We start from the raw sequence: 72,089 nt of genomic DNA, 5'->3' as shown, positions 1-72,089 counted from the left end.
CAGATCAACGTAGTATTTAAAATAAGTTGGGTTAAGGTTTTTTGTGACCCTCCAGAGGAAATAAAGGGGAGCTCGGGGGCGAAGCCCCCGCAAAAAAGAAAGATCAACGTAGTATTTAAAATAAGTTGGGTTAGGGTTTTCTTGTGACCGTTTAGAGTAAATAAAGGGGGGGGGGGCTCGGGGGTGAAGCCCCCGCATAAAAGAAAGATCAACGTAGTATTTAAAATAAGTTGGGATAGGGTTTTCTTGAGACCCTTAAGAGCAGATAAAGGAGGGCTCGGGGGCGAAGCCCCCGCATAAAAGAAAGATCAACATAGTAGAGAATGCCTTAAAGCATAAGTCCGCCTTTTGTACTGCAAGATTTTCTTTTATCACTGCTTCCAGTAGTTCCACAGGTGGTAAATGATCTTTATTACTAGATTCACCTACTTTTATCAATTTTAAAGCACTAGTGGATAAAATGCGTTTTTACCCGCTGGTATTAAAGGACAAAACACGTGTTTCCGAGCTAGTGAGGGGAAAAATTCAATGTTGGCTGCTCGCGTGCGGTCCGTTTGTTATTGTAGGTAAGAATTTAGAATGGCGTCATTTTGTGAACATCAAAGGAGTGAGCCTTCTGTACTTGTACTATTATACATATATTCTGTGACAAAACTAACAACATGTGTTCCAAGTGCAACATTCGAAATGCCGGAAAGTTAGTAGGTATCGACCGTAAATTGGCGAAATCCAATTTACGGTCAAATTAACACATGTGATGGACCCTGCCGTCTATAATAAATTGCCGCAATATGTGGTTGAAGCGCCTAAGTGTGTCGAACTTTAAGTACCTATCGCTTAAAAAATTGGCTGGTCGAGCACCCGTTCTACACTTATGACAATTTTTTTATTACCTAATTAGAAAAATATTTTTGTGCATTTTTTATGTGAATATTGCCTAACTTTTTGTAATTTCAATCTTCTGTCTATTTATTCTCTAAGTATTATTGTTGTATGAATATTATTTTTTTAAATCAAATCTTGACGTGTAAAATGGCGTTGAATGAATAAATGAATATGAGTATGAGTAGTATGATTATTTTAACCATTGAAAGTTTGTACGGAACCCTCGGTGGGCGAGTCCGACTCGCACTTGGCCGGTTTTTTCTTCAATAGCATACAATACAATATAATTGTACAATGCAAGCATCGCACATTTCTCGCGTCAGCATTAAAATTAATATAATTATGACTAAAAATAATGTTGCTCCCTTAACAAGCTATATGTCAATGTTCGCCAAGAGGCAATATAAAGCGCAGTCGTCATACATATACAACAATATAAATAAAATTATAAATATCCATCCATTACTACTATATAAGTGTAAGATAGAACTTAATAAATGGCTGAAACAACTTAGCTATGATGACACCGAATCACTTCTATACCGCGTAAATTATTGATTGTACACACACTCACAAACACACACACACACACACACACACACACACACACACACACACACACACACACACACACACACACACACACACACACACACACACACACACACACACACACACACACACACACACACACACACACGCCCGTGTTAGTACTAGTATTAATATAGCAGCTAAAATATATTGGTTAATACAATAAATAATAATTAAAAGTATTATAAGCATTTAGTTTATATAAAGTAAATTAATTAGCTTATTTATTAGCTTATTAATAATAATAAAAAATAGATATACCTATGTAAAATTTCTTTGAAAAATTAGATTATTAGGACTGTTAGTTATGGAGGAGCGGGGCATCCCAATACAGGTTTACTTACCTAAAGGGAAGTCCCAACCACTGATGGCAATATTGTAAACCTTTTTCAAGGAAAATAAAATATTTTTCATTTTTCATTTTTCATTTTCATTTTTCATGACTTGATTAGAATTGCTTTGCATTGCTTGATTGCATTTGCATGCATTTAGTTATGTTTTATTGCAAATAAATAATGATTGATTGATTGATTGATTGCTGTATTTACGATTACGCTATACATCGATTTATGCATTAGTTTACGTTTATACGTGCTCCTAGCTAGTACTCAGTATTCCTTGGTTATCAATAAATTTATAAGTGTATCAAAAATCAGTGTTTCTATCAAGACTACAATCAACCATCAAGAATCATATCATCTAAGGTGTACGGCTCGTACAATAATATTTCACTAATTTCATACCTTTTCATGATTTACATTTTTTTAATAGGTCGCTTGTCAGGCGTCTAATGTATATTAGGTAATGTATTGATGATAACTGATTGTATCGGCCCTATACTTCATTATATGCACCTATTATTGCTAGTAACTAGTAAATAGTACATATAAGTATTTAGTTATAGAACCTAATGTATCTGGAGCCTCGTCTGCCGACAAACCATACTCTGGTTTGGCAGAAGATAAATTTAGTTGTAAGTTAATTTTTGAATAAACATTTATTTCATTTTATTTCATTTTTCATTTCATCTAATGCAATTCATAATACTTACGGATATTATAATGTTTAGTTAGATCTACTCATAAATTTAATTATAAATTGCAGTGCATAGTTATTAAAACTTTTACTGTCTCCTGTTTTTTTTTTCTGGATCGAAAGGGCTCGTGATTCATTTCAATGTAATACAATACTATATATAATATGCATTAAAATCCGATTCAGGGTCACGTATCCACTTTATCGTTTTATTGATTTTGTTTCATCATGATCAGCTTTCTTTCTCGTAGATACTTTGTACCACACAAAGTAATCAACGATTAATTTTCTAAAATAGGTAGCTGTTCATATACTATTTAAGAAGTGCTTACCCAATTGACCCAATTATACTAACATCCGATTTATATCTACACAGTATGTATATATTTTAGATAACACTTTTCTTTTAAAGTAATTTGTTAACATCTTTTTTTTATTATTATTATCTCTTTATCTATCTTAAGATCTTAACTCTTAGGCTAGGCTATTTTATAATATGATTATTAAAGAAATTACAAAACCACTTTTTTTTCTCTTTTTTTTTTTTGGTTGATTGTCGATTGACCATAGTCACACCTGATGGAAGGTGAAGACATAGTCGAAGATGGAGCTCACCGATTCAGTAATACTTAGCATATTCACTTTTATCTTAAAGAGACCGAGGTCGTATTTTTCTGGGAACATCTATGGTGGGAGTGCATTCCATTCCTTTGATAAAATATTATCTAAATTATTACCCAAATATTATCTCCTTGATTTACTTTCTTTGCGCTGTTAACCGAACAAATCAGCATGCCCATTTACAAGGCATCTAGTCATACTGAAATTGACCGGAGTAACAGGAGTAACAGAATACTTATACAGCTCACCGAACTACGAGGTAGTTTAGTAGGTAAGCACAGTGTTTCTCCCAAGGTACCACGATTTGATTTTGTTTTTGCAGCTGTGTCTTTAAATTCCGGAGATGTTATATCTTGACAGACTCAGCGTTTATTTATGTGTCACACGGAGAGAAAAACAACTAGATTTCATGTTCGTTCAACATTTCTATTTTTTTTTTTTTGTTAAAATTGCGCCTACGTGTTCTTTCATTCCAACTACAAGTTTGATGTTGTTAAGTGTAACTACCTTCTAGATTTTTTTTTTTTTTTTCTATATGCCACGTCGGTGGCAAAGGCAAACAGTTATAGGGCCTCCTAATTGAAAGCGGTCACCGTAACCTATGGACGCCTGCAACTCAAGGGGTGTCACATGCGCGATCCCATTAGAAACTTGTATACTCCTTTTTTTTTAGAACCCCATACTGTAGTTCATCGGGAATACCTTGACATAGCTCATTCCACAGCCGGAGCGTTCGTGGGAGGAATTATTATTGATTTTTTTTTTGAACCAATGTTTTATTTAAACCAACAAGCCGATTTTGTAAAAGCATATGTCACATATTGTTTTAAACATATGTTTACCTGATTCAATAAGATATATTTTAACAAGTTTGACCTTGTTGTTTGGTTCGTACAAATTCGACTTGTATCATCAATATTGTGATTTATTCCCTTTACTAAAATACTATTGTTTCAAACAGATAAACACGCAACAAGACGAGTTTGTTAGATTCACAAGGCAAACTCTCAGTTGTACCCTTAACTTCACATCCGTCTATCAATCCATTTATATATAGAATCATGTTCCCTAACCTCTAAATAATGTGCATTGTAGGTAGTTAGGTACCTAGATAATTGACGTGAAGCATTGAAATTTGTGATTATTTAACATTTTACAATCACTACAGACAAAGCTGATTCAGCCGCTGATTGTTGTCCTTTTGTTCATTTTCTTGACCAGACGAAATAAGGTCACTAGTGAGATTTATTTTATAAATTTACAAACTTAGGTTACTAGTTCGCTTGGAAAATCTTTAATATGTATTCACGAAAGAGAGACCACATTTCAATATCCTCCCGTGAAATTACGCAAACAAGTTCAGCATTTTTGTTTCTTATTTTTTTTTCTATATTAGTTCAATAGAGGCTCACAGATCCATTAGTTTATTTATTTTAACTGGACACCTGACTTATATGAGATTCACCTACATGAATCTCTGCAGTATGTACCTATTACCCTGATAACGAGTACCTTCAGTAGCAATATATTTTTGTAATGATTTTCAACTGACGTAGATTGTCTTTGAAAATCTATCATAGATCAACTTAAATAGGCATGTCTTTCTCTTGAGGTCACCTATACCTGACAAAGCCTTGTTGACGGTAAGCAGAGTTAGCAACTTGTTTTTTTTTCCGCGTTGAAATATATCAAGCGTTCGCTTAATTTTATTCAATTCAGCTGCACCACTACGTGTTTTTATATACAATGCAATGTCAAACCAATGCACTGTCTTTTTTTTTCACTCTTTTCACTCTGATTGACGTTAGCGGCATCTAGGTATATAAAGAGTGCTCTTTTCCAGCGCTCCCACCGAACTCCTACTGATGTAGGATCACCTTCGCTGTCAAATGCCTCCAACGACAATTAAGAAGCCATACTGGACTTTCTTGGGGCAACCTGTACCCAATTAATTTAATGATTCTAACTAACACAAGTCAAAATACCTATATTCTATTGAAAATATTTCAACTTATGCTATCTCAAAGTACTCAGTCATTGTACTTGAGTGTTTTACTGGGGTAGTTGTCTCAGACTCTCTGGCACTGGAAGCCTTGGTATTTTTTCTTTCATATGTGTAATTTATTTCGGTTTCAATTTAATGATATTTATTGACCGACGTCAATCTACTATTATGACAATTGAAGGCTCAGATAGTATTTATCATCTGATCTAAGCGTCATTTAAGCGCACGTTCAACCAGTATAACCGTAATTTACTTCGTGTTTAGGTTATTATCATTAAGCTGATATTTGCAACAATTTAATGTTCAGCTTTTTTTTTTCGTATTGCTATTTAACTACTGTTTATAACAATTTAATGATCAGTATTATCTGCTGTATCCAACTTCGCAATTTAATGTCTTATTTTCAGCCACAAATGGCATAAAATCTCTTAGTATTTAAGTGCCAATTAAATGGTCGAAACTAAACAATACAATTGTATGTACAGAGTGGACCTCCATGTGCTGTTTCCAAATTCGCAATTTAATGCCTTATTTTCAGCCACAAATGGCATAAAATTTCATAGTATTTAGATGCCAATTAAATGGTCGATACTAAACAATACAATTGAATGTGCAGAGTGCACCTCCATGTGCTGTTTCCAAATTCGCAATTTAATGCTTTATTTTCAGCCACGAATGGCATAAAATTTCATAGTACTTAGGTGCCAATTAAATGGTCGATACAATTGAATGTACAGAGTTGCACCTCCGTTTAATGCCTCTTTTTTTTTCTGCCGACTTTACTGACAAAGTAATTTAATACTCAGATGGAAACTGCTTATCATAAGTGCTTCAAAAATGTGTTTTTTTTTGTTCTATACCGTGTTTTTTTTTTCCGTTAAATTTGACACGTCGTTAGGTTCATTATCAAGAACCATCCTGTATATCACTTTTAGGTAAATACGCAATAAAAAATGTTCATCCTTTTCATACATAATAAATTAATTTATTATTGTGAGAGACCCTTAAGAATAACATTTAAGTTAGAGTCAAGTGATTGACGGCATATGTCAAAACAAATAACATTAGGAACAACACTTTTTTTTTTTTTTAACTCGATAACCGCAAGAATTACGACGCTAGTTTCTTAGATAAATTAATTGTATTTGATGTAATAAATCTTTTTTTTTTAATTAACGTAATCCAATAACAACAGGGTGTATATTTCTTTATTTATTATAAGTAGGTATATTTAGCACTTAAAGTGAACCCATCTGGTTTTCTGGTTTTTAAGTAATTAAATACTCAGATAAAACTGCTCGACATCGGCGTTAGGAATGTTTACGTAAGTCAATCCGCGACAAGAGTATTAGTCACGATTTTATGGCATGTTCAATCAATTCAAGATTCACGTTCAAGTGATAATCTATCTCTAAATAAGTGTTACTTTCCTGACATATGCATAGATCCTTTCATTTGCAGATGTAGTTCAAATAACCACTTAATGAAGTCGTGACTTACGTTACTTTTACGTAAATTCACCCATGTAAGTAAGTATACTTAGGTAAGTATTTATCTAGTTTGTTTTGGTTTTCACCTTACTCTCAAACATCGATCGATGGTTGTACAATATTTTATCATTCAAGTAAATGCCTTATTTAGGTAAATAGCTTAACCATTCATAAATTTAGCAACATCACATAATTTTGTGTATTAAACCAACCAACAGGTAGATGATAACTTCACTAATTAAAAATAAATATCATTTCTTTTGGTTGGACGGAAATTATTGTAATGATTCCGGGCTGTGATTTATGTAATAAATCAATTTTATAAACCCACTACACATAAACTCAAATAACATTTTGGTACCTAAAAACATTTTGCAATCTAGATAGGTAACCAAACTGTTTACTAGGTAGGTAGGAGCCACACACCAACACCTGTATAGGCATGACAATCTAGGAAGGCTGGCCGTGTGTTGACAATTACCTCAAACGTTTTATTAATTGCATCGTTCGGTTACCTGCTTAAGGTTTATATTCGCACGGTTGAAAGAAATAACATTTCATTTATTTTTATTTGGTTTTGACTTAATTCTTGAAAAACTGCCGTTATAATCATTTCGCTTTGTAGTATTTAATGAACACTTTCATTTAGCTTCATTACGTTTCGAAACTACTAAGAATGCCAGTAATTTAAAACGGGAGGTAACCAAACCTGTTTACAAAAAGATAACGGTGCATCATGGCTCATCGTTACTCGATTTTATAGGTTATGTTACTTATGTTTCTATCCCATCTTTTCCGAATACTAGATTCACGTGGTAAGTACTTGCTTTTATCCTCGTCGCCACTTGTAATGTCACGCTATTATGCTATATACATTGGGTTGGCTCGCCAATACACACCGCACGTCCGTCCTCTATCTCACTCGGAGACCGACTCCATATGTACTCGAGACACCTATACACTACACTTCTTATTTTTGACATCACTGAACCAAAGATGGGACAAAAAATTCAGAAATTCAACACCGACACTCAACACCGCAGCAGTGATAATGAGCGAAGTGTATGTAGGTAGATGGTAATTATCGCACTAACCGCTGACTTAGGACGACAAATTACAAATTTATCTTTACGGGTGGCGGTGTCGCCAGAATCGCGTAATTAGTACAATACAATTAGTTTCGATTTTTGTTACCCGCATAAATAAAGTTGTAAAATAATGCAAGGTGGGTGGTTTTAGATGGTGTATTAAGCGGGGACGCGAGTCGTATTAACCGTGAAAAAATGTCTGAAAACAAGTCTCAAATTGTAGGGACCGGCGTAAAATGGCGTATAATGCGGGAAATCGTATTAAACGTGATCGTTTTAACCGGGTTCTACTGTATATGAATTTCAGTCTGGCCATTCAGCCGCCGAAGCAGTGCGTAATATATGTCAGCGTGTTGCTCCTGAAGTTGTGTCTGAGGCCACGGCGAAACGATGGTTCCAGCTGTTTCGTAGTGGTGACTTTTCATTATCAGATCAACCTAAGTCTGGTCGACCGGTGAAGATTGATGTAGCCAAATTAAAAACTTTAATTGAAGGAGATCCGAGGCTAACGAGTCGTACTCTTGCTACCGAGTTAGGCTGCTCTCATGTCACCATAGAAACACATTTACACGAGTTGGGAAAAAACTACAAATACAGTGTTTGGATACCGCACGAACTTGATAGAGATCAACTAAACCGCCGTGCCGATATCTGCATACAACTTCTATCTTTTCGCCGCACATTCAACTGGTTGGACCATCTTATCACTGGAGATGAAAAATGGGTCTTATATATAAATCACACACGCAAACGTCAGTGGCTAGCTCCAAACGAAAAAGGAATAGAGGCACCAAAAACAGAGCCTCACCCGAAAAAAGTTATGCTGCCCGTTTGGTGGGATATTCATGGTATTATTCACTGGGAACTCCTACCAAGTGGAATGACTGTTACCGCATCAGTATACTGTAATCAGCTTGAAAATTTAAACCAAAAAATCTGTCAGAATCGTCCACAGCATGCTAAAGTTTTTTCTTACACGACAATGCTCGCCCACACATTGCAAAAGTGACTCGGCTAAAGCTATTGGAGCTAGGTTGGAAAGTGATACCTCATCCACCGTACTCTCCAGACTTGGCACCTACGGATTACGCATTGTTCAGATCGCTAAGTAATGCCTTGAATGAAAAAAAGTTCGATGATCAAGCCCATCTACGACAGTACATAGCTGAGTTTTTTGAATCTAAACCTAAGAACTTCTTCGCCGATGCTATTCATTCTTTACCAGAACGATGGAGACAAGTAGTAGATAACGAAGGCCGTTATATTTTTGATAAATGATTAAAAGAATAAATTAAATAAAAATTACAATATTGGTTATGATTCGCTCATTACTTTCTTACCAACCCAATACATTGAAAATAAACTTTACTTTTCCACTTTCAGAGAACTTAACCGTGCGTGAAAGGTGTCAACGAATCCGTTTAAAGTGAAAACTCTTTGTATAAGGGTTTTTAAACGGAAGCGGGAAGAAACCTCCAAAATGGCTCCCACGCTACAGACGCCCGCTAAATGCATTTAGCGAGCGACACAGGGCGCGTGCCCGCGGCCAGCGAAATATAACAAGTATATATTAATACATATATGTATATTAATAAATATTTTTTATTGAATTTAAGGTCAGTATGGGCAAGACCGGCATATTATAGGTACTTTATTCGAAATAAAGTTTGAGCAGTAAAAGCTAGGGTGATCCGCATGGTCCTATGAAATGTCTTGATGTTCCATTCATCTCTAATATCGTCCGTCATCTCAGCGTTCACTTGCCTTAATTTTTCCTATCTGCACTACTTATCCACATTTATCTAGTTTTTGTTTTACCTCTACCGTTTATTCCTCTCTCACATTTTGCTTTGTATGAGTTAATAGTTATTTGTTATACAAGGGGGCAAAGTTGTATTTTAACGCCGAGTGTGGAATTGAAAAACGAGCAAGTGAACATATTTGCACCCGAGTGTAACACAAAAATTTTCCCCTCACTAAGTCGAGGAAACTAAAACGCAAAAAATGCGTTTAATCATTGCTTCCAGTAGTTCCACAGGTGGTAAATCATCTTTATTACTAGATTCACCTACTTTTATCAATTTTAAAGCAGTTAATTTGACTTTATTCAAGGTCAAATTACTTTACCCACTAGTGTATAAAATGCGTTTTTACCCGCTGGTATTAAAGGACAAAACACGTGTTTCCGAGCTAGTGAGGGGAAAACATTTTATCTATTACCTGAAGATATTAAAAAAGAAGTAAAATTTAATATATTTGTAAATAAATTAAAAAAACTACTAGTAACTAAAACATACTACCTACTCTGTGAAAGAATACTTAAATGATCAACTATAGATAATAATAAGCATGTTATAGTGGTTACCTAGTGTAAAATAAAAATATTAGTGTAAGTTAGTATAAGTTACTTTTAAGAATTGCCATGCCCTTACGGGGCTCATGTATGAAACTTTTATTGTATAAAACCCAATGTACTACATGAAAGCAAATAAATTACTTGATTACTATTTGATCACCTACAAATAAATGATCTGAGTAAACTGAAAGCCTATTTCTGCAGCTCAACAAGCTGAACGCCTCTGTTGGCCCAAATAGCTTCGTGTATTGCACCGATTTTCCGCTTGCGCTCGCGATTCGCTCGCCGAGCGAAATACAGAGCTCTCCGCTTACCGTAATAGCCGACAAGCGATTCATATTTAGTTTATGCTAGATTTGTGCACGCCTATCGAGTGCAGATTTCATGGACTTTCATATAATTTGTAGAATACAAAATATTTGAATATTTAGATATCAATATAAACGTTGTACAGTCAAGTGCAAAAATACGTATCGATTTTATCCGCTCAAAAATATGTACCGAGACCTTATTCCGCCGACATAAAGTGCTATGGTACATATTTTTGATAAGTTGTACGCACCCATATTTTTACACTTGACTGTATTAGACGGAAAAATAAGCTATATGCATCAATTTGACAATACTATGTTTTCTTTATTGGTATTTTCGGTACCATTTTTTGGAGCTTACATTATTTATGAAGCGTAAAAAATAATAGGTAGAAGGTAGGTTACATACACATGTAAGTACCTATTTTATTCTCTTCGTCTTTGTAATTAAGAATTTAAAACTAAAGTTTTTACTCTGGTGAAAAGAAACCATTTCAGTCTCTGATGGTTATCAATCTACTAGGTATTTGTCACATGACTAATATATAGAAATGACTTACATTCCCAACAACGCACGAGTCCCACACTTTCTCGATTAGCATTTACACTTGTTGAAGGATTTGTTTACACTGAGATACGTGATTGTATGATAACACGTGTGGTTGGAGCCACTGTGTTTGGCTGCAACTGTCAAGGACCCGGAGGGAAATTCTGCAAAGTTTAACTGGGTTTGGTTTAAGCCAGAGATATGCTACTACAATTAGAATCGGTTCTTGCACCATCGGCCGCTTGCACGTTATATTTGTATACGCCATGAGTTCAGAATACGTAACTCAATAGAGAGACTTTTACGAAAAATGTCCGGAAAAAAGTAGACAGTGCCCCTAAACGGTTACTTATGAGAACCAAACAAATACATACAAAATAAGTTCGTTACGTCGAAGACGTATTTTATAAAGGCATATAATTAACCGGGCAACTAAAATATTAAACGGGAAGTTAAGTCTTGCATACAATAATATAATTTGGCTGTGTTTTAATATTGTGGCGACAAAAAAAAATATATGAGCCTCAAATATTAAGCATCATTATTATTGAAAAAACGGCAGCAAATTTCAAGCGACAAAAATATTGCCGAGGAACATTAAAAAATACTTTGGCGACTAAAATAATAATTGGCACCTAGTATTGTAAAGCGTAAGATTTTTAATATTTGTAGTCATATAGATGTCAGCACCTAAATAATTATACTTAGCTCATCGTTTAAAGTAGTATTTAAATTGCGGAGGCAACTAAAAAAATTACTGGGAAGTAGGTTTTTTTAAAAAAACATATAAAATCGTTTCTTTATGGAAACGATGGTCCCATCGGAAAATCAGCGCTGGAAGTCACCAGCAACACGCTGAGATGAGGCCATTTCGTGGCACTTCATTCCTTTCCGTCTTGTTGTTATTATGTGTATTTTTCTTGCCTGTGTTCACGAATAAATGTTTATTCTATTCTATTCTACTTATTCTATTCAAACATCGTATTTGCGACCCGTAAACCACGAGTAGTATTTAAATATCTCTATAAGGGAACGCGTACCAAATCATTTTATAATAAATACACAGCAAAAAGGAGTGTATAAGCTTCTAATGGGTCGGTAACGCGCATATGATACCTACCCCTTGAGTAGCAGGCGTCCATAGGTTACGGTGACCACTTTCCATCAGGCCGATCGTATGCTTGTTTACCACCGACATGGCATTTAAAAAAAAGTACCGTGTTAATCGTATAGTATAATATTAGAGGTATAGGAGCAGAATTATTTTCTGCTAGCAGAAAAGTGGGTTAGTGTTAGGTTATTTTTTTAGTAGAATATAAGTCTTACCAAATTTGCTATGGCATAATTCTTAGGTACTTTGTATGAACAAAACAACGATAGCAAAAAGGAAATGAAATACAGTCTCAGAGGCACCGTTAGGTACGACGACGAGCGAACCGAGGAGGAGTGTTAGGTATCTTGCATCCCCAACACACAAGACTCGCTATCAAAACAGAAATAGGAAGAAGATGGACAACTTTTTACTGCCTAAATATTATGCAAACAAAAATCTACGGAAGTACTCTTAATTTAGAAGATTATTTTGCTCATTAACATTATGCCAGCATAAGATTGGATATTATAAAATCTGCGGAACGATTTATGCCAAGGCATATTCTGAGTAAGGTTTTCCTGCCAAAAAAATGAATCTTTCAGAGTGACGTTAAGACTACGTAAGACCGGCCTTAGATTCGATAGAGTAAACGTCATGAAAAGTTAAATTCATTGTATAGAGACGAAGTTGCCAGCACTCCCAAACACCTAATTTCATACCCATAAGTACAATATTTTGTCGACCATTATATTTTATAAGAATCCTTTTTTTTTATTAAAATGACAGCTCAGGTGATGAATGCCGATGTATAAATTTTAAATGTACTTTTTATGTTAATTTGCTATATAAATATTTTAAAAGAACTGTATATTTTATATTAATAGATAGCCGTTTTCCTATTAAACTGTCTCTCTTAAATTGTTTCCAATATAATAATTCAGTTGCCAAATAAATAGTTGGTACTCGCGTCTGAATAAACCGTAGCCGTAATGACATTAAAATGCTACCTCATATTGAAATAATTTGAGGCCCCATTTTAGTCGCCAAACTATTATATTTGATACCCATTTCTATGGTTATTTAGTCGCCCGGTTAAATACGTGCCTTTTATAAACGACTGAAACACTGCCATTTGTATCACATAGGTACACCGTGACGTCTGTGACTGTACTCAATTATTAGGTATAATAAAAATAATTTAACCCTTTAACGAGCAAGACTCAAAAAAATCGTGAGTTCAAACCTCATCGCCATCCTGTAGTACTAAAAATTCTGTACAAGAAAAAAATACAAAAAGATAGTCATACAGGGTGGTCTTTTTTGAGACCGGTGCCCTATAAAGGGTTAGGTACAATGGACACCTATAACACTTTTGTTAATAGTGTAAAACATGGAATATATTTCAATGAGTGAAATCATCCTGGCCACCTGTAGGTACCGTACCTAGTTCGAACTAAGTATTTATTTTATTCTTTCTAGATTTAGTTTTTGTTGTAGTGTTTTATAGATTTAGTTTGAAAAGAAACCATAAATTCAAGTCTCAAGTTCAAAGCTTTTACTCCGTACTCAGGTAAAGTAAAGCTATTAATTTTGCAGCCATGTAGACCTGTTTGGTTTGTGAGTACGTACCTACAGGAAATCGAAACGGAAAGGTCCAAAATGGAAGGACAAATATTGGCCTAACATAAACACTGCTGCTGGCCAATTTTCTGTGTAACCAATTGCACTATCGTGAAAATTGTATGATGGGGTAGTTGCCACTCTTTATTTGCTGACCCTAATTGAACCGATCACACGAGAATTTGATGCCACATACGAACAAAGTATATTGGTAAAAAATCTCAAATACAGGAATAAGTATGATATAAGTAGGTACAGTCACGGGCTTGGTGATGATTTCGGTAACCTGTCGCTTTTAATCATTTGACAACTTCGTATGACATTTCAAACAAGATGTCAATGTGACAAGGTACAGAAATATTCCTTTATTTTAGAGCGGAATACACCGTGCGAGTAATCGCAAGCGATTCTTGCGATGTTTCATGACCATTATGTTACTAAAATTTAAATGGACCCGAAGCCACCGTTCACGACATGTTAATTAAGTTAATTTAAATTCGATTAAAAATGATATGTTCCTATATCAAGGTTCGAGTATACAAACTTATAAATTATAATTTCAGACTTGTTATTTAATAAAACCAGTTGGTTGTTAGATAAGTATAATCATAATTACAGAAATCCTAGAATAAATAATTGCAATCGTCTAAATATTTTATTTTGCACAGATTAGTGTTAATTTTAGATAGCCGGTCCTCGTGCAGAATAACCCCACGGCAAGAGGGATCCCCCCTCCTGTATACCCACTATCACGACATTGTGAAATTGACGACCCATTTCCTTTCATTTTTAGTCTGACGAAACTGAGGATTACCAGATATTTTATTACTCATGCTTTGTCGCCCCACATTTCCGTTCAACTACATTTTATGTTATTCATTTTAACTACAAACTTGTAGTCATGCGAGCCCTAGACCTTGAGATAAAAAGGCTCATGTAAACGGCACGCGAACTCGCATGCGATTTTCAAATTTGAAAAGACGCAAAATTCAAATTTTATTGGGAGTATTGGGACTATTAAACAATTGCAACTACATTTCATAAATTTGCTGATTTTTTGTGGGGATGGAAATGATTCGGACCCTACATGAAATTAGCCAGCCGATCAAATGTCGAGTTAATTACAACTAGTACCGCCATCAGCGTACCTTAGCCATCAACTAAATCAGCCATATTAAATATTGGGAAAGTTGAAAACAACTAGTTAGTTCCTTGTGCCATGACATTATCACGCTAATCTTTAAAGGTTACCCTTGTAAACTTGTTGTTTAACGGAAATATAAATACATACAACATAATTAGGTGTTAGCTGTGGAATAACGACACGAGTGAAGTAATTCTGAATATGGCTAACCATAATTAGATTAGGTAAGGTGTTAATAGTGCAAACTTTATCATTGACAGATAACATTGTACAAACACATCCACATTGCTTATATAAAAAGGTGTTGTTTTACTTTTAATCGAAGGGACCATTTATACGGTTCGAGAACTCGCATGCGAGTTTCATTACACTGCGGAGTTGAATTTCTGTGCTGAATTGTATGTAACCTCAACATTCTGCAATGTAGCAAAAACCATACGATTTACTCAACGTCATTAAGTTAAAAAACGTAAAATGTAGAAATAAATAAATATTTGCCTATTTCAGTCATCAATATCTATAAATATTAAGAGGGGGTCGTACGAAATCCTCGAAAAGTGCATTCGGCGTTTAACAAATGCTGCTCACATTTCTAAATTAAATTAAATAAAATAAATGGTGTTATTATCTTAAAGAGTGTGTCTACAACTTTTGACTATTCAGAATCTCTAATTATTAAAGGTATAATAAATAAACCCACGCAAAGTTGACCTAAAATGAGAAAAACGTATGTCGCCGTTTAGTAAACTTTGTTAAAAAAATTCAATACTTTAGTTATAACATTAAGTGATTCTAAAAGCCAGATAAATGGACTAGAAGTTTTGAGGTTTTTTATATTTTTCCTCTCAAAGGCAACAAAGAAATTTTACCTTAAATTTAAACTATCGTAAAATTTCCATACATTCGCCATTGCTGTCAGAATTCTCCTTTCGATTAGATGCCGTGAGCGGCTCATCGGAGGCAGACGTGTCGCCGGTCGCTCCGCGTTGACAATTAAATTTGACAAATATTTTGACAGAAAATAGTGTACGTACACGAAAAACCATACCAGTGTAAAACTGTGCTCAAAATAAATAGGGTAAATCAAATATGTCAGGTGGAGATCCAATCTCATTTAAAATTTAAAGGTGCATGGCTTGTGCATAAAAAATAAATAAAAATATATCACATTATTAAAGAAAATAACGAACACAACCGAATGAGTATAAATGATTTCATTCTAGTTCGGTTAAATTGAAAAAAGTTTCATGTTTTGTTTTACTCATTGGAATACATTTTCATTACGCTGGTATTAACAGTACGTCATTTTAAAAATATATATGACAGTACCTACGTCAAATTTTGTCAACCAAACTTCACAGGTTGTATGTAAACAATTACAATTTAATTTATTCATACATATTCAGATACGTATTAATCGATTCTTACTTAGAATAGAAAAAAGGGGAATGCGAGCGGGTATAAAATAATGACTCAATTTCATTAAAGATTTACTCTGTGCATACCGCGAACACGTAACCGTAAGTTGAAAACAATAATAATTATAAATCACCTAAATACATCGTTGTTTACAAAGCGCTTGTTTTGAATGGCACTTCTCCACTCAACTAGACCAAATATTCATGGAACACCAGCTGGTGACCAGCATAAATGACTATGAACAGCCGTGCAAAAATATCTGATTTTCTATAGGGGGCCATAAGTATATGACGACATGTTCCCGGCAAAAATTTGTGATGCTCCGTGACCGGCAAAAACATCGTCTCTCTTTCTAGCGTCTCGCGATCATATAGCGTCGGGCCAACTGTATGGAAAAAGACGCCGCGTCAGCGCGGCTTAGCCATACCTACAGTTGGCCCGACGCTACGATCGCAAGACGGTAGATGTGGGAGGGTCCTTATCCGCATACATATCTGATCGGGTCGCTTAAAAATATTTGATTCTTTATAAAAACCTAAATTACACTCTCACCCGCATAAATATCTATCCATTGTTAAAGCAAATATATATCTTACGGGCTAGAAATCATTAATATGTAATTAAAGTGCAATAATAAACCCTACCTGGTTGCCTTACAGCCGTAAATTGTATGAGGTGATTTGACAGTTCACGAAAACGGTATAGACTTGTGTCATTGGATATGTCTGTCTCATCTGTTCTTAAATTATGACAAGTAAACTTATTGCAAATCTAGTATCAGAAGCCTTTATAGGTAAAAGCTTTTATTCAACTTGCCTTGTTAGTACGTATGTTAGTTTGAGTCAAAACGTAGAAGCTAAATTTGACCCACTTTCCGGTTTCCAATTGAGCTGAAATTTTGCACACATATGTAAATCAAGTGACAATGCAATATTATGGTATGGAGCTAATCTGATGATGGAGCAGAAAGGTGATCATAGGAACTCTGTTATGAAACGTCGTATCCCCATTGAGTCAGGGGTTTTTAGAAATGTCTCGGAGAGCAATAAATATTTTTTTTGCAAAAAAAACTTATTATAAATTGGGAGGTGTAATTTTTTATTATCTCTTACATAGCATTAAGAAGAAAAATCGACCAAGAGCGCGTCAGTGTAGGGTTCCGTAGTTTCCGACATTTTACATAATGACAATTTAATAAATACCGTAATTTGGGGTGAAAAGGGTTCCGGGGGTATATAATGTTATTATATTTCTTGACATATTCCTTCTATTTTCCGCAATCAAAGTAGGAAAATAATATATTATGTTTTTTTATTATTATTATTATTATTGGTATTTAGGACAACAGCCGTAAATATTCAACTTACATAGGTATTTTTACATAGTCTTAGGCCAATAACAGTTATCTGTTGAGTGAAAAGTATTATACACAATATGTTACTAAAAAAAAATGTGTTACATATTTAAAATTACAGTGAAAATGTGCAAGCCACACATTTTTATTTACAGTTTCATGTCTGTCAAAGTTGACGTTCAAATTTATTGGATTTTTACTTATTTTAATCGTTCATTATCCTTTTGAATGTGTATACACTTCTAAAGTTTATGTATAACAGAAAATCATAAGGCATATTTTCATTTTTATAATGGTTTTCATGAAGAAAGCGTTGCAACTGTGTTGGGGAATTTTTACGGGATGAATAAATATCCGCGGCCTGAGGGGTGAATGGGATCAGGAATGGGGGGAATGGGGTCGCAAAGGGGGTGAATAGGTTTACGAAGGGGCTGATTAGGGTCGGAAGAGGGGTGAATTGGGATGTGTGGTCAATGCTTGTCACATTGTATAAAATATATATAACTTACCTAAAGTGGTATTTTTATGAATGACCTCTCTGTATATGGACGCAATTTATACGTCAATGTATTGCTTCGTAGTTAGACTAGATACAAGAAATTAACACTTAGAATTGTTAATCACACTTCTGTCTACCTCCACGTTTCTACTTAAGTCCGCAAAAATCACCCATGGTTGCTATAATATAGACGGATTACTTTAAAATAAAAATCATAAGTATGAAACTATACAACTAGGGAAGAAATAAAATTATTTTATTGAATCACATTTGATTTGTTCTTTTTCAAGTTTATATAAATAATACATTTTCAATTCGCTCAAAGGTTGGAAGAGATCCCTTATAGGGATAAGTTCGCCTTTGTACATCATAACTATACTGTATTTTTATGTCCTAACTTTTCTTATGTACAATAAAGTGTTCACATACATACATACATATATTGAAATAGATATCATACACGAAAGAAAAAACGACAAGGCCCACGGTGGCTGAACCGGGAATCGAACCCGGGTCTTCAGCTTACGCAGCTAACGTTATTACCACTAGGCCACCAGGCCAGGTTAAATAGACCGGCCAAATGAGAATCTATTTTCGCACAATTGTAAAACTAAATTATTTTTACTAGTTACCTCCAAAATACCAAATAAAATTGGGCTACATAGTACATCGTTTTCTGAAGATTTTGGGTTCATGGGGTCGGAACGGGTATAACTAACGTAATTTATGGTGAATAGGGCCAAAACCGACTTTTGAACGTCGATAGCAGTTTTTTTATATGTGCCATGCTAATTTTTTACACAAAAAATCTTCCGGCAGTGTGAACTTCGGTTTGTCTTTGAAAATATGTCGTTTTATTTAGTAATTTTCGCTCACCCTAACGTTGGAGTGAATAGGGTCGGGAAGGGGGTGAATAGGGAAAAGGGTTGACTCTTTCGGATTGCGAACAAAATATGACCTGTCACGAGCGTATTATATTTATTTTACCAAAAAATAAGGATTTAATATGTTATGAGTGGTCGGTAATGAAATCTACACATATTATGATAACCCTTAACTTAACCAACCTTTATAGTTAGATGGTGCTCTGACGTGGTGAATAAGTAAGTATGGTCGTGGGCAGTGCGGATAACGTGTCAAAATATAATCATAGTTTGTTGCTATTTTTCATGTTTAAATAAACTTCTAAACTAACGTAGTGGGTATTAAAGTAAAGGGTTCACAGTGAATATTAGGTTGCCAGAAATGTGTTTAGCTATACCATTGTATTGAATTTTGTATCATAAAGTCAAACTAGGTATTTACTACTAATGATTTACTCTGTGGGGTGTCTTTGATCACTTGCATGGGATAACATTGACCATAATGACACATAGTTGATTGTTGTCTGATTTTGTCACGGTACTTGTTGAGGCTGATAATTTGATCGCTTCTTGTGATAAATATTGAAATAATTTCAAATAAAGTTGGTTTTTCGAAGATGTTAATTTGGGAAAGGAATGAGAATGAATGTCAGTAAGACGAAAGTAATGGTATTTGAAAGAGATGAGATTATGACAGATTGCGGAATTGAGATCGATAATGAAAGTTTGGAACAAGTGAAAGAGTTTGTGTATTTGGGAACGTTGTTTACAAGGGACGGTAAACATGGAAAAGATATTGAAAGGAGAGTGAATGCTGGGAATAGAGTGAATGGAGCACTAAACGCTTTTATGGGCAGCCAGAAAGTGTCGCAAAAAGCACGTCTGGCAGTGCATAGAGGAGTTTTGGTGCCTACACTTATGTATGGTAGTGAAAGTTGGGTGTGGGAGAAAAGACTTCAAAGTCAAGTGAATGCCGTGGAAATGAGAGCGTTAAGAAGCATGGCTGGTGTAAAGTTGAGTGATAGGATCAGAAATAGCGTGATAAGAGAGAAGTGTGGAGTGGATGTAGATGTGGTGACAAAGATTGAGATGGGTATGTTAAGGTGGTTTGGGCATGTAGAGAGGATGGATGAGAGGAGATTAACGAAGAAAGTATATGAAAAAGGAGTGGAAGGGTCAGTTGGTAGTGGAAGACCTAGGCGAACTTTTCTTGATCAAATCGGGGAAATATTGCAAAAAGGCCAGGTCAGAAGTACTCGAAACCGACGAGCGTGTATGAGAAACGTTATGAAAGTGTGTGAAGCGAAAGTGGTTTGTCAGGATCGTAGTAAATGGAAATCCGTGATCTCTGCCTACCCCTCTGGGAAACAGGCGTGATTGTATGTATGTATGTATGTATGTATGTTAATTTTTATTCTTGATCAAAGCAACCCCAAAATAGCGTTAAAGAGTTGTAATATTTGACTGCGAACCATTTCTTTTTATCTTTTCTTGACATAAAATACTTTTGTAAGGGATTACATTCGATTATCATTAAAAAAAAAATATAGTGTATCAAAGTAACCCCAATGTCAGTTTATGTTTGATGACATCGTTTTTTTTCTGCGTACATTATTTTATTTATTTATTCCTTATTGCACATAAAAAAATAAGTACAAATGGTTGACATAATGCCTTAAGGCATTCTCTACCAGTCAACCACTGGGTTAAAAAGAAACATTTCATACGTGCAGGCATCGTGACAGAAAACAATAATCCTGATATCACTTATTTTGTTACCTTTTTAGATTTTTAGCAGGAAAAGACTAAAAAAGTTGATGGTCCCATTTTTTTTCATCCTTAGTTACGTTACGTTGACCAATTTTTGAATTTATACTTCTCTAACTCCTACATTTAATGGGTAAAAATACCCATTAAATGTAGAAGCTAGAGAAGTTTAAATTCCCAAATTGGTCAATGTAACCCCAGTTTACGGTAGACACCGTCAACCTATTCTAATAATTCTCTGTTTATTTGAAAGAAAATTCGTTACGATAATATGCATATAAAATATGCAATCTAAGATAAAAAATGCTTTTCATATAGTTACAAACTTAGTTCAGATTTTTTTTGTACAACTTTTAAAAATTGTTCTACCTATCAAGTTCAAAATAATTTTCCTAGAAAGTCTTTTTTCTACTCCCGAACTATTATTCGTCATTTACAGGGTCGTGCATAGATCTTTAAAACCCTACATAAAAGTCTATTCCCCAAAGCCAGTGTCCGCCGGCTTTCCGCGCATGCGCGCAGTATCGAAAAAACTGAAAACGCATTGTTTGGCTTTGTAACCATGGCAACGCCTAATAACGATACGGCGCGCGTGCGCAGGAAGGCTTTAGGCAGCTGAGCTGACAGTGCAAACCTTTGCGTCAAAATACAGGAAACAGTGTGAATTTCACGAAAGTTATTCAAGAAACCTATTAAAAACTAAGTGCATGGTCGTAAAAAAAGTATTGTATGCAACGGTGTTTAACTGAGTCAAAAAATAGTCGTGGCGTCTTAATAACAATTTTCGGCTTCGCCTCAAATTGTTACCTACGCCACTCGTCTTTTTTGATCTCCTTTAAACGCCTGTTGCATAAATAGTACATTACATCAGAGGCCGGGAAAATGAGGATTTCCGGCCAAGTGGGTATATATACGAGGATAGGGATACGAGGCCGGGAATCCGTTTTCACGCCGAGGCATGTATAGTGCTTTTCTCAAACATACAATGAAATAAAATAAAAAATGCTCTAAAGGACAATATTTTATAAAAAAAAGTTACTTTGCAGGCCTAGGCCTGAAAAATAATATGAAATCCCTTTACAGTCCTCTCGAGTTGTTGCGCCCAAAAAGCGATACTTCCCAGCCCATTTTAAGGAACGTAAAGACAATATTTCATTGCATGTTTGAGAAAATACTATTTAAAGTTCTGCTTTTGAGATTTTTTCATATTTGAGAAAACAGCCCTTATGGCCTGAAATATGGCATACGGCAGTGATATTGACATTGACATATGCTTTTTCGTATTTTGATGGTATTTTGACTGCACTGTATTTTTTGCCATGCTAATTTGAACCTTATCTCTGAGCGATGTTTTTTTAATTTTCAGTTACATCACAGATGTGTATGACATGACATCTAGGTATTTAGCCATTTAAAAGAAACTACAAGGGGCTTTACAGACGTGGCGACTGCAACTGGTACAGGGCCTAAGCCATAATTTAAAATTATATTGTGATTTTTATATGTATTTGTGGTTTATTTAATACTAAGTATGAGTTTCAACATTTTCAACTCAAGGAACTGAAATTAAGAGAAGGGACTCGGAAATTGGGTAAGATCAAGAGTCTGATGCAGATGGCGATGGCAGTATTGGATAAGATAAGATATGCGTCGATATTCCCTGTCTTTCTTTGTGTCTCTGATATGACTGCTGCTATAGCTGTACTCTATTCATTAGGTTTTTATTTTATACACATACTTTATTTTTGTATCAAAATAAATGATAAATTGATAAAAACCTAACGACCAAAAAGAATAAAGTACCTATCTGTTAGTCCTTAATACACCCCGCATATACGTAATGCACAGCACAGGCCTCCGAAGACCGGCAGGGCAATCATGGTCGCGCGATAAATGGTATAACATCAGGCCGTCCCTATCGCACTTACAAATAGTGTGATAGGGCTGATATTTTATCATTTATCACGCGACCATAATTGTCTGCCTGGAGGTATCGGCCTTTAGCCCTTCACACACGTCTTTGAATAATGTTTGCGGGGATAGGCAGGCTGACGATTTTTAATCTAAGTATAGAAAAGTAACCCAAAATGAAGTGCAAAGTAATTTGAAATACACCTAGATAAACAATCAATTGAATAAGGAACGTTATCTACATATTTAGGTAAATTTAAGGCACATGAGACATGAACAGAGAAGGAAAGCTAGATGATGCGTATTTTTTCTCTGTCTTCTTGTATGCTACCTTTTTTACAGTTTTAATTTCTCAAAGAAGGTCAGTAGTTGACTACAAACTCAAAATAACACTCTTGAAAAAAATTAAGGGTCACTGACCTTTCACAGTAAATTGAGGTAGTGTGAGTGAAGGGTGTTTGTGTGTGTAATGGGGTAATTTGACAGATTCTGAAAATTCTCCCTGCTCTACCCCCTCTTAACCACAACTATGGGAACAAATCAAATTATTTTAACAAATATTTTGATTTGTGTTTTATGTAGTCACACTACTGTATACAAGGTGCTCGCGAGGAACCCATATAACTTTAACGGCATATTCTTGGTCACATTTTAAGAGTAAAATGTCATATAAACTTTTCTAGATTTCGTCTAGTTTCAGAGTTATTGCCAATAAAAAAAAAAACATTTCCGTATTGTTACTCAGTAGAAAAGGTCTTCTTAACGGCGCTGATGCGCAATTGTGGAGCATAGTCTCACAGACTCACAGTAGTCATTGATAGATGTCAAAATGTGACAAGAAAAACTTCCAAAAAATTTGGTTTTTAGAAAAATAAATTAAGGAACTCATTTTTATTGCCAACTTTATGGATAAAAATTACTTTTTATGTGAAAATACGTCCAAAAAACAAAAAAAAAAACAAAAAAAAGAAATTTTTTTCGCGAAAAATTTTTAAATTCATATAAATTTTTTGCTTTCTTTTGGCCTCAGAAACGCGTGGTTCAAGTTATGCGGGTTCCTCGCGAGAACCTTGTATAAATTAAAAATAGAAATAAGATGTCATATATTAAAGAAAAAAAACCGGCCAAGTGCGAGTCAGACTCGCCCACCGAGGGTTCCGTACAAACTTTCTTTCAAACTACCTAGTAAAAATATTCTCATATTTTCATATAACTCTAATGACTTGACTAGAAGACAAAAGTATAGGCACTAATGAGTATTATAGTGTATAGCGCCATCTCCCGGTCAATTTGCTAACTAATTTGCGCGACCTGGTTTTTCAGGGATAATTCTTTATAATGTTAACCGATTTAAACAGTTTTTACTTTATTAGACAGAAGATGGTTTACGTAACATCTCGTATTAATTTGAAGTACGATATACATCCGCAAGGGTGGGTAAATTGAAAGTAAAAATCTGAAAAGTTTTTTGTGAATTAAAAAAAAAGTATTCAAAATACAAACACGATTATATTTTTCCTGTAATATATAGCATAAAACCAATGTTTACTAAAATTTTCATAATTTTTCGTTGGTAAACTTCGGAGATAAAGGGGGGGGGGAACGGTATTTTTTTTACATTTTCCTTCAAAATTCTTTTTTTTCCACAACAAAAAATTATAAAAAATAGCTTATTTACGTTCAATTTGAGCTCTTTCCAACGATACCCCACTTGACCTAGTAACTTGAAATTTACAGTTTGCCCCCCTTTCATTTTGGCCATTTTCTACAATTAAAATTAATATATTTATGAAAATTATACTTTCTATTTGTAGAGGTTTACAATGTTCATAACTATTCCAAATTTCAAGTTGATAGCATTAGTAGTTCTCGAGATATTTAGGAATGTGACAGACGGACAGACAGACGGATAGAGTCGCACCATAAGGGTTCCTGTTGTACCTTTTTGGTACGGAACCCTAAAAATGACGAGCACCACCAGAGGTGAGGGCCGGATTCGAACCGGCGTCTTTTAGCAATCCGGGCCAAACGTCATGAACCCCTAGGCCACCCCGCTCGCTAGGCTCGCACCCCGGTTCGAATCCGGCCTTCATCTCTGGTGGTGCTCGTCATTTTTTCTTTAATATATGACATCTTATTTCGATTTTTAATATTAACCACAATGCTTAGACTATCAATAAAATCTTTAACAAGAATAACCGAGCTATGACTTGTACAAGTGACGTATTTATCTCCATGTTTACGTTTATTTCTGGGCACCCTGCCAACATCACAATCTCTTACTCATTGTGTTTCATAGCTAGCTTTCCCTATCACTCTTCCACAGTGGTGCGACAGAGTCAGACTGCGTTTCGACCGCCACGTAGCGTCAACGATTGTCACTTTTGCTAGGCCGGGACCGCCAGGCTATATCTAAGACATTACATAGAAATTGCCTGATTACTCGTTTGTTTTATTGGTGAGCCTGACCGAAGTACGGTGGGGTATGGTAATAGATCTATAAATAATTATTTAGCGTACATACACACAAGTAGATACGTAGCTTAGGTAAAAATCAAATATTACATATCAGTCTTAAAACTCTTAATAGATAAAGTTTAAAGTTTAAACTAGCTACCTAATCAATATTTCACGCTAAATATATGTGGATAGACAAAAAATAACAAATTAATTGAACATGAATTATTAGGTACTGAAAAGTGGTTATGAAAACATATGTCGAGGTATTCCCGATGAACTACAGTAATGGGGTTCTTCAAAAAAGGAGTGTACAAGTTTCTAATGGGTCGGCAACGCGCATGTGACACCCCTTGAGTTGCAGGCGTCCATAGGTTACGGTGACCGCTTTCCATCAGGCGGGCCGTATACCTGTTTGCCACCGACATGGTATAAAAAAAATTATAATATACATAATGTTGTTGTTTGACTGCATACATAATATTAGAGGTATGTACATAATGTGCTTATATACATAGGAACTTCAATAGAATTCAACGGTTACTGAGTACGGTTGACTGTTGTAAAAGAAGGGGTTTTACATATAATTGTATGAGTGGTTAATTTATTAAAAACATATAAAACAGAGCCCTCATAAATTTTATGCCAGTTCAACATTTTCCGATATTTCACTCTCGCCTCTTTATATTAAAATGTACGAGTATAATCAATTTATGGTAACTACTGATTCCGAAACTATGTACAATGACAATGAATCAGTTTTGACAACGGAATTGAGGCGTGGGGGGCTGATAATCAGTATAAATTAAAACATCCGTGGATTATACACGTTTAATTACGAGTATACATACATACACTATGTGGTGGTTATTTTAACGAAATAATTTTAAACAATAAATAATAATCATGCCACAAATAAAAACGTGTGTACTTTTAAGTGTATTTTTGTTTAGTTCTTGCGACTGTGGTGATGTGTTTCACGGAGGCAGCAAAATAGTTTTTTATCCAAGTTATCCAGCCGAATATTTTGGCTACGCAGTCGCTATTGGTGAATCTGGGTCAGTAGTTATAACAACTCCGCTGGATATTTTGCGGCATTTTTTGCTAAAAACCTTGAATAGATATCTTTGTTAGTTTTTTGTGAAAGTGTTAACGTGTGGTGAAAGGTTTAAAATTTCACCACCCCCTTTTCTCCTGTCACTTTGGGTTCAATTGTAGTCTGACCGATGGGCTAGCAACCTGCCACTGCAATATCTCAATGTTGATGTTGGTTTCTTTCAACCCCTTTATTGCCAAGAGTGGCACTGAAACTTGAGAAAGTTTCATGTGCTCTGCCTACCCCGTTTGGTTAATTCCAAACGTCTACGTATGTAAAACTTTAATGGGTATTTTTTGCAAGTGTTAACAAAAAGTAATTAAGGCTGATGATCACTGCAATTAATGGATATTTTTTTGCAAAGGCTCTTAGTCGGTGCTCCAAAGGCTTCAACCATCGGATTGAAGAAAATTTCAGCCGGCGTTGTATTCAACTGTCCTCTTAAAAATCTACAAGCTACGAGTACAAATGTTTCCTGTACGCCCTTGAAGATAAAAGGTACGGGTTCCAATTACGGCAACTATCATTAGTCCTGTTCTTTGTGATAAATAACTAAACTATAACTAACTAAAGTTCTCAAATATATATTCCACCCACGTCATTTTGGTTGTAAGCGTACATGTGACACTTGACACTCAATCCAAATATAATGAAACCTGCTATAAGAAATAGGTAAATATAATTTAAAGATATACAATTTTAAATTACAGGCTCAAATAGCCTTCGAAATGGGATGTGGTTTGGTGCTAGTTTGGCAGTAGGACCTACGGGGAAAACTGTGGTAAGCTTGTTTTAAAAACATATTTAGGTATCAAGGAACATACTTTTTCTATCGTTCTATGCCTGTAGGTTATAAAAAAAATATCAATAAATTTACTCTAAAAACCGGTTGAGGCTAAGTTCAAAAAAGTTCTGCAGAATAAAGATATTTTTTAACTGTAATTCTTAGTGTTAATTTAATTAGAGAACGTGAGACGTTTTTGATTCTGTACAACAACTATATTAATTTAATAGCCTCAGTAAGTCAACATTCTGTAAGATCTTTGACGATAATTTTGATTGCGAATATTTTCAACTAATAGTCTTGTTTTTACGCTTTTGACTTGAGTGCCGTATGTGTCCACTGAACACTAACACGCGTGCTTAATGTGACCAGTGGACACTGATTTAATAATGTAAAAGTTGTAAAACAAGGAAATAATTGATTAGTTGAAATTATCCGCCAGTTGAAATTGCCTTCTGTGCCTTATCCGTTTTTAGATCTGCGCCCTGCGCTTGGCTCGTATTCATGAATACGATTACGGAACGACGAAGAAGGTGGATGTAAACGGTGCCTGTTATCTGAAGATGAAGCGACGAGAATCCTTCTTGTTCCCTTTGGATAATTATGGTTAGTAATACATATATATCTACTTTTGATGGTACGAGTGGTAAATATGAAGGTGGATGGATACAAGGGTAGTAGAAGGCCTAAGAAAAGATGGATGAACTGTGTGAAGAATGGTATGAGAGTGAAAGGAATAGAAATGACGGCTGATGAGAGAGGAATGGAAGAAAAAAGTTTACTGCGCCGACCCTAAATAATGGGAAAAGGGCAAGTGAATGAATGAGTAATACATAGATACTTTTTATATTAGACCAAAAAATAGACGAATTTATATTCAGGAAACCTAAAAAAAAGTTGTCAACGAAAATAAGTAGAAATTTACTTTAACATAAACTCTTACGTGCTAATTAAATCTGTTTAAATCTCCCTACTTACTATTTTACAGACAAACAATGGTTCCAAATCAATAATTCAAGGACGGAGTACGTGGACTACCACATGAACGCGACCATGACTTCAATCAAGTATTATACTCTGGCGCAAGCTGGCATGGCCGTCAAGGTCACCGAGGATAGAATCATCATTGGAGCACCAGGCTTGCTGGTGTGGTCAGGTCAGGTCCTATTTACACAAGTTATATTATATTGTTAGAGGCTAGTTCTAAAGTTCTAAAAGAGGCCTACTTGTTCCTCGAACGATAATAGGTCTGCCAGTTTATCTCAAAAAGTAATACTCTTAACAGTACCAAATAACTGACAGGCCGATATAGTCCGGCGAACTGGAAATCTGTGGGCGGTCACATCATACGAGATCTATGTACTCGTATATGAAAAATCAGTAAGAACGCATGTTTTCATTTCATCTCTCCGATATCAATTATGTATTGTCAAAAAAAAAACACTATGCCGCAAATGAGTTGTGTCTGTAGAAGTGTTTTTGTATGTTTTTATTTATTGAACCGATTGTTTTCAGGTGGAATAGTACAATATGCTTATAATCCCGCTGAAAGTAGTATAAGTTATTCTCAACAAGCAACTTTCAACCCGTACTTCACGTTCGATGTTCGCCCTGATGAATACTATGGTAAGTAGGTACAGAGATTTTACATTCCATCGTAGGTAAGTATTGTAATAAAAACTCACGCCTGTTTTCCAAAAAAAGGCAGAATATGTGGAACTGTTCGTTTCAGTGCCACATTTTACAGATTGAAAGAAAACGAAATCGCGACATTAGTGACTGGTTGCCACTGCCCACATCACAATTAAACCCATATTCCTCAGCCGTCTCCTGCGGCACCCACGACAGTAAATAAAAGGATGGTGTATAAATATATGCATAATTTAAAGTCTCTATAGGCATGCTTGCCAACCAGAAGTGATTGATTAATCTAACCATTTCAGGATACAGCGTGGAATCTGGTGTGTTCGAGGATGGCGGTAAAACCCTCTATGTAGTAGGTGGTCCGAAGGCAAAAAAAGGCTTTGGAATGGTACCTAAACCATTTTTTTTTTACTTTGAATATTTTCTATTGTACTTTTAGTCTTATTTACATTACAATACATATTACATTTCTCAGGTTCTAGTGTTAGAACCCGCCTCTACAGAAATGGCGCCACTCAAGATCCTTGCCAAACTTAAAGGCCCTCAACTCGGTGCTTATTTTGGCGCTAGTCTTTGTTGCGTGGATATTAACGCCAATGACAGAATGGACCTTCTAGTGGGCGCACCTAACTATGTGAAGCAGTTTTATAAAGAGGATTTCTATGACCAAGGAGCAGTCTTCGTTTATTTAAACAAAGAACAGGTAAAATAATTAATAAGAAATAAAAACCTGACATAAAATTATACAACTGTTTAAAACGATTTTTAAACTACCTATAATCATTTTAGGCTACAGGTTTTGTTCTCGAGTACACTGGGCATGTGACCGGATCAAAAAGCAATGGAGCTAAGTTTGGATACTCTATGGCAGATCTAGGAGACATAGATGGAGATGGATACAACGGTAAAAAATAAATAGTTATAGTTAATATTTATATACTTGCTATTATATGTTATTTTTTGGAGATTGCGAAAATATAGGGCTCGATAAATAAGATCATGTCAGATAGGCTACTTGACCCTGTTTTAAAGTCTATTTTATATTATTCATTACTGTCAAATTAACCGAAAAAAATACTATCATATTTTATTACGACTTGAAAACCACAAAAAAACATTTAATAAACTTTACTTTAACTTAATTAGGCAAAAACATCATTAGCCATGTTAATCTATAGATTGTCTGCGCATGACGTAAATCGAATTGAGCACAAAATTTTCTGACATTTAAGTTATAAGACATAAAGTTCATCATGTCAGTGATTGACTCGGCATTAAGTTAAGTTAGGTTCTATGACGCCACTACACGTCTGACAGCGTTTTCGGTGGTCAAAGTTAAAATAAAATATAACACACATTTTTAATCGAAAATACGTAGCCACCATACACTTTTAATACCCAAAATCTATAAAATTTGGTTTCTCATGTCAAATACTACGAAACAATCATTTCTTGTGCCAAATTCGATAAGAGTCTAGTAGCCTATTTTTGGAGTTTTCATTGTTTAACGTAATATATAATTGCAGGTGACGGTACCTCGGATTCTGGGGTCACCTCCTTATATTAAATCTTTAAGTAAATAATTAAACTGTTTCCAGATATGGCTGTCAGCGCCCCCTGGGAAGATGAGGGTGCTGGTGTTGTATATCTTTATAGAGGACATATAAAAGGGCTTAGAACTCATTACGAGCAGAGAATCGTGGCGAGTGAAGCTCGTGGATTTGGTATGGGTTTAACAAAAGGCTATGATGTAGACCATAACAACTGTAATGGTATGAAAAAAAAAACTTATATCTGAACTATTACTAAGATAAAATACAACAGTGTCTACAATAGTTATCTTTTCAGACCTGGTTATTGGAGCTTACAAAACGGACGCAGTTTATATGTATAGATGTATTCCAACAGTGAAAGTTGAAGCAACTATTAAGGTACCGGAGGCATTAAACATGCCGCAAAACACAACGAACTTCACTGCTGAATTTTGCGTAAAAGTACAGCCGCTAAAAGATTATAGGACTGTAATCAAGATGGGTCAGTAAGAAATAAAAATGCTTTTCACTTTATAACCCTCGTTACAGTAAGATAAAATGAGCGTATTCTTTTAATAGCCTGCATTAAAATCATAAAAGTAATTCAGAAAAATGCATTAAGTGCAAGTACTGTCTTTAAATCAATTCCTATTTTATCTCAGCGGGAATTGCGGTTTTATGTTTATGAGCTTTATTTATTTTATTACAGAATTTATTGCATCGGTAACTATAGATCCCGAGGAAAAGCGAGCAATGATTGCTGGAAATTCAACACACTTGTACACAGTATTAGCTACGCCTTTATCCGACAATTGTGCGATTAAACTTGTTGAAATCGAGGTTAGAATTTGAAATACTATATTTTATAATTCATGAATAAATCGATTTCAAATTCTTATATAACGGACAATTTCTATACAGCCCACAGCTGATCTATCAAGACCTATACGGATAATATTTGATATGGAACCTATTGACAGAATGCAAGGTAAAATATACTTGTTTTAACATGACTGTTAATATCGAAACAACAGGATAATCGTCCTACATATAAGTATTTTTCAGTCAATGTCACTGAGTTTAAAATGGACGCCGGGAGAGTATCTGAAGATTCCAATTTACACTCGAGCTTGAACCTTCAATTGGAAAAAGAATGCGGAAAGGATCTTGTTTGCTCACCGTGGCTCGAAATGAAGTTGGAACCATTCAATGAGTGAGTCGCATACATGTTCTGATTTGGTTTCAGTTCAAAACATATCACTGATGTTTACTGAAGTGTTTGACGCATCATACCTACTTATATAGAATTTCTGAAATAATGTTCGTTCAAAATATTCAGTAAGTAAATATACTTTCGCTTCGTTTTAATTAATACTGAAAATATTTTTATGGAACGTTTCAATTGAAAAATGTTTAAAATAAACATTGTTAATGTCATAAAAAAGTGACCAAGGCCTCCAAGTGTCCGGAGCTGGAATCGAACCGAAATCGGAATTTAATTTGTTCTTGTAATATTTAAAATGATATCAAAAATAAAGTAAAACTAGTACAGATGTAGTGCGAAAAGATTTTTATTCGTATTTTTACGGAAACTTCGTATTCATACGGATTGTAACAAGACGTACTGACACTGTCTGTATTTGTATGACAAACACAAACGTTTCCGTCAAAATACGGAGGAAAAGCTTTTCACACTATTTACATCTGCACAGCTATTTTTAAAACGCCACCTGACAAGCTTAAGGACATATATTTTAATAAATAATACCATTACCTCGGAAACCGCTCTAACGATTTTGCTGAAATTTGTTATGTGGGGGTTTTCGGGGGTGAAAAATCTAGCTTAGCCTAGATCCCGGAAAACGCGAATTTTCGAGTTTTCGAGTTAGTAAACACAAAATATGGTCGTTAATTTCGTCAACCGCGCATCATCGGCTCGTAGCTCAGTCGTAAGAGGTCGGTCTAATGTTCGCAGGCACATCGCAGGTTTCAGCCTGTCAGGGTTTCGAATCCCGGCCAGAAATAAAGTTTTTTATTTTTTATTTATGAGAGTTTTTTTTATCTAAAGACGTGATATAATAAAATAGAACCGAGCAAAGCTCGGTCGCCCAGATATTAAGCATTAATAACACCTGCAGATTTGCACCATGGTCACTACCTTCCCTACCTAAACTACCTTCTTACACCTATCTAAGGGTGTTTTAGAAAGTTAAATGGCCGTAGACCTTACATTCCAGGTTCTGGAGGAAGACTTGGGGCTATCGTCAGAGTGGTCAGTAAGGAAGAACCGGCGTTTGGAGTACGCGTCAACTTGACCTTGCCTTCTCTGCCTAAGAGGGTGCCCACGACATGCTTCTTAGAAGGTTCATATATATGAAATCTTAATATTACTGTTATTATGAATATATTAATTTAGTATGTTACTAAGAATGGATAAGATAAAGAATGAGTATACTCGTAAAAGGAAGCCTGAAAGGTGCACCGATAGTAGAAAAGGTAAGAGCGGATCCCTTAGCATGGCATGGGATGGGCATGTGATGCGAACGGATGAAAATGTGGAAGGAAGGAACGGGAGAGGATAACCGAGAAAAATGTGGATGGACTGTGTGAGAGATGATATGAATTAATGCAAGAAAATTATGAGACGACGGGTTATAGAGAGGTATATAAGAGAGAGACATGCTCCTCCAACCCTAAAATAACTGGGAAACGAATTTATGACGATATTAAAGAATGATTCTATGTCAGGGCATGTACAAAAGTAATTACTGCAGTAAATTCAAAATTTTATATTCATTTAATTATTAGGGTGCATATGGGTAATTTCGAAAGGGGAATCTTGATATAATGGAAATAATGGTGATTTTTATGTAACTTTCGAAATTAAACGACTTGAAAGTCGTCTAATTTCGAAATTACTCAAATGCACACTGTCAAAAAACTGCCCTGCATTTTTATTCTGTCTGATCTATGATAAATAACAAACACTAATACATACTCGTACCAGTTTCCTTTCGTATTTTTGAAGGATTCATCTTGTCCTGTAATCTGCCTTCACCTTTCTACCGAAACCAATCAGCAGTGTGGGAAGTAGAAGTGGAGTACACCAATGACTTGAGAGATATGGGTGTAGCCATGATAGAAGCGAGCATTGATGATCCTGTAACTAGCCGAAATATCAGCGATCACTCTTCTCAGTATCTAGAGATCTCTATTATTACTGTAACGAACATTAGCGCTACTGGGTAAGTAAAACATGTTTTTAGATAAGTATTAAGGGCTGATAAATAATATATTTTGACAATTATTCATAATAGACCAAGTTACACGTGGGTTACAATATATATATAAATTTCTCCTGAATTTCTCTACTAAATTATATGCAAAAATGGTTTATTGATTACAGAAAAGCACTACCAAATGCAACATTGGCAGTTTCCAGAGAAAATTTGGATGAAGGTGGCTCTGTGCCAATTATCCATTATTTTCAAGTAAGTTTTTAAATTTCGTTTTTATGCGACAAAAGGCATTTTTGCTAAAAGAATAAAATTTGTATAAAACAGATATTTTATGATTGATTTTATTTCTTTTACACGTGAATTTATTTCTTTCTTAGGTCACCAACTCGGGACCATCCGATTGTCATGATTTGAGTAGCACAATACTTGTCACGGGAAAGGTTGGAGTTGTATCCTTTAAGTAAATTAGTATTGTCAATGGCTGATGTGATTTAGTGTTTCTGACAGAAAAATATCATTTCAAATTTTACGTTACCGTAGAAAATACACATTATGTTTATAGCTTTATTTTATTTTAATTAATCATATCGGACTCTTGGTTCAATCTTTTCGCCACCATTGACTTGAAATGAAGTTTTTTCCTCACATGCTACGATTTGATACCTATGTGGTACGTTTTTTTACGAGTAATTTACAACATGGCGATGATGACGCTTTTCTTTAATTTATTAACGAGGTGGTAAAAAGTTAATAACTACATTATGTCACTGTGTCGTATTTAATGACTTTCAAAATTGTTTTTACCAATTTCAATGCAACTACCTAATTACAAAGTTGTAATTTCTACTTTAGTTTGTAAAAATTCTCTTAATTGAAAAATTTGCTTTTTATTTAAACCAGCGATAAATTAAAAAGATAAATATTATTTGTTGTTTCATTTTAGGTATCCCTTGCCTCAAAAGAAATAGCCGACTGTGAAGAGAGCTGGGACTCGACAGTTTGGTCCTGGCGTGCTCTTGGTCTGTGAATGCCATGCAGTCAATGCCTGTGGTGGTAGCACTTCGCTATGATCTTGACGCAAACGGTATGTTCTCCTTAGAGTTCTTAGATTCTATGCTAACTTTCCATCGACTTGTCAAGCAGCAGAATGAAGGCATAAAATAAACACATGATGAACTGTCATTATGGTTTTGTAATAGAAGCTTGCCGTGAACCTTAGCTTGTCGCTATCAAGTTAGATGGAACACGATATGAACTAATAGCTAATTTATGTTGACACCCACTGATAATGTGGTGGTGGTAAGAACGTTAAATACATATGCTGATAATGTAACATTAAGTACCTACTTAGTTAAAAATGTTTCATTGCCTTTTATTTAAGCAGTTGCATTAAAATATAAATTCAAATTTTTTCAGGAGAATCTCTCACGGCAGATACAACACACAACGTTACCTCAACTTTATTCCTAGGCCAACAAAATAAGTAAGTTACCCACCTACATACTTAACAGTGCCACAGTTTCGTTTTCTTTTAACCCCTTATTTGCCAAGAGTGGCCCTGAAGCTTTAATAGTTTCATGTGCTCTGCCTACCCCTTTATGGGATACAGGCGTGATTGTATGTATGTATGTATGTATACTTAACAGTGTTATACCCACCCACCTACCCACCTACATACTAAACAGTGTTATAGCGACATGGACCTCTACCATGACTGTTTGAAGTTTTAGAACACGTTACTCAATAGCGTAAACCTCAACTCAATGTATACCAAAATCCTATTATAAACCTTTTCATTTTATTATGATCTAATTGAATAAAACTGTAGCAGATAACATTTATTTTCTGTTTCAGAACTATCAGCACTATCACCCTCACAACAACATTGATTTTGGACCCCGTTCCTGAGCTTTGGATAGTATATGTAATATCTATAACTATCGGGCTTCTGTTGCTGGCTATTTTATCTTATACTTTGTACAGAGTGAGTAAATGCTACGTTTTATGTTCTTTAATTTCGTCAGTAAATAATAAATAAATAAATAAATAAATAAATATTATAGGACATTCTTACACAGATTGACTGAGGCCCACGGTAAGCTCAAGAAGGCTTGTGTTGTGGGTACTAGACAACGATATATATAATATATAAATACTTATATTATATACATAGAAAACATCCATGACTCAGGAACAAATATATGTGTGTGTCAGTGAGCGAATAGAGTTTAGAGGGGTTCAAAAAATATAGGTACCTATTTCTAAACTTACATGTGATTGATTTCAGTGCGGGTTCTTTTCGCGAAGAAATTCTCAAGAGTTAAAAGAACGTCAGAAAAGCAAGAAACTTCTTCAAGAACCTGTATGTTCTTATACTCCCCATTCTCAATCAGAACCTGTGGCCGCTAGTACATCGAATGACGGAATCCTCTTTGGACCAAGCTGTTCGTCTTACGACAACGGCCTCCCAGCATTTACTTTTCAAGGCCCGTCTACTTCTATGGAATACCAGCAAAGTGTGGAACTGAACTGTTCTAATTTTCCGACAAATATTTCAGAGGCAACGGCCATTTACAAGTCTCTCCAAATACAGCTATCTTTGGAGTCAGATTCTTAACATCTCTGATTATAGGTTAATTAAACTTGAAAATGTCGTCATATTTGATAATTTCTTGAACACTTATTTTACTAGAAAAAAATTAAAAATAAATATAATTCAAAGACTACTTTACTGTTTTTTAATTTCAGTTACCAGACACATGAAAATGTAAATACTTACTCTTTATATCGTCCTGAGACCAAAATATAGGTTTAAATAAATACCTTATTGCAGAGTAGGTACGGTACGGGAAACAGAACATATAGTACATGTAGAAATTAGGTAGGTTAGGCAAAAGTTGTTATATGTTTTTAATGATTTATAAATATTTAACACACAAAAAGAAGCCATAGGATTTATTAAGTACCTAATTACGCTTTATGCCTTTTCGCCGACTGTTCAAATGGAAAATACCGACTGATTGAATATTTATATAATAATACTAACTTAGAACTTAGGTTTACGTAGTTATTTACTAATAAATGAAAAACAAAAGCTGAACAGCGGTATTTAATTAAAAATTTTGCCTTATACGATTTTGACTTATATTTATATTGACTTATATTTGCCTGATACGGAATTGACAGAGTAGCAAAAGATACCTAATAGGTGACCCTTATGTAAATATTAAGTCGGTGCCTGGCTAGAAATATGAAGCTTAGACCTACCGTTTATTTTAGATTCATATTAGAAGATATCTTATGAATTTTTTGTTACAAAATAAGAATATTATGCTTTTTGACCAGGTAAAAATAAATAAAAACACAGTTTTTCTTTTATTTATTTCCCTATTTCAAAATTTTGTACTTACAAATAATTATGAGTGTAGTTGAATCTAATGAAATTTAAGTAGTATTTTTTTAGTCTCTCCTAGACAAAAGGCACTTATTTATCAACATAATGCCTGTATGTATACATTGTTAGATTTATTCAAACAGAAACAATATTTATGAGTCAGATAGTATATCAACAAACAGGAAGGAAAGATAAGGGCAAAATGATTGTTTCAAATATGTAATATTAATATCTATTCATGAACGCATTGGCAATGATGAGCTCGAGTCATCCAACAAATATTACAAATATGAGGTCCCTTTTGTAACTGAAATCCACGATGGTCGACGTAATATATATTTTTTTACATTTTTCATCCTACTACATAACTTAGTACTTACTACTCAGATGTCATATATACCATAGATCAAGCAAATTTCTATATAATCTACTTAGCGTGTCAAATGAATTCAGTAAAATCCACTGAGTTGTCCGTTTTTGATCGCAGCTTGCAGCTTTTGGGCGTCAATTTTTGAAGTCAACAAATATATTTAAATTAAAATATCTCGTTACATTATAATTGCAGCAACACAAAAATTATGAACACTCAAGGGAATGAGACATATTTAAAATCACAGGCAAGTAACACTGTACCTACATATCTGACGGGCTGTGACGCATTCTACCTTATCCTACATAATAACTTACAACAGCGACGCGAAAACAAATGCCCATATTACCACCTGGATACGTAGCCAAATGCACAAACGCTTATGATGATATCGATATTGTAGCTATCTATATCACTCTTCCTATTGGTGCGACAGAGCCAGACTGCGTTTCGATAAGCTTCTAGCGTCAACGATAGTCATTTCTGCTAGAGCGGCTGAACGTCACGTAAGAAAGATACCCTCTTCATCCTGATTAATACGTACAGTGTTAGACAATGCATGCAATATACTCGTACGTATCAACTGCAATATAAGCCTTAATACAGTGGAATAACGGTGAAAATCGTGGAACCCATAACACTACATCATTTATTGAATAAATGGATTGATGACGATGATGGACTCTGCCTGTATATTTTTTATATAAATTAATAAAAATATCCTTAAATCATAATAACGAAATTCAATTTGTAGGTACGTGTATTTAGGCACAACTTAGTATCCAGTTAACAGAAAAACTTAACTACATACTTATTTGTTTGTGTAATTACTTATTTGCTGTCTTAATTATACTGTGGCGCCTAACTTGGTAATTTTATCAAACTGCGTAATTAATAAATATTGACATGAAGAGAAGAGGTACGAAAACTTCAGCATATAATATTCTTATAAAATTCAGATCCCATATACTTAATCAATAACAAAAAGTAGCTGACAATTGAAGCGATAGAAACAAAAAAATACCTGCGCGCCAAAAGTATTGGCGCGTATTGTTTCTATGTACGTAGTCTATTTTATTTTGCCGCAAACGGGAGTGAATCATCAAGTAACCAACTTTGCAAATTTATACTTAAATATAATAATATTGTAAACAAAATAACTTGATACTTAAGTTGCAACAGTGTCATTGTTTACTTACAATACTTACCCATTATCTGGACAGTAGTAAGTTGGCGGTAATCAGTATGTATTTTAACTCGGACGGAGCACGTCCTCTCTAATGAGGGTAATTTTATATAAATGTAAAAATTAGTTATAAATAGATAAACATGTGTGTTTATATGGTTTTATGTGTATTATTAATTAGTGTATGTAATGGTGGTGATGTATTTCACGAAGGAAGCAAAATTACTTTTCATTCTAACAATCAAGAGGATTTCTTTGGTTACAATGTCGTTTTCGGAGAAAATAGGTAAGATTTTGTGACAAAAATAACTTAATTATTATTAAAAAAAAAAAAACTTAGAAATATACACACATTTTCTTCTAGGAAATGCGATTAAATAGTGAATAAGTAATAATGAAGCATTATTACGACATAGTAATAAAATAAAGAAAAGGATCTTGACGAGCCTTTCTATAATACCTTTATATTAGTAAATATGTAACAATTATTATACTTTAATTTACGAGTACGATAGTTTACACATTCATAAGTATACTTTTTAACAGTACATTTCGATACAAGTGCGGAAAAGAGGAAGATCGAAACGAGTGGCGATAAATTAAAACACGGGCGAAGGGACGCAATTGTATCGTAATAAATAAATATTATAGGACATTCTTACACCGATTGACTGAGTCTCACGGTGAGCTCAAGAAGGCTTGTGTTGCAGGAACTCAGACAACGATATATATAATATACAAATACTTATTTACATAGTAAACATCCATGACTCAGGAACAAGTATAGTATGATTTTTTTTGAAACGAACGTTTCTAAACAAAGGCATTGTTCCTTTTGTGTTGAGCGGGAGCTTCTGTATTTGCACGCCCTAAGACAACAAGAAGCAACTGTATCCTGATGATTGTAAGGTTCAAATCTGTGCAGCAGCAAATTTGAGATAGATTATTTTGGAAATGTGAAGCGATAGACCACACCGCTATAGGTGTGAAAATACATCGCTTCTAATACTTTTCTATCTTCATGTGTTCATCACACAAATAAATGCCCTTACCGGGATTCGAACCCGGGATCGCGGCGTAGCAGGCAGGGTCACTACGCGCTGGGCCAGACTGTACCTACTACTATTTTCAAAAGTTTAGTTTTTTCCCATGATTTAAAAATATATGTGTACGTACGACATCTTATGTTTCAGTAATTTACTAGTGGGTGCTCCTAAGGCAGTCAGGCCAGGATCGAGGCACATGGCAACAGGCGCAGTGTTCAACTGTTCACTCACCGATCTGGACACAAAGAATATCACCTGCGTATCATTAAATATGGGAAGTGAAGGTATTTTCCATAATTATATTAATATTGCCTGTGTGGTGACGGGTTAAGAATTTCCCCCTTTCTTCTCCTGGGTGTCGTAGATGGCGACATGTGGGATATGGGTTAAATTGTGGCGTAGGCGAGAGGCTGATGGCAACCTGTCTCTTGTCACAGTTTCGTTTTCTTTCAACCCCTTATTTTGCCAAGAGCTTTAGTAGTTTCATGTGCTCTGCCTACCCCTCTATGAGATACAGGCGTGATTGTATGTATGCATATTAATATACATTAAAACATTAGAGTGGCCTAATTTAGAGAGTTGAAAATTCCTCGATGTATGTATTTTATTTTGTTCCAAGTGATATGTGATATCAATCAATCATCGACTTTATAAACTGAGTAATCAATTTTAAAATATTAAATATGTCAGTCTCTCATTGAAGTTTTGTTATTACATATATGCCTACAATGTTCTTGATACCAATACTTTTGTACATAAATCCCTAATGCCTATAACTATAGAAAGTACACCCTGTATGTTATGGATCGATCGACTTATATATGAAACAAAGTTATTAAAGCGAGTGCTATAGAAAGAAAAAGTACATTCCGATACAAGTGCTTAAAAAAGGAAGTTCATAAATAAAATCGACACCAGTTACGAATTTCCTTTTTGCACGTGTATCGTACCACGTTCTTCAGTAGGTACAGATGGCTCCCCGAACTTTCGACCTGACATATAATGAACCACTTCTCGCACTAGTGCGTAAAAAAACACCATCTGTACTGAAAATTATATCATTTATTCTCAGATATTTCTTCAAAACAACAAACTGTATAGCTTATTGCATATTCAAAAATTCACATAATGTCTGTAGGTATCCATTTGATCACCGAATTCGCACTTTAAACTTAAGTTCTTACAGACTAGGGAAGTTATGGTGCTCCCACACTGGCTGTTATAAATGTTTTATAACAGTGTGACAAGGATAACGCAATGGCATTGACATGCGCTGTCCCTCTCACAGAATGTTATATAATATTTTTTCTACTCCCGTGTTAAAACCCTACATAAAAGATGCCCGCCCCCGGCCGGCGCCCCGCGCACCCACGCATACGATATAGCTCTTACAGCATTGTTAGATAGCCTTTAAGGATATAGCGGGCCGCGGGGCGCCGGCCGGGGACGGGCGGCGGCGCGGGGGAGTGCGAGCGACAGGGTGAGTGCAGAAACATTGCAGAGGACAAGTCAAAATACTTATAGGAAACAGTGCTAATTTCACGAAAGTTATTCTAGAAAACTATTCGAAAGTAAGTGCATGGTCGTAGAAAAAGAATTGTATGCAACGGTGTTTAACTGAGTCAAAAAATACTCGTGGCGTCTTAATAACAATTTTCGGCATCGCCTCAAATTGTTACCCACGCCACTCGTCTTTTTTGACCTCCTTTAAACGCCTGCTGCATAAAATACTATATAACAGCAAGTATTATGGGAACAGTGGGAGCACCATTATAAATACAAACTAAATAGTTTCAGCTCGGCTCAGCAGCAATAGAGATTTCTACCGCGACGACATGTGGTTTGGTGCAAGCATCGCGGTGGTGCCCACGGGAAAACTGTTGGTAAGTGCTACTAGTGCTACCTACTACTCGTACTTATAGTTAGATATTTATTTTGCACTCAAACTGCATATTCAAAATGGTAGGCGGTCCACTAGATAACTAAGATGACTGAAAGTAGTTATTTGTTGATTTATAATTTTCTTTCAAAATAAGTGCTTGGTCGTAGAAAAAGTATTGTATGCAACGGTGTTTAACTGAGTCAAAAAATGCTCGTGGCGTCTTTATTCGCCTCAAATTGTTACCCACGCCACTCACCTTTTTTGACCTCTTTTAACCACCAGTTGCATAAAATACTATTAATATGGTGCCGTTATGTATTTGAGGCATTAAATAAAAAAGCAACATCTTTTGTAACTTTACGGTGACGTGTGCTCGTACGGGGCCCATTTATATTACCGACTAGCTTTTACCCGCGGCTTCGCCCGCGTAATAAAAGTATTCTTATTGAAACGTTTACAAAAAATAAGATTTTCATTTGGATCCGTAGGTTTCTTTGTAGGTACATCTGTCCGCGATTATTTCGATTAAGGTAAAGCGGGGCAATTCTCGACTGGAGGGCCATTGTAACAGATGAAATAAATACATTCATTTATTAAAATGAAGCATACTTAATCTTAAAAAATTATAATAAATTAATTATTTAATGCATAAATAAAATACTTAATTGTAGATTAAACATACCATTAAAACTAAAGTTAAATCTAAAAATAAATAAAACTGCGTAACAAACTATACCTACATACACATAAAAATACTTATCTACCTACAGTAATAACCTAGTTACAAAGAAAATACCCCTTCCAGAACTGATATATTTGCTGTACGGTCCGGTTTTGGCTGACTGTACCTTACACCTATTGTTTTTAAAGAAATTCTTGCAATGATTGTAGAATTGTTACACAGCGACCACAGCGTAGGTAGTAGGTACGAATAGGTATGTATTTTACCTATATAAATATTTATACTGGGGAAACTTCATACAACCCACATAGCCAGTATCTCGACGCTATGGTCGGTAGGGTAAAAAGTACTTCCTTGCATTATCGCTTACAATTTTTTCCATTTTGCTTATACTTATTGCAAACGTAAACATATAAAAGGCAAGCAAACAACGATCTTCTTACAGCACATTGAATGTAATAGTTATTACGGATGCAGGATACTCGCCGATGCCTACTTACTAATACCTTCCCACTGAGCCACCTGCATTTTACACTGCCTAGATATCGATTGCCGACCGATTATTCCGACCCCAATCCCTATTCTTATCCCCGTCCCTATCTCTATCTTTGTCCCCGTCCCCGTTCCCGTCCCGTCTCTGTCCCCGTCCCTCCCCTATCCCTATCCCCGTCCCCGTCCCCTATTTTTATCCCTATTTCTATCCCTATCCCTATCCCTATCCCTATCCCTATCCCTATCCCTATCCTATCCCTATCCCTATCCCTATCCCTATCCCTATCCCTATCCCTATCCCTATCCCTATCCCTATCCCTATCCCTATCCCTATCCCTATCCCTATCCCTATCCCTATCCCTATCCCTATCCCTATCCCTATCCCTATCCCTATCCCTATCCCTATCCCTATCCCTATCCCTATCCCTATCCCTATCCCTATCCCTATCCCTATCCCTATCCCTATCCCTATCCCTATCCCTATCCCTATCCCTATCCCTATCCCTATCCCTATCCCTATCCCTATCCCTATCCCTATCCCTATCCCTATCCCTATCCCTATCCCTATCCCTATCCCTATCCCTATCCCTATCCCTATCCCTATCCCTATCCCTATCCCTATCCCTATCCCTATCCCTATCCCTATCCCTATCCCTATCCCTATCCCTATCCCTATCCCTATCCCTATCCCTATCCCTATCCCTATCCCTATCCCTATCCCTATCTCTATCCCGATCCCGATCCCGATCCCGATCCCGATCCCGATCCCGATCCCGATCCCGATCCCTATCCCTATCCCTATCCCCATCCCCATCCCCATCCCCATCCCCATCCCCATCCCTATCCCTATCCCTATCCCGATCCCTATCCAGATCCAGATCCCTATCCCTATCCCCACCCCTACCCCTAGTGCTCCTCTAAGGAACTTCCGTGTCAATTTGAAATCTCTTGAACCAGAAGTAAAGATAAAAACTAAAGCTATACTTATGGCTATTTTGGATATTTGAACCCCATTGCACAACAACAGGTGAGAAAATTTCTTTTCCACCTCATTAGATTTTAAAATCGTTGTATTTATCGTGATCAGCGACCCGATAAACCATAAAAACGATACCCATATTGATTTTTTGACCTTATCACCCCCTTTTCACCCTTTTAGGGGTTAAATTTTCAAAAAACCTGAAACACGTATTCAGTCATATGTCTTAAGGAATCTTCCTGTGAAGTTTCGAATAAAATAGTCAAAACTAATCTTGTTTCCCCATACAAACTTTGAACCCCCATTTGACCCCCTTAGGAGGTGAATTTTGAAAAATCCTTTCTTAGTGCTCCTCTACACCATATAAGGAACCTACGTGCCAAATTTGAAATCTCTAGGACCAGCGGTTTCGGCTGTGTGTTGATATGTCAGTCAGTCAGTCAATATCTTCTTTTATATTTTTTTTTGATATTTAAACCCCATTGCACCACAACAGGTATTTCACTTCCGCCTCGTTAGATTTTAAAAACGTTGTATTTATCGTGATCAGCGACCCGATAAACCATAAAAACGATACCCATACTGATTTTTTGACTTTATCACCCCCTTTTCACCCTTTTAGGGGTTAAATTTTCAAAAAACCTGAAACATGTATTCAGTCATATGTCTTAAGGAATCTTCCTGTGAAGTTTCGAATAAAATAGTCAAACTAATCTTGTTTCCCCATACAAACTTTGAACCCCCATTTGACCCCCTTAGGAGGTGAATTTTGAAAAATCCTTTCTTAGTGCTCCTCTACACTATATAAGGAACCTACGTGCCAAATTTGAAATCTCTAGGACCAGCGGTTTCGGCTGTGCGTTGATATGTTAGTCAGTCAGTCAGTCAGTCAGTCAGCTTCTTCTTTTTAACCGTCGCCTCATATCTCAAGAAGGACGGTTATCAAGTCGTCTGTATGTTTTTTATTTTTTTTTTATTTTTTATGTTTGTTCCTCGATATCTCCGTCGTTACTTGACCGATTTTGAAAATTTTTTTTTTTTGATTGAATTTATATGCATACAGATTGGTCCCATTTTTCTCAGAACCCAGTTCTGATGATGGGATCCTGGAGAAATCGAGGGAACTCCTCGAATCTGAAAGGCATACATATGGTGATTTTTGTGTTTTTAAAGGAACAGCATGCATTTAGGTACGGAACAGTGACATTTGGTGCAGTGGAACTGCTGATGATGGCCAGAACGGAACTCTTCAAATCTGAACGGCACGCTTACAGTGACTTTGGTATTTTTATACGAACAGCATGCACTTTCGTCCAGAACAGTGACATTTGGTGCAGTGGAATTTCTGATGATGGTCAGAACCGAACTCCTCAAATCTGAACGGCACGCTTATAGTGACTTTGGTTTTTTTATAAGAACAGCATGCACTTTCGTCCAGAACAGTGACATTTGGTGCAGTGGAACTGCTGATGATGGCCAGAACCAAACTCCTCAAATCTGAAAGGCACGCTTATAGTGACTTTGCCATTTTTATAAGAACAGCATGCACTTTCGTCCAGAACAGTGACATTTGGTGCAGTGGAATTTCTGATGATGGTCAGAACCGAACTCCTCAAATCTGAACGGCACGCTTATAGTGACTTTGGTATTTTTATAAGAACAGCATGCACTTTCGTCCAGAACAGTGACATTTGGTGCAGTGGAACTGCTGATGATGGCCAGAACCAAACTCCTCAAACCTGAACGGCACACTCATAGTGACTTTGGTATTTTTGTAAGAAAAGCATGCATTTAAGTTCAGAACAGTGACATTTATTTAGTTATGTTTGTTAAGCATAAGTCTTGAAGTCAAAGTTTGTCAAGCTTCGATTTCTTATAATATAATCGGATTCATGAGGAATTGAGGAAACTCCTCAAACCTTAACGTTATACGTATATTCATTTGTGTTGCCATCTAATAATTGAAGCATTAAAAGCAGTTTTAAAAAATACTTACACATTTCTACATAATCCAACATTCGCAAGTAGCTTTTACCAGAACCCAAAAGGCGACGGTTTTTTTTTCTTAAAAATTATATATATTTAGATTTGCCGAAGGATATTCGACATTGATTAACGTTGATGTCCTAATAACGTTAATGGCCTTTTACATTATAATGGTGAACTAAAAATCTGTCACGTGGGCCTCAATAACTACTTATGATCTAACCCTAATCGGAAGTTATTTTAATCAATGAACGTTACTCGATCGGATGTAAATTAATCCTTAGTCCGTTTTCACTTTATCCGATCCAATATCGGTTGTCGGAAGGATTTCAATGGAAAAAATCCAAGATGGCGCCTGTAATGTATGGGATATCGGTCCTACATCCGATATTGGATCGGATAATATAAATAAATAAATATTATAGGACATTCTTACACAGATTGACCGAGGCCCACGGTAAGCTCAAGAAGGCTTGTGCTGTGGGTACTCAGACAACGATATATATAATATATAAATACTTATATACATAGAAAACATCCATGACTCAGGAACAAATATCTGTGCTCATCACACTAATAAATACCCTTACCGGGATTCGAACCCGGGACCGCGGCGCAGCAGGCAGGGTCACTACCGACTGCGCCAGACCGGTCGTCATCAATATGAAAACGCACTTAGCTGATATTTTTGTTATTATAATACAAACCTGACATTTCTGCAATTAAATAGATTTGTGCACCGCGCTGGGCCAGGCCGTACGGCGACCGGCACCTCCTAGCCAACGGGGCGTGTTACCTGCATACGAAGAGACGGAACATCCCTCTATACCCTCTCGGGGACATGAGTGAGTACCAAATATTTCTAAAGTAAAGACTATAATTCTAAACTGATGTGTCTTGGCGGAACGCTACTACAATAGAGGAATAAGTAAGGGAATATAAATAAATAAAATATAAATATAAATAAATATTATAAATATTAATAAATATTATAGGACATTCTTACACAGATTGACTGAGGGCCCACGGTAAGCTCAAGAAGGCTTGTGTTGTGGGTACTCAGACAACGATATATTTAATATATAAATACTTATATACATAGAAAACATCCATGACTCAGGAACAAATATCTGTGCTCATCACACAAATAAATGCCCTTACCGGGATTCGAACCCGGGACCGCGGCGCAGCAGACAGGGTCACTACCGACTGCGCCAGACCGGTCGTCAAAGTAGGTGGGAATAAGTAGTTGTTACTCCATACATCAGTAAATGCCAGTTATTTGTATAGGCAAAGTTATAGTGACATCTAGCGACAATCACCCGTCAATGACGCGTCAACTAGCGTAAATTATCAGTACTGCTACATGTCAAATAGATGTCGCGACGAACGAAGAGTCTAATGCTCCCCAATTTTTAGCCAATATTACAATAGCATAAATCAGTATTATGTTTTCAATTCCTTCTGCTTGTAATATAAGTTGTAAACTCTTCTAATATTACATTTTTGGCAGACGAGACACGGTACTGATAATTCACGCTATTTTATGCGGGATTGACGCGCTATTGTCGCTAGATGTCACTATAACTATGCCTATACAAATAACTCGCGTTTACTGATGTTATAACTCTTATGTTATATGGCTACTACTCACGTTTGCCTCATTCGTGCACACATATGTCACACTCTTACGAAATTATTAATTATTTTTGTTTTGTATTGTAAATAGTATATTTTATGTGTTTTTTTTTCTTCTTCTCGATCTCATGTCTGTGTGTGTTATCTGTCGTGGCATCACCGAATGGGCCCTACGGAAGACCAGCGCTGGCTTTCAGCTAGCAATATGCTGAGTTGGGTCCATTTCGTGATGCGCACTCTGTTCTGTTCTGTTGTGTTCTGTTCTGTTTCTTGTTTTCTTATTGCTTGTACATGTACGTACGCTTCGTACGTGTTGTGAATGTCACGAATAAATGTCTTTTATCTTTATCTAAATAATGTAGAAGTCAAAGGCGATTACCTACCTATAATAACGGACCAGAAATATATGACTGTGCCATGGCTTTACACTTCTATTGCGTAAAATATATATGAAATAGGGCAATGAACTCTCTTGCATATTTATTTTTTCACTGGATACCTATGCAAGATCCAAAACCAATACAGAATGTTCTTATTTAAGAATTAAACATTCATGCGAACAAATCCATCCATACAGCGTATTGTAAAAACATAGTTCCAGTGAAAATTCCCACCAAAATGTCGAACAATTGCGGTTTTCGGTTCACGGGGTTCGGGCTTTTTGAAGCTATTGTGTTTGCTGCAGCTTTCTGGTCAAGTGGTCTACAAAATTTAATCTAGCGGCTAGCTAGGCGAGGTTATTGCCTACCTAGGGGTAAATTATTTTTATATGAATCAAACAACGTGCTACATGAAAATCTATGCTCTGAGGATGGGAGAAATCTAAAATATTTTTGAGGATAATCACAAATATAACAAATGGAGTCATAACTTCAGATACGTTTATTTATTTGCGACTTAGTGTCTCCCCGTGTTTTTATACAGGACAATTTTGGTGATTGATAAAAACCGTCTTATTATATTTTCGGGCCGTAAATCATCTCCTTACCATTTCATCTGACTCGGTTCAGCGATTTTAACATAAATATAAATAACATCAGAGTTACTTTTGTATTTAATGTTATGTTATAGTGGTAGGGGGTAAAGGGGTGGTAAACGTTATAGTGGGGGGTCTAGGGCCTCCTCGAGTCATTTAGTATTAAATCTTGACAAAAACACATTTAACGATCTGGTTTTAATTGTTATTGAATATTTATTTTATTTTGAGTGATTTGCATTTTTCAGAAAACCAAGCATTTATGACCGTTGGATCGCGCAAGGAATATGGACAATACGGCACCCATCTCAACTACTATGCGTACGCGCAGGCTGGCATGGCCGTCAAGGTCACGGGCAACGGCAGCATCATCATTGGAGCACCGGGACTGCTGCAGTGGACAGGTTAGTTTCAAGTCCCGGTAACTAACTAACTACCTACCCTAACGGCTCAGCCACGACATAAGCGCGGCAGCTAGCCATACATTGGATCGAGACACAGCGATGGGACTTTTCGTTCGCACGTATGGCTGCCGCTCACCGCTGTCGCGCTTAGACAAATGTCGCCCAATGTGAAAACTCCTTATTGTGGGCTATGCCTGCAGAATAAGGAGTTTTCACATTGGGATGCGGACCTGCACCACCACCTTGCAGAAACTAAACCTTTCTCATAAAGCCTGCCCTGAATGTGTACGCTTGTAACATTAGGGAGTGGCAGGCGCACAGACTACTGAGTCTATTTACCATCTGGCAGACCGTGTGTCGCAGACGTAGTAGTATAAAAAAACCTGCGCATCTGTGCTTCTCAGTTTGATCTGCATAAGAAATGTGGTAGCTGTCTGTGATTGTAAGTGTAACCGTGCACGCATGTTAAAGTTTTGGTCGTGATCTTGGATTGCGAGGTCAGTGTCCTGTCTATTTGTACTTACAGATTGTAATATTGGTAGTAAAGTATGTCATCTCATCATGTACAATATATGTAGGACTTAGGTTATCACGGATAACAAAAGCAACCTCTTCAGAGCGCCCTATTTTACTTATTTATTTATCTATACAGACATTATATACGAGGATATCTAGTTACAAAAACGTTATTTTATGTATGGTAAACGCATTATTTTTCAGGAGGAATTGTTGATTACATGTACAGTCCCGACGTTAACAGCGTATACCTGAGTAAGAAGCCGACAACCAATCCTTTCTACACTCCCGATGTCGGCCCCGACGATTATCTAGGTAAGCGATAAACATCTCTTTCAACAAATCTAGATGGTAGATGTGTATCTTATGGGCTTATGTTTTCAAATGTAGTTATAAAGTTAAAGCAAAGAAAAACAACCGACCAACTAATGCATAATTTACTAACTGTAGCCATACCCTTTCAATCGCACTTAGAGAACAGGCGAAATAAATGTTCAATGGTGCCATAAACATTTGACATTATAGGTAAGGTGCTTTGGGGTAACTTCGACATATTTTTAAGTGAGTGTAGAGTATGTTAGGATTTGAGCTCGTAAGCCACAATCTAAGAAGTATGCCTTCGAAGTAGTGAAATCTTTGCGAAATTAGATAGATTCACCAACGGTTTCTTATACGTTGGTATTAATACGTTGCTTTATATTGGAGAAAAATGTCAGTAAAAAATGAAAATATTTTGAATACCATTTTTTAAGGTAGGGGTAAAGTTAGACGTTGAGATGACTGACATTTTATTAGACTTGACGTTCTCCATTTTTTTGCTGTAGCGATACTATCTCAATGCGTAGGTACTTGTTCAACATGTTTCAGTTACAAAATATTTGAAGTCCAGTGGGATAATGTCGAAAGTCTGTACAAAAATATTCTAATGCAATATGCGTTTAAGGATCATATTTCTTTTTCGTTCTAATTTAACCTCCTTAAAAATCACGCTTATAAATGGTACAAATAACAGGAATTTAAAAAAAAAACGTACAATCTATTTTCTAATTTACCCCGCGCTGTGAATTTTAAGATCACTGATTGTCAACATTTTTTTTTAAGAATCGTTATTTTATATTTATTCATCTACAATACTGTGTTTAGAGAATTAAACACTTACGACTCTGACTGATAGATAGTAGTAGTACATTCATTCGAAATTTCCCCATGGGTTAAATTCTAATGCTTTTTAAAAAATACAGATAGGCCGTTATGATGCACTTATTAATACAGCGAAAATGACAATCTAACTGAATAACAAACGAACAATGGTTTAATTTACCAGGTTCCGGAGTTATGTAGTATGGGATAATTTCGACAGCCCCGTAAGGCAGTAAATCGCACTTTTTTCATTTAATCGACCGCAGGACATGTGAACTTACGAGTAGCGATGCAAAGTGAAGTGCAGCGGGTAGATAAACATGGCGTCTTGACGAGTACTGCCAACGTAGAAATTGTTCCCAGTTTAGTAGAAATTTGTTATTTTCGAATTTTCCTCAAATTCGAATTTACCCCAAAGCACCCTAATAAAGGACATAAGTACCTACACCAATTTAATTACTAAGCAATATATGATAGATCAATTAAGAAAGACCTCCAGAATAATCCAGATAATAAGTACGAAATAAGCAGAAAAACATCTGTTCGTGATTTAAGTCGGTAGGTTCCCTGCCTGTGTGGCATCATTATGTATGTATGTATATATGATGTATCATCTAGACAGGTTATCTATTCGCATTTTGTTCGGGTCACTGGGTACACTGACTCAGCGGCCCGATTTTAGCACTTCATGAATCATATCTAGAGCTTCCTGGCGAGTGATAACACAATCATTACCCATTCATTACCATTGTTATGCGGCTTATTAACCAAAGTTTCTTTATTATAACGCTGGGTAAATTAGCTAACGTAGATAACAGTTAATAGATGGTGATTAGTATTCAAATAGAACACAAATCATCCGATAGTTCTCCGGAATCCCAGAGCTTCTGGAAATAATTTGAGTAAAATAAGTTGTATACCAGCTACGACACTCAGAAAACCTGAGTAAGACTCTGAGAATGAAATAAGGTAAAAAAAATACATAGTACCTCATCACATCATTTATTTACATAACATAATTCATAGAAACTAAGACTAAACATGATACTTAAAAGCTAGGTGAAATCTGATATAGGCCCTTGAGGAATTGTATTATTAAGTATACACTTAAATATTTTATAACTTGTACAAGTTAATTTAAAATAAAATTTGATCTTAGGGTACAGCGTGGAATCCGGCATCTTTGAGGATGGTGGTAGAATACTCTATGTAGCTGGAGCCCCTCGCGCAAAATTAGGATTCGGACAGGTAAAACAACACTAAAAATATGCGTACATTTCGAATATAACATTGAATGTTTTAATTAGAAAATTATTCTTGGGAAAGTGTGTGTGTCTGTTTGTTTGTCCGTCTTTCACGTCAAATCGAAGCGACGTCTCGACGTGATTTTTTAGGTGGAGATAGTTAAAGTGATGGAGAGTGACATAGGCCACTTTTTTCTCCTTCTAATGCGAGCGAAGCCGCGGGAAAAAGCTAAGTATTATATATATCGTTGTCTGAGTACCCACAATACAAGCCTTCTTGTGCTTACCGTGGGACTCAGTCAATCTCTGTAAGATTGTCCTATAATATTTATTTATTTATATGATTGCCAGGTTCTAGTTTTCGAACCTGCAAGTCGGGAAGCAGATCCTCTCAAAATCCGTGCGAAAATAGAAGGTCCGCAACTCGGCGCCTACTTTGGAGCAAGTCTGACCTGCCTTGACATCAATGCCGATGGCAGAACAGACATCCTGGTGGGGGCCCCGAACTTTGTTGGCAAGGGAGAAGACGTGTACGACCAAGGAGCTGTGTACGTTTATTTAAATAAAGAAGAGGTAAGAAAATTTGAGACTGAACTTTCAATAGGTATACGTATATAAATTCAGTCAGTCAGTTTCGATATTAAAGTTTTTTCGCTAGGTGAACGACTGTACCTAGCGAATTGCGAATTGCCTTCACTTTTAAGACTTTTCTATGTTAAATCTTATGGAGTCAAATTTGTTCAACGGCCGCCACTAGCATTAATGTTTAACATGTTCGTAAGATTACGTTATGTTTATTTGTGATAATCAACTACCTATTGTGGAACATCTTCATAAAATAGTCTTTGAGTTAAATTCTACATTGCATAGTCGTTCATGTGCGAATACTCTGAAAGTCTGAACCATATCCTTATGTTTCAGGCTACTGGTTTTATTTTCGACTACGCAGGCCACGTGACTGGCTCCAGCACTAACGGTGCGAGGTTCGGGAATGCCATCGCTGATCTTGGAGACATCGATGGGGATGGATATAGAGGTACTTAGCACGAAATGTAACAGAGAGGAAACGAATCAAGAGTGAACAGGCATCTTCTGGGCGAGCTCACACCATCGTAGGCCACGTCTTTGGCTGTGGCCAAGAGTAAGCCCATTTATAATATTAAAAAAAAGAAGTTTGTATCTTGAATAGTCAGTAGCGATAATCAACACGATTTGCAATCGTGGCTATATCTCTATAGCAACCAATCAGCTAGCCTAGCCAAAATGACAATCGTTGACGCTAGACGCCAATCGCAACGCAGTCTAGTTCTGTGGCGCCAAAACTGAAGTGCGATAGAGATAGCGATAATGATGTTATACTAATCATTAGTGCATTTGGCTACCCAGAGCGGATAAAATATGATTTCTAGATCTTAGCAACTCCGAAGTTTAAATGGGTTTCATTTGGACTTCCGCATCCTATGGGAAATCATTTATATTGTCTGTATTTTAAAATTGAATCTGACAACTTTGGTTATCTATTAACAGATATTGCAGTTAGCGCCCCTTGGGAGAACAATGGTTCGGGCGCTGTGTATATCTACAGAGGTGACCAACGCGGGGTGAAGAGCCAGTATGTGCAAAGGATTGTGGCTAGTGAAGCCAGAAATTTTGGTATAGCTATTGCAAAAGGACATGACGTTGATGGAAACCAATGTAATGGTAAGTTATACAATCATATGTTTCTAATAATTTTCATCGTCATCCTTCTTGCGTTATCCCGGCATTTGCCGCGGCTCATGGGAGCCTGGTGTCCACTTTGACAACTAATCCCAAGATTTGGCGTAGGCACTAGTTTTACGAAAGCGACTGCCATCTGACCTTCCAACTCAAATAATAATTTTAGTCGAAAAAAATCATCTTTTCACGAGTTGCCTAGGGTAGGTCCGTAGTCGACTAGGAATGTAAAGCCATGGGTCCGTCCGTCCGTCCGTCCGTCCGTTTCCGTCCGTCCGTTCATCCGTCCAACCTCAACGTGTCCGTATCCGTTGTCCGTCCGCGGATAAGGTATTTAGAAAATGAAATTTGGTAAAGGAAAAAAATCCTCTTTTTGAACCATATTCAAATTATGAAAAAAATCACAAAAGTAGAACATTATAAAGACTTTATAGGAAAATTATTTTGAACTTGATAGGTTTAGTAGTTTTTGAGAAAAATGAAAACTACGGAACCCTACACTGAGCGTGGCCCGACACGCTCTTGGCCGGTTTTTGCTTTTTAGAAACAACCGGGCTTGTGTTAGTGCCGTGTAAAGTCATATGGGGTGAGAGTAACATCGTTTATTGTACTCAGGGCAGTAGTATGAGGAATCCTATTTGTCTTAATAATTACAAAACTATTGTTTAAGATTTAGCTGTAGGAGCGCACGCGTCCGGCACAGCTCACATGTACAGATGCATCCCGACGCTGACGCTGCACGCCACCATCAAGATAGACCAAGCGCTAGACTTGCCGCAGAACGCGACTAATTTCACCGCTGAGTTCTGTATCTACGTCGCACCACAACACAAATGGCCCCATTCGTATATAGGTACTTATCTGAACAAATAATATCTGTAAATCTAGCTAGAACGTCTATGAACTGCTATGGGGAACATTACAGGTGAACCGGTGGCTGGTACCCGAATGGCTATTCTGCGACGCGAAACGAAAACGAAACGCCGCGAAAAGTAGTCTGGCTCTGTCGCGCTAATACGCAAGAGCGATAGAGATAGATATCTAAGAGTGGTTCGTTTCGTGAGCGTTTGTGCTATTTCGGCTACGTACCCAGTATATTGCAAGTTGCGTTTGATGTAGGTACAGTCGCCATCAAATATGGAGTATTCAAAGCTCTTACAAATTTCGGAACACGGCTCTATTGTCAAGACCTTAAAGCGTATTCACGTTATCCGATCCGATATCGGATGTCGAAGGCACATGTACAAGATGGCGCCGTTAATATACAGGATATAGAACCTACATCCGATGTCGTGTCGGATCGGATAATTGTGAAAACGCACTTAGGGTGCGTATTCCGATATTTGTGAGAGCTGGCAGTTAGTAGCTCCGATATATCAGTGTGCGTAGCCGAATTCAAAAACGCTCACGATAAAATCTCGTTCGTAGCTATCTATCTCTATCGCTCTTGCGTATTGGCGCGACAGAGCTAGACTACATTTCTGCGGCGTTTCGGTGGCGTTTCGCGTCGCAGAAATGCCATTCGGCTACGGGGCCTGATGGCGAATGTAGCGTTGCGTCAGAGACTCGAGTGTAAATTTCATTTGAAAATGTTAGGTTTCGTTTTCGAATAAGTTAGATAAGCTGTGTTTGCAAAACGTCCCGCTGGGCGCTCTTTTCATTATTTCATACAAAAGGCAACTCAGCGAAACCTTTACGTTACATCACATTTTAGACTGAGATTTATATACTTATAGGTAATGCGCAATTTTTTATATATGTACGTAAGTTTATAAATGCGTCTCTGGATAGAAGACTCGTGTCAAGCTCACATATTCATGTAAACTAAAAAAGCTACTAAACATACTTTGTGCATGTTTAACAACGAAAAAAATTTTATCGTAATGAATTAATAAAATTATAATTATTACAGATCTTAAGGCTACAATAATAATAGATCCAGAGGCTAATAGAGCCGTGATAGATGGAGATTCTGAATACACATATAAAGCCAGACCCGGAATTAGTAAATGCGAGGAACAGGTGGTTAACGTCAAGGTAAGACACTCTTTTTTTTCTTTATATTCTAACTTGTCAAATTATATATCAAGATTATTAAAAGACAAAAAAACCTTGCCACGGCGTGTGGTCTAGTGGTAAAGACGTTAGCCGCGTAAGCTGAAGACTCGGGTTCGATTCCCGGCTCGGCCACCAGTGGGCCTTGCCGTTTTTTCTATCGTGTATGATATCTATTTCAATTTATAATTTATACAAGGTGCTCGCGAGGAACCCGCATAACTTGAATCACGTGTTTCTGAGGCAAAAAGAAAGAAAAAATGTTATATGAATTTTAAAATTTTTAGCCAAAAAAAAATTTTTTTTTTTTTTTTTTTTACTTTTTTGGACGTATTTTCACATAAAATTTTTTTTTATCCATAAAGTTGGCAATTAAAATGAGTTCCTTCATTTATTTTCCTAAAAACCAAATTATTTGGAAGTTTTTCTTGTCACATTTTGACATCTATCAATGACTACTGTGAGACTATGCTCCACAATTGCGCATCAGCGCCGTTAAGAAACCTTTTCTACTGAGTAACAATACGGAAATGTTTTTTTTAAATTGGCAATAACTCTGAAACTAGACGAAATCTAGAAAAGTTTATATGACATTTTAGTCTTAAAATGTGACCAAGAATATGCGTTAAAGTTAAAGTTATATGGGTTCCTTGTATATAGAGCACCTTGTATATAGTAGTGTGACTACTTGGAAAAAAAAAGAACAAATCAAAAAATGTTCAATAAAATAATTTGATTTGTTCCCTAGTTGTGTAGACAAAAAAAGTCTACCTACGCTTCTTCTCCTCCCTTCTTATTAGTCATTTCAAGATTGAAGTATTTAGTTGACTTTGAACGTTGATACTAATTTTTTTTTTTACTTAAATTAGGTATATACTATACATGCCTAAATATTTACCAAAGGTTTATTTTCAGCCCACGGCAGATTTATCTAGGCCGATATCAATTAAATTTGACGTCGAACCTGTAGATGTTATGCAAAGTAAGTCTATTTAAACTTTATAATGATATTTGCGACATGTTTAGATGTTTTGTGATATGAGGTATATTAAATATAACCACAAAATTAAAATTTTCAAAAAAACCCCGACCGCGACATAGTAGACGGATTTTCATGAAACATAGCTAAGTACACTCCCGACTAACTTAGCTTTCAGATAAAGAAACTAAATCTAAATCGGTTCATCCGTTCGGGAGCTACGGGGCCACAGATAGACAGACAGACATGTCAAACTTATATCACCCCGTCGTTTTTGCGTTAGGGGTTAAAAAACAGAATCTAAATCGGTTCATCCGTTCGGGAGCTACAATGCCACAGACAGACACACACACAGACATCAGACAAACAGACAAACAGACAGACAGACAGACACGTCAAACTTATAACACCCCATCGTTTTTGCGTCAGGGGTTAATCAAATAATGAAAAAGATGCAATTAGAAAGATGTTAATGGGAAAATATTTCCAGAAAATTCAACAACATTTTCCACTGAGGCTGTAAGATTGTCGGAAGACTCCACGCTTCACTCCGAGTTCGACATCCAACTTACACGCGACTGCGGCGAAGATCTGATCTGCAAACCCTGGCTGGAAGTAACCATGGAAACGATGTCTAAGTAAGTTGTATGAATACAGTATATATCTATTAAAATTGCAATCGCATTTTGATACCATATAATATATAAGTACATATAAGAAATCGCTGTTTAGTTTGAAATGAGTACGAATACTTTCAGCTTTCCGATGTCCTACGCATTCATAGTAACAAGCGATTTCTTTTACTTTAGTTAATTGTGGCTCACTCCTGATGCAGTAGTAATCTACCATCATTCACTTAAATAGCCTGATTAGAACTTTAATATACGACTAAAATGAGCCCTAGATCCGACATGGATTAATTGCGTCAATGTTAGTGTCAAAAGCGTCGTTTTTATTTGTTTGTAGAAACATCACTTTGGAAGCTGGCGTACCGACTAGTAAATTAAATAAATAAAGTTCGAATAAAGCAGTAACTCGCTCTAACTCAAACGAACACTTCTTGAACTAAGTACTTACAATAAAGATAAATCTATCTTCTACACTTGTAACGGATTTACAATGAACTTGTCCAGTCCTTACATTCCAGGAGCTGAGAATAAACTGGGTGCCACCATCACAGTACTGAACAAGGAGGAACCAGCTTATGGCGTTCGAGTTCATTTGATTTTACCAACACAACCTAAAAGAGTGCCAAAGAATTGTAATTTGCAAGGTAAATAAACTAAATAACGTATTACCTACCGTAGTACCCATATTATAATTACAAATAAATAACTGGAATGGAACAGATGTAGGTTTGGAAGTTTTCTTCAATAAAAGAATAACAAGAAATATAAATATAAAATTAACATTTTTTCTTTCTTTCGAAATGCGTGGTTTTAATATAGAGGTATAAGGTTTCTCGTAAACACATTTATTTATTTATTTAATATTTATTGCACGAAAGAAAAATCTTACAGTATAAAAAGGCGGACTTAATGCTTTAAAACATTGTAGTTATAGCATCCGAAGATATGTATTACCTACTTTTCACGACCCTGAGAAAGTTATGAACGTAACCAAAATGTACAAATCTGTGATATACTGATATATGAAAGGGGGTCTAATGTCTGTCTCAGCTCAGGTGTAACAGGGCATAAGTGTTGACTTGAACCCCTTTTCACGAGGGCCACAGAAATATTTACTGCTTTTACACAGCTTTATCGTTCTAGGATTAAACATGAGCTGTGACGTAATCTCCCCACTGTACCGCAATCAGTCAGAATCCTTCGAAGTGGAGCTAGAGTATACGCTAACCAATTTCGAGGAGGACATGCTGGTAATATACGCCAGTATCGAAGACCCGCTCAACAGAACCGTCAGTGACGAACCGACGCTGGAACTGGAGTTGAATATATTCCCTGAAGCTAATGTTAGTGTTAGTGGGTAAGTTTCCTTACGGTTTCCATTCTAACTAAACCACAATATTTAAATACTAAAACGACTGACACACTTCAAATATTTTGGAAATTTACGGACTACAGAACTGAGTGCCATCTTGGCCCTTACAAGAAATCTAAAAATGGAAAATATATACAACTAGATTTCGTCTAGTTTCAGAGTTATTGCCAATTGAAAAAAAAAACATTTCCGTATTGTTACTCAGAAAAGGTCTTCTTAACGGCGCTGATGCGCAGTTGTGGAGCATAATCTCACAGTAGTCATTGATAGATGTCAAAATGTGACAAGAAAAACTTCCAAAAAAATTGGTTTTTAGAAAAATAAATTAAGGAACTCATTTTAATTCCCAACTTCATGGATAAAAATTACATTATATGTGAAAATACGTCCAAAAAAGTAAAAAAAAAAAAACAAAAAAAAATTTTTTTTGCGTAAAATTTTAAAATTCATATAACATTGTTTCTTTCTTTTGGCCTCAGAAACGCGTGGTTCAAGTTATGCGGGTTCCTCGCGAGCACCTTGTATATATCAGAAAAAGAAAGAAAATTAAAACTATTTACTAAGAAATTGAAATAAATATTTCATTTATTAACGCATGGCACATTAATAAATGCATATGCAAAGAGCATATACTTAACTGCCAATAAAAAAAAACCTTAACTTTTTATTTCAGAAAGGCGCTTCCCAATGCCACGGTGCCCGTGTCCCGAGAGAAGCTCAGTAAAGGGAGCCTAATTCCCTTTGTGCACTACTTCGAGGTCAGCCGCCTGTGAAATACTGTATAAGACACTAAACATGGCATTCCTTTATCAATACTTACCGGGTATGATATGCCCTGGAAAGTTTTCAATATTTCAAGCAGCTGGAAGTTTTTGGAATCTCTCTTTCATTTATTCTTGTATTTACATCTAATCTAACTGATAGCTGTAATTTCAATATTATTTTCTTGGTGCAGGTGACAAATACTGGCCCATCTGACTGGCCTCTTTTGGACGCGAGTATAATTCTGCCCGAAAAAGTAAGTTATGTATATATTTTTATCACTATCGGATTCTTCATTCTAGTCTTCTCCACAAAAATTATATATTTTAGATATCTATTCCGAACGTTTCCTAAACTATAAGGACATCTTTGGCTATTTACCCTTATAAAATTAATACACAATAAATAAAACTTTAAATGGGGTAACATCTTTATTCCGCTCAAATCATCCCAGCCCTCCTAGGCGAAGTAACAATCGTTGACGCGACGTGGCAATCGAAACACAGTCTGACTCTGTCGATGGCCACACTACAAATAGTGGGTAAAGCTAGTCAAAACGAAACGTAACGCGACTACAAGTATGATGAAAGCTACAAGACATTTTTTTTGCGGCGCACGACATGTGTGGTAAGCTAAGCGCGACAGGCGGTGATTTTAATGTATGGGCGGCAGATCTTGTTATATTGTTATATTAAATATAAAATTTTAATCTATGGCCGAAGTGACAATCGTTGAGTGGCGATCGAAGCACAGTCTGACTCTGTCATGGCACGACAAATAGGGTGAGCTAGTTACGAAGCGTAAGCAACTGTGACGTTGGCTCCAGTTACACTGATTGTTTTGTAGGTATCTTTATCGCAGCCGAAGGAGGGTTGCGTGGAAGACGCGACCGGCGTCGGCAATACGACGGTGCTTGAGTGCACGTGGTCGGTCGGCGCGAATGTCTCCCTGCCGGTGGTGCTGCCGTTGCGGTTCAACATGAAAACTAATGGTAAGTATATTCAAACGCCATACCAGAGTATAAGCTATTCTGGCCCCATTGAGTTTGGGCTTGTAATTTTTTTTATACCACGTCGGTGGCAAACGGGTATACGGCCGGCCTGATGGAAAGCGGTCACCGTATGGACGCCTGCAACTCAAACATGCCGTTGCCAACCATTAGAGTACTCCTTTTTTGAAGAACCCCAAGTTCTGGTAATACCTCGACAGGGAGCTCATTGCACATCCGGAGCGTTCGTGGGAGGAAATTCTTCTGAAACCGCACGGTGCGCGACCATTTAGGTTGCAAAGTGTGTGGATGAGCGTAATGTTGATGGCGAGCGGTGCGATGATTTTTATGGATTCACAACAATTAATTAGTTACTCATGTAGGTAGAGCTACACCATCCACCATAATAAAGTTGACAACCACTGCCACCACCACCTTATAAATTAACAATCCGTTGAATATTTGAATTTCGGAAATTATGATGAAAGGGATGAAATTATAGGCCGGATTTGTAAAGGCTTGAAAAGGCACAAATGAAATTCACTCGGACAAAGTCACGGGGGTTGTTGCCCATATCTAACTCAATTGAAATACAATTCATTCAATTGATTTTCTAATATTCAACAGGATTCACAGGAACCTCCAAATGTATTTTCTGGCCAAATAAATTGTCAAGCCGGAATTCTTGTTATTAGAATACTTAGAACGTTTTATAATTTTGTTAGCGAGGACTGCTTATCCTGCGGGTTGATATATTATGTATTTCGTAGCGATTTCTTAGGGAAGAATACAAATGAAGTACTTAAATGTGTTATTTTTTCACGATCTTGATTAATATTTCATAACAAACACAATCATTATCGTAATCATATAACTCATGACTGCATTTTCATCATATAATTATTTATAATACAGATACTTTTGTTCCGGAGGTCGTGGGTTCGAACCCTGGCTCGCACGAATGAGTTTTTCGGAATTTATGTGCGAAATGTCATTTGATATTTGCCAGTCGCTTTTCGGTGAAGGAAAACATCGCGAGGAAACCGGATTAATTCCAATGATGATGATGATGAATTCTTTATGATACAGTATTTTCGTGAAGTCATCCGGATCTTTGCAGTATCACCCCACAGCGTAAAAGTTTTCAATTAAAACCTAAATTTCAATGACTCATCATACAAACTTTAAAAGGAAATACTCTAATGCATAATCGAATCATTTCCAACACCTTTCTTAGAATAGAAATTACCCTTTCATAGCACGAGAATTGAAAATTACTTCCTACTTGAGGATAATAACAATTCATTGATATTCACAGGGAAATTGCTAGAAGAAGCCTCGGAGCGCAACATTACCACAATCTTACACCTCTACGAGCAGAATAAGTAAGTTACGGATACTTTGCTGGATTTTCCACGGCTTTGACGATATTAAATTCCTGCCTTTCGGTGCCCTAGGCGGTATTAAATGAAACACCTGCTGATTTTATTTATTTTTTGTTTGCGAGCGCTGTTTTATTTTATTAGCCGTAAGTAAAGGCCTACAAAAAATTTGGCTCCTAGAATAAACATTCCAACATACGTTCTTAGTAGGCTCAACAAAATATTAACTACATGACCTGTACTAGATATAAAAACAAACGTTTATTAAGAAATAGATTTACTCCTTTGTATTTATTTGCTCCTTATTACCTACATATAATATTTTATTCATACTTTACAGTTGCATTCTAAATAGCCGCAAAGATACCTAACTCATGCAAAAATACATACAACATACATACAATCACGCCTGTATCCCATAAAGGGGTAGGCAGAACACATGAAACTACTAAAGCTTCAGTGCCACTCTTGGCAAATAAGGGGTTGAAAGAAAACGAAACTGTGACATTGCAGTGACAGGTTGCCAGCCTCTCGCCTACGCCACAATTTAACCCATATCCCATAGTCGCCTTCTACGACACCCACGGAAAGAAAGGGGGTGGTGAAATTCTTAACCCGTCACCACACAGGCAAAAAATACTCAAATATAATGCCTCACATGTTCGTAGTATAAAGTAAGTAGGTCGTACCATAGAGAAATAAGTAAGGGAAGAGTTGTACCTCCATACATCAGTAAATGCGAGTTATTTGTAAAGCCATAGTTACAGTGACATCTAGAGACAATCACGTGTCAATCACGTCAAATAGCGTGAATTATCAGTACCAATACTCGATACTAGGTGCCAACAGTGTCTCGTCTGCCAAAAATTTAATATTAGAACAGTTTACAACTTATAAATATTACAAGCAGAAGGAATTGAAAACAGAATATTGATTAATACTATTTAATTGTAATATTACCTAAAAATTGGTGAGATTAGACTCTTCGTTCGTCGCGACATCTATTGACAAGTAGCAGTACTGATAATTTAGGCTATTCGACGCGTGATTGACGCGTGTTGCCGCTAGATGTCACTATAACTATGCCTATACAAATAACTCGCATTTACTGATGTATGGAGTTACAACTCTTCCCTTACGTATTCGTCTATGGTCGTACAAACATCGCCGCAGTTTATTTTTTTTAAATTTAATTTCAATTATCGATGCAGAATTCCAGGCTCCGTATTTTACATGACCCCTTTTGATGTACAAGCTACTTTTAATATCCATATGCAGATTAACAGTTTGATTTCAGGACTATCTCTATTACCACCAGACTAGTATTGAGCCCAGTTCAGCCTATTTGGCCGTTAATAGTTGGCATAGTCGCCGGTTTGCTACTGCTGGCTGCTATTGCCTACGGATTATATAAAGTGAGTCAGTATAATTTACATTAGAACAAATAAATAACGGATTGAGATTTGGTACTATAATGCATGTACGCCTCAGTCAATGATTGAAAGCTTTATTATTGTTTACCTATGGGTACATTTTGCGTTCAGTTACATTTACACAATTATTATACGCGAAAACGAAAATATATAGAATCTATCGTCTTTTTTCCACGCCAATGCCTGCTACGTGCTACGACACAACCGTAGCCGATAAGATTTAAAATCCTATAAAAAAATACAGAGACGGCGAATAGAATGATCCCTCGCTGAATGTGTTGAATTTTTTTTTCCATAAATTAATAAGTGCAAGTAACGTCAAATGTATGTTCCATTTCAGTACGGCTTCTTCTCAAGAAAACGCATCCCGGACTTCAACAAAATACAAGAGCCAGTAGCTCAAGAGGACCCCAGCAGTTCCAGCCCGCCCTCAACGCCCCCTGATTCCCTGTTTCCCAATGACTCCGCGCAAAGCACGCGAGAGTTGTTGTTTGAATCAGACTCGGATTGATTTCGTATAGTACAGGGTACCTAGCTAACGTTACAAGTTCACAACCGCTTTCGCTTCGTCTCTGTTACGCTAGTCCGAATTAGCGCGGCAGAGCCAGTTGCGTTTCGATGGCCATGTATTTAAGCGTCAACGATTGCCACTTCAGCTGGACCGGCAGAGTGAAGGGGTTTAGCCGTATATGTCTGGGAGAGATGAAATATATGTCATATACAAAGAAAAAGTGACCAAGGCAAGGCCTCCAAGTGTTCAAAACTGGATTCGAACCAGCGTCCTCCGTTATCGCGACGGATGCCTAAACCGGATGACGGATGTCTATGACATTTAAATATTTCAGTTTACAGTCTAGTTCAGTTACTTACATGGAAAAAAATATCTGAACATGACTAATATAATCAATATTATGAACATAAAAGCGTGTTCAGATATTTTTTTTCGTGTATCTGCGTAGATGTAAAAGACCTTCGACGAGTCAGTAATTCGTTTTACAGCAAGGCAACGTTGTTGATTAACCGCTTATGTCGATATTAATATCATAGCGAGCGAAATACTTCAATATATAATCAAGTGCCACAATGCTCGTAGTTTACGCGGGAGTGGTTAGAAAAGTGAAATCTAGAACGTTGCGGCGGTTTCAAGACACAAGTGAATCACCAAATTTTTGCTCCCAAGTGAATCCCCAATGTTTTTCCCACATAAACACACATTATAACATTAAAATTAAAATAAAATACATACGTCTGACCACTTTGCCTCGTGTAGTTACTGCTCCGTTCAACTTGATTCGATTGATGGACTCTGAATGTGAGTAAACTTCATTTATTTTATATAAATACAATGCTAAAGCATTAAGCTTATTAAGTGAATGTTTTTATATAAGACTGAGAAAGAATGTACATTATTTAAAGAGTTCACATTAACTTTACGATTTCAAGTTACGACCAATTTATGTTTATGGTAGTCTATTAAAAAGTATTTAAAACTGTGAATGTGAATTTTATTTTAAGTGTCTATAACTGTGATCGTAAATCAGTCTTTAATTTAAGTAAGATTTTTTTAGAATACATTAGATAATAATTATATAATAAAGTGTCTAAGAAGAAAGAAACAAGATATTTTTTTATCTATCTTAATAGTAAGGAGATTCAAGGCCGGATACAATCATAGTTGCCATAATATATAACTATCAAGACAAGTCGTCAGATATCTCCTTTGAGATGTTATTTACAAGCTACAGATGTTAAATTCGAACCTCTCGCCTGTCAAAGATAATTTTGGGCACAGTTGAAGCCGTATTCGACTATTTCCGCTCCGCCGGATCTCTTTGTATGCAATCAAACGAGAAAGTCGTTCAATATTTCTCTATTCCGATAGATTTATTTATTTTCGCTACCAGTCTTCAGGTAGGATGTTTGTTTTTTATTAGAATGGTTTAGTTTCCACACCCTTTTATATTGTTCAAAGATGAGGAACGAAATTACGATAATCAGTGTTTTTCACAAGTGGGTATTATTTAAGTCCCAAATTATTTAAGTCATAGAAAAGTGATTTAACTTCGTAAGTACGGACTTTTGTACGCAGGGGCATATTTGTTTATGTACAAGTTATATTCGAGTTAGTCTTATTGAAATAAAAAAAGTTCCAAATTCAAAATCGGAAAATTGGCCTGAATCTGACGAGGATTAATAAGTTCAAGTTCAACTGCTGAATGTAGAATGGCTATATTTAATCTAATAATATAATTATACAGTAATAGAATTATTTGTACTAGCAGTAAGCCTTTACCATCACTAGTGATCGATAAGTAACAATTTTGAAGCAGACGGTTAATTAATATAAAGATCGCCTAATTAGAAATTTCAGCAAAATTTTATTTTAAGTACCTACAGATTTCCCCATCTCATCAAAATTGACAATCTCTAACCGTCTCTTAGTATTTCACTGGGAACTAGTCTCGAAAATTCGTTGTTAAAATGTCCACATTAGAGGAACATTTGCGTTCTCGCGTTTGCATTGTGCTTGTATCTCCCATTGTTTCTCTGAAAAAAGCTTTGACAATGTGCTGCTACGATCGCTGGAATAGGTTATGGGAGAACGCGGATTCAACGTAGTTTTATTTTACTAGTTGTCAATTGTTCCCTCTTCTACACATATACATACTAGGTACATAAAAGTACAAAAATACATAGTTATGTACATACTGTATCATTTTGGACTTTCTTATACAAGTTTCAGATTAAGCTGAATATATCTAATTCTATTTTTTCATATCGTTACTACATTACTTAAACGTACCTACGTCAAGTTACTTTATAGTACGTCAAGAGTTAATTTTTAGATACGTAACGGATCGAATATGTTTCGTTAGTTCGCTAATAGCTGCTAGATCATGTTGCATTCATTATCATTAATGAAAGAAATATTCCACAATTTACAGAGAGAGGCGTGTAGGTATTATATAAAAGAGCAATAGGCACACAAAGCGTTATCGTAGTACAATTTTAACCTTGGCTAGGCCTGGTGGTTTCGTACATAACAAAAACAAATTAATAACATTTGTTTTCGTGGTCTTTCTTTTAATTTCACATTATTACAAGCAACCGTATTAGGTACCAGTACTTTGATGTCTTAATTTGAGGCCAACATTATTTCAATCATAAATATTTGCTGGAAGCAAAAACAATTAATATTAAAAAGCAATTGTTATTCGATTATCAATTAACTTCCAATCCTCAAACGAAGGAGGAAATCGCCAACGGTATTAAGAGTAAGTACCTATTATTTTTTCAATTGTAATGGAATCGATTTACTTATTTAAGCAATCAATTATTCGAAATACTATTTTCATTAATGACAATTTATTGTAATAAATAATATAAGATGAATAAGCCTGAATTTGCTAATAATCGTTTGTCTGTCATATTGACATAAATAAATGTGTATGAGAACGGGCTAAACCATCGTTTGTTTTATGAAATCCTAGCACACACTTATAATTGTTCTTGTAATCAATCACGCCTTTCATACTTCGCGCTGCCCGGCCTAGCGTATGGGCAGAACGGAAAATTTCACTTTATTTCGCAAACTTGCCTATTGTGCTCGTCAGCATTATTTCTGCAAAAACAATGTTCCATTGTGCTGGGCATTTCCGTCACCAATAACCTATTGTATGCAGTTTTTGCAGATGCATGATACATGCGAATATTGCTTTGCATTTTAAAAACAAATACAACCGCGTGAAACGTGACTGAGCGATTGAAATAGATCACTCTGTATAGACATTTGAAGGTACTTATTTTTTTGACCATTAAGGGTCACTCATAGGTTAGACACTAACTCGAAGTTAAAAGCTAAACTAAGCAATGTTAAAAATAAACCAGGAGATAAGGTGTAGGTACTGTTAAATCGTTTAACCCCGAGCAAAGACATATATAACTCCGTAAAGACAGATAAAGTCTAAGAAAAAACGTACCTCAGTACCATACAGAAAAAGGTACGGTGGCCTAGATGGCGTTACTATTAACATTTGACATTTTAACACATATCAAGCTAAGAATATGGGCCAATTGTCAAAACTGAGGTTCAAAAGTTTTAAGCCTGTGTCAAGAGATGGCAGTCTCTGCACTGTGATTACACATTTTACTTCGACAGTAACTCTCTATAATACTCGATCCTCGTTGACCCCGAGGTAGCAAACTAACTCGGGAAGAGCCCTAATGCAGAGTCAGTGTTTTATTTGCTTAAACATGGTATCTGAGACATTAATCAACAATTGTTGTATCGTCTAAATTTTGAAATAAAGCCAGACCGCTGTTCCTAATATTTCCACGGACTAGTTACTCGTATCTCAGTAGTCACGCTACTAATGCTCGTTGGTGCATTTCGGTGCCAAGGCGGAAGCTCGGCGCGACAAACAGCCAGACCAGCGATATCTGAGAGGAAATCACATGTAGTCAGGGCCAGCGTTATGTTGCTAAGTGCGAGCCAATTCTAACACCGACAACATTAGGACATCTGAATGAAGTTATTTGGATATCGTACATTTCGCCTGTGCTTGCTTGTAGCCGTATTACGCCGTGGCTTGCGTGGGCGACGGTCGCGCGATGGTCGCGCGACGCCGATGCGACGCATACGAAATCAAACCTTATCGATATGGAAGTATGAGACGCGACGGCGACGGTCGCGCGACCGTCGCCCACGCAAGACACGGCGTTAGCGCGAGCGAGAGACACGATGACTGAATGACATCTCGGATATCTTTCTAATATTAATGTACGTTTGAATATATTGCTTGTAACTTATCCGTGACTAATTATCTATTTCCTTGCGCGCGGTAATACACATTATATGCTTCGGAAAGCTGCGTAATGAAAGATCGAGAATGTTTTGCAATGAACGACGGAAATCGACGAGTAAAGCGTTGATAGGTTGAAAATGAGAATGGACCCTGTAAGTATAACCTAGTTCAATAATTGTTCGAAGAACATATAGTACATTGTGCAACAAGGGGAGGAAGTTGAATATTACTAACGAGAGTAAGTTAAATCGCGACGGCTTGCCGGAGCGATTTAAAGACTCGAGTTAGTAATATTCATACTCCCCGAGTTACACACAATGTTTTTCATCACATTTGAGAGAAAAATACAGAGGAAACAGTTATAAGGCAAACCCTTCACCCGGCGGCGTTGTTGCGACCGGTAGTGTATCTTGATTTACATCAGATTATTCATATTAAATCCATTGTTTTTGATAACAAACACTTTTTGAACGAAAACAAACTCGAAAATACTGCGTATAAATTAAATGCAATGTTCAAAAAAGCAGATAAATCATATGATTGAACTAAAATTTCACTTATTTTCCATTCAGTTCAATATTTTTATCTGTTGTACTCTCCGTTGCTAGGCAACGGTGGGTGCCTCGCGTACGCACGCGGTCAAGCGCGAGTAGAGAGCATGTTGTCAGGTTATAAATTATAACAATTTATCTCAGTTAAATTTACGAAATAAATGCAAAACACACTGAGATAATTGTAAAACATAAATAAAATGCATTTTTAATACCGTATAATGTCTTTTATGGCTTAATTTTGGTTGTGCAATAAAAATCCTTGGCAGATTGAAACATCCTTTGCCTTAAGTATTGTACGGATTGTATTCACTTTTAAAACTAAATCCATTATTCCCTTGGAAATAAAATAGTACATTATGCTTCAGTACACGTAGACGTAATGATACCTTTAAACAGCAAATGTGATGAAAAATATGTAACATAATAGGTATACATAAATGTACCTACATGTGGGGCATTTTGCGCTTCACTAGAATAGGCGAGACGACTAAAAAAACTAATTACCTAGTCCGTCAGTTAGATTATCAAAGAATTTTAGACACGTATTTTTCATTTTTTTCTCGCAAACGAATAATGACGACGGTACAGTGCGTTGAAGTTTCGCGTGACGTCACGCCTAGGTACAATTTTTACTTAGAAGTGACGTCACAAGCCCCCACTCCGGAACTTTGATGCTCTATATCTTTGTATTTTTTCATTAATTAGAAAAAGGGAAAATATGTGTTCAGTATTTTTAGATGATCTAATTGACGAACTAAACAGAATGCCATTTTTAGGGTTCCGTACCAAAAAGGTACAAAAGGAACCCTTATGGCGCCGCTCTGTCCGTCTGTCCGTCTGTCACATTTCAAAATATCTCGTGAACTACTTATGCTATCGATTTGAAATTTGGAACAGTTATAAACATTTTGAACCTCTACAAGTTGATAGTATTATTAAAAAAATATATTAATATTAATTATAGAAAATAGCCAAAATGGAAGGGGGGCAAACTGTAAATGTCAAGTTACTAGTTCAAGTGGGGTATTTTTAGAAAAGCTGCTGTTGTGGAAAAAAAAAAGAATTATGAAGGAAAATGTAAAAAAAAAATACCGCCCCCCCTCCCCTTATATCGGAAGTTTACCAACGAAAAATTATGAAATTTTTACGAAATATTGCTTTTATGGTAAATTTTACAGGAAAAATAAAATCGTGTATGTACCTTGGAAACTTTTTTTTTTAATTCACTTTTCATTAACTTTTCAGATTTTAATTTTCAATTTAACCACCTTTGCGGATTATATCGAACTTCAAATAATACGAGATTATACGTAAAAAAAAATCTCTTTTAAATAAAGATAAAACTGTCCAAATCGGTTGACATCATAAAGAATTATAACTGAAAAACTAACATACTAAACAGGTCGCGCAAATGAGTTAGCGAAATCACCGAGAGATGGCGCTGTTAAGATATAAGTTATACATATGAGATACATGAGATTATTTTAACTTTTGTAAGTTTGTACGGATACGGAACCCTCGGTGGGCGATTCCGACTCGCACTTGTTTTATGTAGTCGTCATCGCTATTGCGAGTTCGATGTATGAATATTAAGAGATATATTATGTTTTTTTACGTCTAACCTATTGATGCGATATCTGCCTACTAACAAAATGAAAAATTCAAATAGGTACTTGGTTGCCACTTCACTCCGCCATTCGACCGATGAATGTTTGCCGGAAATTCATCCGCAGCACTATCTCCGCGTTTGCCACTATCGGCTGTGGTTTTAAATTAACTCCCTGCAATATTTTATATCTACTGTCGGCGATTTATAAATAGCTCGCGCAAATTAATATCGACATGCATAATATTCAAATTATCGTACATTTTAAAACGAGCTTTAAAAAAGGAGGGTTGGGCTTAAAGAATCTCTAAAGATACCTAAAAATATCTAAGAGTTTCTTATCTCAGAAATACGGGTCTTAATGAGAATAAAAGTTAAGGGTTTACTAAGTTAATGGATGGAAGTTATGGAAGTGGATGGAGGTTTACCCAGAAGAAGTCTCAGGCAAATTTCATAATTTTATAGGTCTTTTTAGGGTTCCGTAGTCAACTAGGAACCCTTATAGTTTCGCCATGTCTGTCTGTCCGTCCGTCCGTCCGTCCGTCCGTCCGCGGATAATCTCAGTAACCGTAAGCACTAGAAAGCTGAAATTTGGTACCAATATGTATATCAATCACGCCAACAAAGTGCAAAAATAAAAAGTGGAAAAAAATGTTTTATTAGGGTACCCCCCCTACATGTAAAGTGGGGGCGGATATTTTTTTTCATTCCAACCCCAACGTGTGATATATTGTTGGATAGGTATTTAAAAATGAAGAAGGGTTTACTAAGATCATTTTTTGATAATATTAATATTTTCGGAAATATTCGCTTCTAAAGGAAAAAAAAGTGCGTCCCCCCCCCTCTAACTTTTGAACCCTATGTTCAAAAAATAAGAAAAAAATCACAATAGTAGATCTTTATAAAAACTTTCTAGGAAAATTGTTTTGAACTTGATAGGTTCAGTAGTTTTTGAGAAAAATACGGAAAACTACGGAACCCTACACTGAGCGTGGCCCGACACGCTCTTGGCCGGTTTTTTAATTAATATGTATTCCAAATTAATATTATTAGACCTTAAGGCCGTAGCAGGATAAGGGAACAAAAAGTGCCCTTTATGATTAGGAGCTGGTTTTTTTTATATAGTTACTTACACTTAGTAGTACGATTGTGCAAAGTTTTGTTGAAAAATTCCCAGTGGTTCAGCCAGCAGAAGAAGAAAACCAAATTCATGTAATATGACTTTTCTCTAAAATTATTTAACTTTATTATACATTCTTTTTTTTATTTTGGTTAACTAAATAGAACTTGTAACCTGGAAGAAATTTGAGTCTCCAACTATAATATTTCTGCAAAAAGTACGTAAGTCAACATTTCAAAAAAATTTTTTTTAGTTTCTGTAGGAGCGACCACTCTAAGTGATACTTCTAAAAAAGCCTTATTTAATGATCTGTCCGTCATATAAGTTTGACAGTTAAAATCGAAAAGCAACAGTGTCAAAATTAAAAAAATAATGTTGGTTGGATTTTGTTACATTTTATTGTTATACCGTTCTAACACCGCCAAATAACTAAGTGTAAGTAACTATAGAAAAAAAAACAGCTTAAGGATAAGGGAAGAAAAATGCCCTTTAATGACTAATCATTAAAGGGCATTTTTCGTCCCTTATCCTGCTACGGCCTTTGTGACAAATTAATATCTTGTGTAGGAAAACAAATATACCTCTCTATAAATCACTAACTACCTACCTAAATGGTTATAGGTACTTAGTACCTATACCTATACATACATTTCACTCTCCAGCGCAGCCGGAGTACTACTCGAGTATCTATTTAATGAAGGTTTTAACGAGAACCAGGATGGGCAGGTGTTGAAATGAAGCTTATACAATTTAAATAAGGTTTAAGTAAGAGGCTAATTTAGGCTGAGAAACTGTTCGTGGCTCGTATTGATATTTCAGTAGAATGGGAAATTTCTAAGCCTTAGTGGAAATGGTTCTCAGAATTTTACCAAGACTGCCAGTAAACTGTCGTATTTGAAAAATATATTGGAATTTCCGTTTGAGAAATTATTTTTTGTCAACACGCAAAATGATAAGTCATTGTGCCGAAAATTATTGGTAAAAGTAGTATTTCTAGGAAACTTATTTTATCTGTTTGAATTTGGTATTTAACACATTTTTCTCTAATTATCCGTCAACAGTGACTAGAAGTAGGGAACTAACCATGTCGTTTTATAGTTTTTTCTACTCCCGTGTTGTTATTCGTCATTTACAGTGTCGTGCATAGATCGTTAAAACCCTACATAAAAGATGCCCGCCCCCGCCCGGCGCCCCGCGCGCGTGGGTGCGATATACGATATAGATCTTAAAGCATTGTTAGGAAGCCTTTAAGGGATATAGCGTGGGTGCGCGGGGCGCCGGGGGCTGGCGGCCGCGCGGGGGAGTGCGAGCGTCAGGGAGAGGCAGGAACAGAGGGGAGGCCGACGCGTCAAAATACAGGAAATAGTGCGAATTTCACGAAAGTTATTCTAGAAAACTATTA

At 36.2% G+C, this 72,089-nt stretch overlaps 2 protein-coding genes across 3 annotated transcripts; both read left to right on the top strand.

The window, feature by feature from the left end:
• The first annotated feature begins 25,957 nt into the window (after nucleotides 1-25,957).
• On the top strand, nucleotides 25,958-36,295 carry LOC125232815 (integrin alpha-PS3-like). Of its 2 annotated transcripts, XM_048138604.1 has the most exons (22): nucleotides 25,958-26,114; nucleotides 26,517-26,650; nucleotides 26,863-26,933; nucleotides 27,413-27,542; nucleotides 27,925-28,092; nucleotides 28,452-28,562; nucleotides 28,880-28,968; nucleotides 29,056-29,283; nucleotides 29,370-29,484; nucleotides 30,179-30,352; nucleotides 30,429-30,614; nucleotides 30,822-30,952; nucleotides 31,034-31,100; nucleotides 31,178-31,325; nucleotides 32,336-32,475; nucleotides 33,141-33,357; nucleotides 33,519-33,603; nucleotides 33,729-33,791; nucleotides 34,295-34,435; nucleotides 34,768-34,834; nucleotides 35,206-35,335; nucleotides 35,639-36,295. In XM_048138604.1, the coding sequence occupies exons 1-19, from the start codon at nucleotides 25,963-25,965 to the stop codon at nucleotides 34,376-34,378; spliced, it is 2,493 nt and encodes an 830-aa protein (XP_047994561.1). In that variant the 5' UTR covers nucleotides 25,958-25,962; the 3' UTR covers nucleotides 34,379-34,435; nucleotides 34,768-34,834; nucleotides 35,206-35,335; nucleotides 35,639-36,295. The 2 variants fall into 2 exon arrangements, with proteins under 2 accessions (XP_047994561.1, XP_047994567.1); XM_048138610.1 differs by lacking the exon at nucleotides 33,729-33,791.
• Nucleotides 36,296-38,423: 2,128 nt separating this feature from the next.
• LOC125231704 (integrin alpha-PS3-like) lies at nucleotides 38,424-64,604 on the top strand. The gene is made up of 22 exons (XM_048137242.1): nucleotides 38,424-38,587; nucleotides 39,495-39,631; nucleotides 41,139-41,230; nucleotides 46,099-46,213; nucleotides 48,231-48,386; nucleotides 49,107-49,217; nucleotides 51,202-51,290; nucleotides 51,638-51,859; nucleotides 52,208-52,322; nucleotides 52,814-52,987; nucleotides 53,673-53,855; nucleotides 54,915-55,039; nucleotides 55,973-56,039; nucleotides 56,527-56,674; nucleotides 57,170-57,309; nucleotides 57,809-58,022; nucleotides 58,711-58,795; nucleotides 58,993-59,055; nucleotides 59,646-59,790; nucleotides 61,106-61,172; nucleotides 62,467-62,584; nucleotides 62,943-64,604. Exons 1-22 carry the CDS (start codon nucleotides 38,445-38,447, stop codon nucleotides 63,111-63,113), a joined length of 2,880 nt encoding a protein of 959 aa, XP_047993199.1. The 5' UTR covers nucleotides 38,424-38,444; the 3' UTR covers nucleotides 63,114-64,604.
• Nucleotides 64,605-72,089: the final 7,485 nt, after the last annotated feature.

This window comes from Leguminivora glycinivorella, chromosome 1, assembly GCF_023078275.1.
Source record: "Leguminivora glycinivorella isolate SPB_JAAS2020 chromosome 1, LegGlyc_1.1, whole genome shotgun sequence".
Taxonomy (NCBI): Eukaryota; Metazoa; Arthropoda; class Insecta; order Lepidoptera; family Tortricidae; genus Leguminivora; species Leguminivora glycinivorella.
Note: the sequence above shows the minus strand (reverse complement) of the source record. Positions and strands in the feature narration are given on the sequence as shown.

What these genes read in the sequence shown, in the direction of transcription:
- LOC125232815 (XM_048138604.1), top strand. Translation starts at nt 25,963, where the DNA reads ATGCCACAAATAAAAACGTGTGTACTTTTAAGTGTATTTTTGTTTAGT. An exon ending in GACCTACGGGGAAAACTGTG is followed by an intron (nt 26,934 to 27,412) that starts GTAAGCTTGTTT and finishes ATCCGTTTTTAG; the next exon opens with ATCTGCGCCCTGCGCTTGGC. An exon ending in TCGCCCTGATGAATACTATG is followed by an intron (nt 28,563 to 28,879) that starts GTAAGTAGGTAC and finishes TAACCATTTCAG; the next exon opens with GATACAGCGTGGAATCTGGT.
- LOC125231704 (XM_048137242.1), top strand. Translation starts at nt 38,445, where the DNA reads ATGTGTGTTTATATGGTTTTATGTGTATTATTAATTAGTGTATGTAAT. An exon ending in TTTATTTAAATAAAGAAGAG is followed by an intron (nt 51,860 to 52,207) that starts GTAAGAAAATTT and finishes CTTATGTTTCAG; the next exon opens with GCTACTGGTTTTATTTTCGA. An exon ending in CGATGGGGATGGATATAGAG is followed by an intron (nt 52,323 to 52,813) that starts GTACTTAGCACG and finishes ATCTATTAACAG; the next exon opens with ATATTGCAGTTAGCGCCCCT.